The sequence below is a fragment of the Cornus florida genome, unplaced genomic scaffold, assembly GCF_030987335.1.
Source record: "Cornus florida cultivar Cherokee Brave unplaced genomic scaffold, ASM3098733v1 CherokeeBrave_3.0.0_Hap2_Chr03, whole genome shotgun sequence".
Lineage (NCBI taxonomy): Eukaryota > Viridiplantae > Streptophyta > Magnoliopsida > Cornales > Cornaceae > Cornus > Cornus florida.
In genome coordinates this window covers 86086596-86158684 of record NW_026775573.1, presented here as the reverse complement: position 1 = coordinate 86158684, position 72089 = coordinate 86086596, and the positions used below count along the sequence as shown (strand labels likewise).

General features: G+C 33.5%; 3 protein-coding genes across 8 annotated transcripts; 1 reads left to right on the top strand and 2 right to left on the bottom strand.

The window, feature by feature from the left end:
• Nucleotides 1–33037: 33037 nt before the first annotated feature.
• Nucleotides 33038–41578, top strand: LOC132300832 (kinesin-like protein KIN-7E). Of its 6 annotated transcripts, none has more exons than XM_059798082.1 (15): nt 33038–33521; nt 34067–34139; nt 34595–34939; nt 35507–35596; nt 35688–35788; nt 35881–35994; nt 36068–36149; nt 36227–36294; nt 36406–36471; nt 36614–36738; nt 37457–37790; nt 38623–38727; nt 38825–39811; nt 40332–40651; nt 41035–41578. In XM_059798082.1, the coding sequence occupies exons 3-15, from the start codon at nt 34717–34719 to the stop codon at nt 41354–41356; spliced, it is 2937 nt and encodes a 978-aa protein (XP_059654065.1). In that variant the 5' UTR covers nt 33038–33521; nt 34067–34139; nt 34595–34716; the 3' UTR covers nt 41357–41578. The 6 variants fall into 6 exon arrangements, with proteins under 6 accessions (XP_059654065.1, XP_059654066.1, XP_059654067.1 ...); XM_059798083.1 differs by having other exon boundaries at nt 34067–34144; XM_059798084.1 differs by having other exon boundaries at nt 34062–34139.
• A 5135-nt stretch (nt 41579–46713) lies between these two features.
• LOC132300831 (small ribosomal subunit protein bTHXm) lies at nt 46714–47188 on the bottom strand. Its single transcript, XM_059798080.1, has one exon. It carries the CDS (start codon nt 47142–47144, stop codon nt 46881–46883), a length of 264 nt encoding a protein of 87 aa, XP_059654063.1. The 5' UTR covers nt 47145–47188; the 3' UTR covers nt 46714–46880.
• Nucleotides 47189–49201: 2013 nt separating this feature from the next.
• On the bottom strand, nt 49202–57135 carry LOC132300830 (V-type proton ATPase 16 kDa proteolipid subunit). The gene is made up of 3 exons (XM_059798079.1): nt 56903–57135; nt 56485–56770; nt 49202–49687 (listed from the first exon to the last, which is right to left on the bottom strand). The coding sequence occupies exons 1-3, from the start codon at nt 56979–56981 to the stop codon at nt 49555–49557; spliced, it is 498 nt and encodes a 165-aa protein (XP_059654062.1). The 5' UTR covers nt 56982–57135; the 3' UTR covers nt 49202–49554.
• Nucleotides 57136–72089: the final 14954 nt, after the last annotated feature.

Here is a 72089-nt window from a genome sequence, read left to right as displayed (position 1 = left end):
GAGTCCTTTTTGGGCAACAAATTATATATATATATATATATATATATATATATATATATATAGCATTTTGTAATCCATATGGATCAAGCACAAAAGGAATAACCTTCCAGCATTTTGCATTGCATGGAGAAAAATAAATACAATGGAGAAAAAAAAGAATGAACTTTCCTTTTCATTTTTGTTAAGACTTTCCTTTTCATGGACTCAAATTTCTCAAGATGAATGAACTTTCAAAAAATAAATATAATGGAGAAAAAAAAAAGAAAAAATCACAATCCAAAATTCACAGAAACAAGTTGTCATACAAATACTATCTAAATTTTTCCAAGGAACAAGACCAAGGAAGATTAAACAAAAATGTTTTTAAAATTGAATTAACAAATGTAAATCAAATGAAAACCAAAACAATTGAAGCCTCTGGATAACATCAACAACCAAACTTAAGTCCTCATTAAAAAAATAAAAAAATAAAAAGGTACATGTAATCCAAAGGAAGAATACAACAAAATACTCATATTCAAATAAATATTTCTAAGTACAAGAAAACTCAATAATTGTTAATTTGATGAACGAAACATAACAATCATTTAATCATCACTACGCCTAATATTAAAACAATTTAATATGAATTCATCACTATGAGTTAAACTGAGTAGAGGATTCAAAACGTGCAAATAACTTAACTAAGCTAATTGATGCTCCTGGTTTGTTGCACATGAATTCTCATCTTCAACACCAAAGCTAATTGACGAAAAATACTCCTTGATAATTCTTCTTCTTGTGATCCCTACTTGTAATGCTCTTGTTGACATCTAATCTTGCTGCTCCCTTAATATTAGAGCTTGATCTTTTTAATTTTTACCTTTATTTATATAACAGACCTTTATGTTATTGTTTAAAATTTTAAGAGACATCAAATACTATTAAAGGTGGGAAATTTCAAGAGTTACAAAAGTTTTGCATTAAACATAAAAATAATAAACTTTTAATGAAATTTAAGGTTAAAATTTTCAAGAGGTTATACATGTTTTGTAGTCTACTTTTAATGACATTTTTTTAGGTTGAAAATCCCCAAGGTTATTAACCATTAAAAAAATGAAATGAAATTCAAGTAATTAATGTCCACTAATACTTTTAAATAAAATTGGATTTAATTTAACGTGAAAAAAAAAAAAAAGAGTTAAGAAATACTTGATTGGAGATTTCAAGTATCAAAATAAAAATAATACAGTTTTAATAAAATTTAAGGTTGAAAATTCCAAGGGTACCATTTCACTTTTAATCAAATTAAAAATAAGTTCTTTTGGTCTTCTTCAACTTTTTTCATAAAATATTTGGTCATATATAATGTATACATTTATAAGCTATACTATTAATAAATGAGGCATGATTCATTATGCTTTAATGTACTTTTTTTGTTTTAACCTTTCTGGAGGCATTATAAACCATTATATATAGTTGATATATACATTAATAAAATTTCTAAATTTAAAATAAGAAAAAATATTTGGAAATAGAGAAAATGTCTGAAGTTGGGTGGACATGTGTTTTAAAAATAAAAAATGGTACATTTTTTCCTTTCCCTTTTACGTTTTCTTTTTCCGTTTGTTGTGCATTTTTTTTTTTTAAACAAAGTTGGTACAATTTTTTTTTCCTTTTATAATTTTTTTTTTCCTTTTGGAATAATGTGAATTAGGCTCTAGAATTTTTTGGGAGAAAATTTTTGGGAAGGAACACGTTTGCTTTTAAATAGTGGGAATAATATTTTTTTTTTCCTTTTTTATAAAAAGTATAATTAATTTGATTTAAATACTTTTAATATCCTTTTAATATAAAAATTATGGTTTAAATATATACATATATAAAAGAGTTAAAGAATCTGAACAATCAAATAGTATAATTAATTGGATTAAAAACATGTTCTTTTGATCTTCCTCAACTTTTTTCATAAAATATTAGGTCATATATAATATATACATTTATAATTTATACTGAGGCATGAATTATTATGCTTTAATGAACTTTTTTATGTGACTAAAAAAAATGTTAAATTCTCTACACTTTTAAAAGGATACCTAAAAACTTATATACTATCATTTGTAATTATTATGGGATTTCCTCATGAGTTTACACATCATAAATCAAATGTCAAATTTAGCTCAATAGTCTATAATTTTTAAATCTTTTACTAAAATTCTAGATATGAAATGACCTTATTTAAGATTTTAAATCTTACAAGTTGAGGAGGACCATCCTGATCCCATGGATGTCAACACCAATTTCATAATCCTTACATCAACAGGTTTCATGGCTTTCACGCAATCCTTAATTCATGCAAAACCATAAAAATGGACTAAGAAAAAATAAAATAAATAAATAGTCAAGTGCAAACAAGAGATTAGTAAAAGATTTACATGGAAAAAAGATTAAAATGCTAATATTTTATTATAAATTTGTCATGATTAAAAAGCATGTGCTAACCGTTAATGCTCATTATCCACTTTCCCTCCAAAATTCCAATCAAAACCTTGAGGGTTGGTCAACAAGGTCCATTTTCATTTGTTGAAACAATGTCTCCTAAAAGTTCAAGGCAGAAATGTTAGAATATATTGTTACCATGTATAAAAAAGAATATGCAAGTCTCACAACAATAAAGAATTGGTAATGAACAATTGGATAAAAACATCATAACTATAAAACATCAAAGAGGGAAGTAGATAAAACATCAAAGAGAGAAGCTTTGTTTTCCTTTTCGGTCAATCACAAGATATCAAATTCAGAAATAGTTTTGTGCAATTCAAGCTAGCCGACTATTTACAACTTCTTTGGTTCAGTGTAGGAAATGAAGTCAGAAATGAAAATGGTATATTACCACTTTTCGGTTAAAACAGTGAAAAATAATCTCAAAAGGCACAAGTGTTAAATCATAATTAAAAGCAATTGAATTGCAATTATTATGATTAAAAACTATATTTAATCAAATAATAAATTGTATTAGAAAATATTTTGTACACTTTGAATCAAATCAAAAACCTTATTTTTATAATTTTAAAAAATATTAATAAAAGTTTAGAAATTCAAAAAATTCTTTACACTTTTAGAATAAAAAAAAATATTATTTTAGGTATAGATATATAACCAAAAAGATACAATTAACAAAATTATTTTATTTAACAAACATGAAAAATGTTTTTCAAAAAATTCTTTACATTTTTAGAATAAAAAATATATTAATTTAGGTATAAATAATGTAACAAAAAAAAAAAAAAAAAAAAAAAAAATCTCAAAAGGCACAAGTGTTAAATCATAATTAAAAGCAATTGAATTGTAATTATTATGATTAAAAACTATATTTAATCAAATAAAAAATTGTATTAGAAAATATTTTGTACACTTTGAATCAAATCAAAAACCTTATTTTCATAATTTTAAAAAATATGAAAAAATTTTAGAAATTCAAAAAATTCTTTACACTTTTAGAATAAAAAAAAATATTATTTTAGGTATAGATATATAACCAAAGAGATACAACTAACAAAATTATGTTATTTAACAAATATGAAAAATGTTTTTCAAAAAATTCTTTACATTTTTAGAATAAAAAATATATTATTTTAGGTATAAATATATGTAACAAAAAAAAAAAAAAAAAAAAAAAAAAAAAAAAAAAAAGAAGAAGAAGAGAGAGAAATTCTGTGTATATATTAATATATTAAAGCAATAAATTAAAGTATATATATAGTAATGGAGAGACATGAGTTATGAATACGAACCATCAATTAATTATTGTATGTGTATATATTAATATATGAAAGTAATAAATTAAAATATATATATCAAATAAAAAAATTCAAAATGTTAAGAAATTCTCTACACTTTTAGGATAGTATAGACTAGGAAAATGCACGTGCGATGCACGTGATGAATGCTTTATAATTATAAGAATATATTTATAAACACAATTGTGAAATATATATCACTAAACAAAAATATATATATTGTATATTATTGAAATCAAGTCCTTCAGTATATATCACTAAACAAGAAAACATTTATATATTATTGAAGATTATTCATGTAACATTTGTTTTGTTTTCCTTATTCTATAAATGTAAACATTGTAATAGGAATATGTATTGCATTTGGGCTAGTAATAAGAAAAAAAGAAAACGATCAACATTTTATTCTCTTGGCTTCCTTCTGATCTTCAAATGTATTGTCTTCAAAAGAGACTTCTTTCCTTGCTTCTACTATGATAGTTATTTGAGATCACATCATCTTTGATGTTATTTATCTTTATGAGAACAAAAAAGCCTTGCCTTTGCAACTTGTTATCTTCTCCTCAAATTCGTCTGTCACGTCTTCCTACAAAAGTAAAATTTGAGTTTATGTTAGTTTGTTAAATTAATAATGGAAAAAACTTTTTAGTTTTTGTTAACCAATAATAATTATTTAAAAATTTTACCTCGACTTTCAAACTTTGGAGTTCATCCATATAGCAATTAGTCAATGATTGACAATCATAAAAAATTGTTACAGTTGCTTCTCCGGTTGGATCCTTGACTCCAAAATGGATCATAAATCTACATTTGTGGTCAAATATCTTATTATCAAGTACAATGGAGATTTAACAAGAAGATAATTTCTCTTTTTTAGAGTTGAATAAAGTGATTAAGAATGTATTTTAAAAGTAGTTCATTCTTGGATAGCCATTCCAAATTTATTAACTAAACCAAATAAATCCAAGAGAAAGAAACAAATTCGACCACTTCTTGGATAACCATTCCAAATTGATTAACTAAACCAAATAATGAAACAATATTCACAAATGTAAATATATAAATACAAAAGTGAAAAAACAATAATGAAGAAAAATAGGAAGAAAAATATATTCAAATTTTCGGTTTCCACCATTGCCATTCTAGACAAGAATAAATAATGAAGTGTACATAATTGAAAACAATAGTTGTGTATGTACATCATGAATTGATAATTACCTGATTATGTGTAAAATATGATTTTTAACCATAAAATAAAATCAAAATCAATGGTTATGATTTAGTTTTTCCCAAATAATGAAACAATATTCACAAATGTAAATATAAATACAAAAGTGAAAAAAAAATAATGAAGGAAAATAGGAAGAAAAATATATTAATTTTTTTTGTTTTCACCATTGCCTTTCCAGAAAAGAATAAATAATGAAGTGTACATATCGAAAACAGCAGAAATAGTTGTGTATGTACATCATGAATTGTTAATTACCTATTATGTGTAAAATATGATTTTTATTTTTTATTATTAGCGGTACGGTTCGTGTATTAAATTTATTGTTATGAATATATATTTTTTTCCAATAATATCATCTCACATATATATTTGTTATGAATATTTTTTTCCATTAATATCATCTCATATATATATTTATATATTCTTATCTATACTATTAATAGTATGTAAATGTGTGCGGCGTTTGTTTTATTTTATTTTTTCTTTGGAAAGAATGGTAATGGTTAAAAAAAATGTAGACTTCTTGAATTTTTGTTTATGAATTTGTAGAGTTATTGAATTTTTTGTTATGACTATTTTTTTTTCTATTAATATCATCTCATATATACATTTTTATATTATTATATATACTATTAATAGCACACATACTTGATTTTTTGGTTATGAATTTGTAGAGTTATTGAATTTTTTTTGTTATGAATTTTTTTTTTTCCATTAATATCATCTCATATATATTTGTTATGAATATTTTTTTTCCCATTAATATAATCTCACATATTAAGATGAAAAATTCACGTTTACCAGAATAAATTTATATTTATATTCATTTCAATAAATACTGAAATTTGAAATTTGATATCAAAATGAAAATTTCCTTAATAATAATATTATATAATTTTATAGATATATATTCTATTAGTACCCTCAATTGAATAAAATTAAACTCAAATTTTAAATTTTATTATACAAATTTTAAAATTTTTTATTATATAAATATAAAAATATATTAGCAAAGGTAAAAGAACTTAATTAGAAACCCTATATTAAAATAGAATTGAAGGAAAAAAATAAAAACAAAAGTGAAAAAAAAATTTAATTAAATATGCTAAATTGGACAAAACCTTATTAAACCTTACTAACTTTATGAAACATAATTAAGAATAGCAAAATTAATAGACTACTTGTCGTTAATCACATTGATTAATTAGATCCCTTGAAAAAGGAAAAAGGTGTTAACTTATGCGCTCGATTTCATGCTTTTATAAAATTAATAAATACCATATAGAAGGCAAAATACAAAATAATGACAAATAAAATCAATAGAATAATACTCAAGTAGAATATAAGAGAGAATTTTTTTTAAAAAAAAGCTTAATTAATAACTCTAAATTGGACAAAACCATAGTAATTTTATGAAACATAATTAACAACGTACAACAAAATCAATAGACAAATAACAACAATTAAATAAAATACAATGCTTTAAAAAACATAAAGAATAAAACAGATGGATAAATTTTCAGGAGGGTGGACTTTGGGGGAATAACAGAACTCTGAGTTTGAGCCCTAAGCTCTATTTTGATGTTTACGCTGTCAAAAGAAAAATATAATTGTGAAGAAGTATGTAATCTTAAGATGGTAAAATTCCGATAGAATTATAATTGAGAAAAAAGAAAGTAAGGTAAATTTATTTATTATATTATAAAGGTAAATTTAGAATTGAGGAAAAGGGACGTAAATAACTCAAAATAAATAATGTTTTGATTATTGTAGGATTCAACAGTGTCCAAATTTTATATATTTTAGAAAAAAATAATATATAAATATATGAGTCCAAATAGCTATTTATTTTTAACTATTAGAAGAATTTATAGAAACTCATTTAAGATGATAAAATACAAAATAGTTTTCATTAAATACTTTACATTATATCATAAACTTATATATATATTACTTAGAATTCTAATAGCCACATATGATTAAATGAGTCATCTCTCTATATATAAAAGTTTTAAAAAATTCAATAGTCACGTGAGTTAAATAAGTCCTCTCTTTATATATAGAATTTTAAAAAAATCCAATAGTCACATGTGATTAATGAGTTAAATGAGTCATCTCTTTACATATAAAAGTTAAAAAAAATCTAATAGTCATATATGATTAATGAGTGCATATATTTTTCATTATTTCTATACATTTTTAACAATTTTGAATTCAAATATTTTTCTAAAGGTTAAACACACATACCCTAATCAATATTCCAAAAAAAAAAAAAAAAAACAAAAAAACAAAAAACAAAAAACATTTTTGTCTTCCCATTTCTTATAAAAAAAACAACCCATATCCTTTCCCCAAAAATTCCATGCCCAATCCACAATATTCCAAATAAAAAATAAAAAATCCCATTTTTTGTGCAGGAGTTCTCAATAAATAGAAAAAATCAGATATTTTTAATAGTTTCCAAATACAATTATTATTTTGTTGGCAACTTTACTCGAAGGATGTCCAAATAACTATTTATTTACAATTAATAGAAAGTCAAAATATGATAAAAACAATAATAAATAACTAAAGATTTCAAAATTTATACAAACTATTTTTTAAAAAATAATAAATAACTAAAGAGTCCCAAAAAAAAAAAAAAAAAAAAAAACATAGAGGCCAAAATTCATAAAAACTTATTTATAATTATTACTATTATGTTTTGATTGTTATAGGTTTCTAAAGAGTCCAAAATTGATAAAAACTCTTTGAAAAAAATATAAATAATTAAAGAGTCTAGAATTTATAGAAAATCTTTTCAATAAATAGTAAATAACTAAAGAGTCCAAAATTTATAGAAACTCTTTTCAAATAATAAAATTAGAAAGGTAAATACAGAATTTTTGAAAAAGGAACGTAGAGTCCAAATAGTTTTATAAAAACTCTTTTTAGAAATTAGTAAATAGTACTAAAGACTCCAAAATTTATAAAAACTACAAATAATAAATTAGAAATATAAATTTAGTTTTTCAAAAAGAAATGTAGAGGCTAAAAATCATAGAAACTTATTTATAATTATCATTTTTAGAGGTTTCTAAAGAGTCCAAAATATATACAAACTCTTTTTTAAAAAGGTGAAAAATATATAAAAACAATAAAAAAAGTCTATACTTCGGACCATAAAAACTCTTAATTAACGTCTTCCATGAATAGGAAATGTTTAGGAATAGGTAATAATTACATTCTTTTATAAAAAAAAGGTGAAAAAGAGGGAAGGATAAAAACAATAATAAATAACTAAAGATTTCAAAATTTATACAAACTATTTTTTTAAAAAATAATAAATAACTAAAGAGTCCCCCAAAAAAATAAAAATAATAATAATAATAATAAATTAGAAACCTAAATTTAATTTTTTTTTTAAAAAAAGAAACACAGAGTCCAAAATTCATAAAAACTTATTTATAATTATTACTATTATGTTTTTATTATCTTATTTATAATTATCATTTTTAGAGGTTTCTAAAGAGTCCAAAATATATACAAACTCTTTTTTAAAAAGGTGAAAAATGTATAAAAACAATAAAAAAAAAAGTTTATACTCGTTTATTGATGAGCCCTGAAAAGTGCGTATTTAAATCCCTTAAGCTTAAGCATTCTAGTACATTTATCTATCTTACTTTACCGTTTTAGATTGATTTTGTATTATTTTCATTTTCAGGCACTTATCCCGAAAATAAGCTAACTTAGCCAAATAAAAGCTTAATTGAAGCTATTCTGGGATTAAACAAAGAAATGAGCAAAGTGGAGAAAGAAAGAAGCAAATAAAGCAAAAGGTGTGAAGCAGCAAAGTTCGATCGATCCAACTTCAAGGTTCGATCGATCGATCGAACACTGATTGATCTCAGCACTTCAAGATAGATACAAACATTGTCCCAAAGCAGAAAGCAGCAAAGTTCGATCAATCCAACACCACCCTTCGATCGATCGAACACTTTTGTCCTCATTCAAATGATTGATCTTATCTAGTTGTACCACCCTACCAACTACTTTTGTCCTTTTCCCAAAAATATCTTCAAAATATCTCAGATTTGTCTTTTCCCAAAAAGCTCAAGCTGTTGGATCGATCCAGCCCAAGTTCGATGGATCTCAGCCAAGTTCGATCGATCCAAGTCCAAGGTTCGATCGATCGAACTTCCTCCAGTGCGAAAAAGTTAAATTTCCAGCTCATTGAAAGTTGTCCTTCATCCAATCATTAGGGAATATTGTGTGCACGACCCCAGCTCATTTTAGGTGTCATTTGACCTACCTATATAAGGATAAGGATTGCTTTTTACAAGGGGAGGCTAATATCATTTTTCATATCATCTCTTAGAGAGCAAGCTTAGAGGAGGAGGAGGCTAGAGACACCATTGCAGTTCTTCATCAACAAGGAGCAAATCTCTTCCATGGAGTTAGCCCTTGAGGGTTGGAGCAACATCACTATGAGTGGCTAGACATCCTCTTGGGGTTAGAGTTAGCCCCAAGCATGCTTTCTATATCTTAATCTTGTGTATTATTGAGGGATTAGTGTTGTAATTAAAGTTTTGACACTTTGATATATATAGATCTTGATTGTTCAATGATTTATGTGGTTTAATGCTTCCAATTGATCATTTTATTCTATCCATATGTCTATGTATGCTAGAATAGATGTTCATGCGTTTGCCTCTATTTCTTGTGTTATTGATTCATGTCTATGTGTATTAATGCTATAGATCTAGAGATTGTCAAAACATTGTGCTTAAAAGAATGCTCTTGTGATTTTCTAGATGGTCCATGCTCATTTCTTGATGGATTGTGCCTCTCCCTTAGCATAATTAGTTTAATTTCATGTCATTAGCTTAATTGTAGTGTAGTGGTAGCATAGTTGTTAGATGAGAGGACAATCCATGCTAGTTGTTTGATATTCCATACTTTTGAATGCAAGTAGCATATGTCTCTAACCTTGTGGTGTATTTGGCTTGTGAGCTTAAAGAAAATATTAATGACTTGCTAGATATGTTGTGCTTTTCACATGCTATTTAGACAATATATACTTAATTGTTAGATATATTGTGTTTTTTACATGTTGATTAGACGATGTATGCTTAATTGGTCAACCTTGTTAATTGAATCAACCAAACACACACACACATCAATATTGCAACACACATTACCCTCATTAGTCATTAGCTAAATGTGTAGAAAAATATGGCTTGGAGGTGATCTCTAAACCTCAAAATTTTTCTCTCTCTTACTTACTCTTATTTGCATTCAATTATTTAGTTTAATTTGCTCTCTAGTTTAATTAACCAACCAACTATTTGTTTGATCACTCGACCTGCTAACCCTAATTGCAATTCCACAACCAAGTACGACTCCAATCCCTTGGGACGATCCCTACTCACCCTAGCTATATTTATAGTGAAAGGTAGTAGTGGCTTTTATAAATGTAAAACTCTTGGCCCTCGCCTTAATGCACACTCTTCAAGCTTGATGGTAGTGCGGCAGACCGGTCAGTTTTTAGCGCCGTTGCCGGGGATTAGGCAACGTCGTGTTTGTGGAATTCATTAGGAATTAGTACTCTTTTGATCGTGTCTTTGCTTTGTTTTTATTTTTCCTTAGATTACTTATTGTGTTTATTCATCTTTGACAAGAAGCATTGAGCTATGAGGCAAGCAAAGGAGCCATCAAGTAAAGGAGCTAAGCAAGCAAGGAAAAGTGCTAAAAATTTAAAAAAATTTGCTATAGCTTTAACTTTGGAGTTGAAATGCTAAAGGACCTTTGTGAGACTTTCTTACTTAATCCCTTAGTTAAATCGTCGGCTCGCGTAGAGGCTAGTTTTTAATTTCTTAGATAAATCGTGAGCCCGCGTGGAGGCAATTTACTTTTCTTTGCATTGTTATCAAAGCATGGAAGTGTGGGAACATTGTATGTAGAGGAAGTTTGTTGATTGTTGATTTGTTGCGAATGAGGAGTGCTTGCTTGTTTTGTTATGATTTATGTGTCGCTTGTTGTGATACCCCTTGGATCTGAGACACGGGTTGATCAGGCCCAGGCCCAAACTCGAGGGAATATCAAACAATTAATAATTTAGCGAACACAAAATACAAAACGAATTTAGGAAATAAACATTTAAGCTGAATGAAAACTAAAGTATATAATCCTTTTAAAATTTTAAAATCCCAAATAATAAATATTAATCCATCTCCAAAACCTCCAAGAGATACATCTCGGGAATCCATCCAGTGGACCCCTTAATAATAAAACCAAACTAAAAAATAAATCTAGAAAGAATCCATAAATAAATCGTGGAGAGAGATCCTACATCATCGGAAGAATGAGTAATCGTCTCTTCTCAGCACAAACAAGCTCAAGTCTAGAACTGACGTACACCTGAAAAATAGGAGTGGGTCAGGCCCACGAACAAGTTCTATCCTACTACAATCCAAGTAGAGACTCGATACGCATGTACATACTAAATAGTTCACAATAGCTAATAATCCATACATAAATATATTTACACTACTGGACTCTCGCTAGACTATGAAGAGGGTCTCAACCTGAATAGAAGGTATCACGCAAAGCACATCTAAGTGGGCATGAGTACCTAAGCCTAAACAGGATATACCTCAACCCTTACAGCCAGCTACGCATCCAACTGCATATATGCACCCTAACCGTCGACTATGAGACTCAAGCTCATGTCGCGGTATCATAACAATATATCTAAACTCCGTTCCTAACCATGCACAAGAAATCCAGTAAGTCGTTCGGCGTATTCAACCGCACCGACTCATATATATATATATAAGGAGGATTTATTTAATAACCCGTACCCTTATTCTAAAATGGGTAGGACATAGCAACTTTAGCTAATCCAAACCTAGTATGACACCGTCCCATACCGGTGTATACAATCCCTTCCATCCAACAGTTGATAAAACATCGACAATATAGATATCAATATCAACAATTCCATACTAAGCATATTAAGGTATCTTATCAAACATATTTAAATATAACCAACAGTTGATAAGGAACTGACAATATAAATATCAGTATCAACAATTCCAAACTAAGCAAATTAAAGTATATTAACAAACATGCTTAAGTAAACCAACACAGCAACCCTTATTTGATAACACAGGACTGTGTCTGTAAATACAAGTCTATTCCCAGTATCCATAATTAACAGAGCCTAAATAAAGATTGTATCACTTAATTCCAGAGCATGCATAATCAATCTAGGCAATTGATCATATTTTTAATTTCCTGTCCAACAAATTGATGTACTAAATATTACAATTTAATCATCAATTAATCTTTAGCAAAATATAGATTTAAACCAATAATTTTAAGTCTTTAATATGTTTTATACTTCATTTAAGAACCCCCCATCAAATTTCATAATTGCCTTTTAGCCCCTAGAGAAACAAAAATCCCAAAATTTCACGTACTGGACAAATACAAAAGGTTGAGGGGGCTCCAATTTAAGGTAGAGGAGGCTTCACTTGGGTAGAGGGGGCTCCAATTTTAAGTAGAAGAGGCTCCACTTAGGTAGAGGGGGCTCCAATTTTAAGTAGAGGAGGCTCCACTTGGGTAGAGGGGGCTCCAATTTTAAGTAGAGGAGGCTCCACTCTTCTCAGCCTCCCAGTACGTATTTCTATTCCACGAATTTGCGATTAGTAGTGGACAAGCTCTTACAGAAAATTCCCATATAATTAAGAAATTTAAATATCCAAATCCATACAAGTCTGCGAGACACATAAAACAAATCCATACAGTTTTAAAGATTAATACTCCGTGTCCAATTTTATATTATCTATCCTTTGAGACTTTAATCTACTCTGGACAACCTCTAAAAGATTCATTACAGTATTTATTCTCTTCAGAAAACTTAGAAATTCAATAACCAAAAAGCTTCCTCACTGAAAACTGAAAAACAAAACAAACAAAACGTAAAAACCATAAAGGAACAACATGGAGCAGGCTCCAAAACCTTGGAGATGCCTCCAATGGCCTTGGAGCCGCCTCCACTTCAAGGAGAGCCAGCTCCCTCCAAGGGAGAGCCGGCTCTCTCCCTCATTTGCCTCGTGTTTCCTTCTTCAGTCATCGTCTACACTTCCGGCACTTCACAGCTTAGGTTCCCAGAGGTTTTAACTTAGTCCCAGTAGATTCCAACCCTTGTTTAAATCTTTATTATATTTACTAACATGGAATTAAATAGAAAATAGTGCAGGGAAAAATTCATGTTTAAACAATTTATCAAGCATAAAAGTTACGATTGAAATTTTAAATCATGGAAACAGATTACGTTTTTTTTTTTAAAACATATAATCCATCCTGGAACTATTTAAGTATGCAAAGAACACGAAGCCTAAGGGAGAGAGTTAAGACAGAACTTGGCTTTGAGACTATTGTTCAAAATCTCTACGTCGTCTTCTAAGGTTCCGGCGATTCATACTGCAAAATTCCTCCTCTATTCCCTCTCTGCCTCCACAGACGTGAATAGGTTTTATTTTCTTTTCCTAAAACCCTTAACAAACGTATCATTCATATTTATAGAGTTATACTAAACCCTAAATTAATTCAAGCCCTAAACTGAATCCTAATCGGCCCATAGAAAACTTAATTAAAGTTTATTTATGTCGGCTACATCCGTGACGTCTAAAACCTAATTTAACAAAAACACAATTAACTTAAATCAAATAAATCAAGTAATATAACCATGCAATTAAAACAATTAAGAAATCGATAATTAAATAAAAATCAAGTAACTCAAGTAAAATTGATAATTAAATAAAAACCAAATAACTCAATAATACACCATTAATTACACCAAAACAAAGTTATCATTAAATAAATAAAACACAATTTAAACAATTAAATAAATTCATTAATTACACCAAAACAAAGTCACCATTAAATAAATAAAAACACATTTTACACAATTAAATAAATTCCAGGACTATCCTTGTTAAATTAGGGGTATTACACTTGTAGTCGAGAATAGACCTTGTCATATCATACATTCTAGGCATTCACATGGAAAATCTAGAGGGTAATCTTGGTTACTTAGGCCCACGTTTCATGCAAAATCTACCTTTTAATCAACATGACCCCGGAGTTCAAGCTCTAATTCCTCTAATGGTCCTTCGTGATCATTATAATCTTCATGCATACCATGTACCCACTTGCATTGTGTTGCCTAATTTTGAGGCTAATCAATATGAAATCAAGCCCGAGACCATTCAAATGTGTCCACTCTTTTATGGCTTGGATGAAGAGGAACCATATAGGCATTTTAATGAATTTCTTGAACTATGTTCCACCGTGAGGTACATGGATGTCCCGGAGGAAGTTTTTAAATTACTCCTCTTCCCTTTCACACTTAAAAATAAAGCAAATCATTGGTTCAATACTTTAGGGGTAAATTCAATAACATCTTGGGCACAAATGCAAAATGAGTTTTTTAAAAAAATTTACCCCGTAAGTTTAACCAACGTAATGTGCGCTTCAATTAGAGAATTTCTCAAAGGGAAGGAGAGTTGTTGCATGAGGCCTGGGAGAGATTGAATGAATTGCTAAGAAAGTGTCCACGTCATGGTATTCCAAAATGGCAAGTTGTCCAATACTTCTATGAAAGCCTATCCGACATGCAAACGGACATAGTTGATACCTCATGTGGAGGTTCATATTTTGGAAAACATGAAGATGACATTTGGCACCTTTTTGAAAAAATGAGTGAAAACTCTTTGCACAAATATTACACTTCTCAGCTTGATCATGGTTTTAATAAAAAGGAGAAAAGTGTAACAGTGTGTCAAATTGAAAGTTCAAAGGAAATCGTAGCCGAGGTTAAAACTCTTTCTCAAAAACTTGATCAATTCTTGTTGAATCAAAAATCGGCTATCAATTCATCTCTTTTTCATCATACAACTCATCTTTGTGAGCCTTGCATGACATGTTCAAGTGTTTTGCATACTACTTTCAATTGTCCCCATGGACATGTTGTTAATGAACACTTTGAACAAGTTAATGCTACATTTGCTCACCCTTATTCAAATGCATATGTTCCATTGTGGAATGAAAGCTCAAGCCCTTATCAAGCTAAAAATTTTCAAAGAAAATACATTCCACCTCATAAAAGAAATGAAGGTTCTTAAGAGTTTGTTTCTCCCTCTTTCCATCATCAAAGAATGCATGACCTCTCACATCCTCAAATGTATGATTCCCAAGTTGGCTTCCATTATCCTCAAGCACTTTCTAGTAATTCTACATTTAAAGATAAGGTTTTGATGGCCTTGGGTAGCTTAGAAAATGATACCAACTTGTTGCGTTCCCACTCTCAATCTATATCAAAACTTGAATCCCAAATTGGGACCATAACTAATGCATTGAATGCAAGAGAAATTGGGAAATTACCTAGTCAACCCGAGAAGAATCCAAAGGCCCAATTTTGTGTGGAAGCAAACCCTACATCAGGGTGTTCTTCCCAAGCTCAAGCGCAAGCCATCACCACCTTGAGAAGTGGTAAGCAAGTGGACAATAGGGTTGAACTACCAAAGGAAGATAGTGAACCAGTGCAACCTAAAGTTGTCACCCATCCAATTCCAAATTCCACTCCTACTCCTTTGAATGAAAATGTTCCTAACCAAAATTCTCAATCTTCTCCATCATCCTCTCAAATTACAAAGTCTTGTGAGCCAAAAGCTCCATTCCCTTATGCTTTAAAAGAAACTTCGCCTTATGGGAGGCAAAAAGGGAAAACACATGACATGATGGAAGTTTTTAAGCAAGTCAACATCAATCTTCCTCTTTTGGATGCCATTAAACAAATTCCGCCTTATGCAAAATTCTTGAAAGATCTTTGCACATAAAAGAGGAAGAGCAAGGGACCAAGCCCTAAAAAAGTGTTCCTCATGGAGCAAGTAAGTTCCATTCTTCAACAAAACACTCCGCTTAAGTTCAAAGATCCCGATGCTCCGACTATTTCTTGTGTAATTGGAACTCATGAAATTCGTAGAGCTCTTCTTGACTTAGGTGCAAGTGTCAATTTGATTCCTTACTCCGTATATATCCAATTAGGGTTGAATGAATTGAAGCTAACCTCGGTGGTGCTTCAAATGGCCGATAGATCCGTCAAAACACCTAGGGGCGTGGTTGAGGACATCCTTGTCAAGTTGGATAAATTATACTTTCCGGTTGATTTCGTAGTTCTTGATACCGAACCGATTGCTAATCCCTCCAACCATATCCCAATCATCTTGGGAAGACCATTCCTTGCCACCGCAAATGCAACAATTAATTATAGATCCGGGATTATGGACCTTTCTTTTGGTAATAGGATAATCAAACTTAGTGTTTTCCATGCAAGTCGACATCCTATAGATGAAGATGAGTGTTGCCTTATTGATGTGTTAGATGAGGTTGTAGAGGAACCAATTCCAACAATGCTAATGAAACAACCAAATGGGGATAGTCTTTCATCTCTTTTATCTGATGATCCTCTTGCTTCTTGTCATCTTGAAATGTATGGAAGTTATGGATTTGATGATGAAAAATCAATGGATGAAGTAAGCAATCTCATGGAATCTATTGCAAGCTTAGATTTTCCATCTTGGAAAACTCCAATAAAACCTCTTCCTCCACTCTCTAGCACTCCACTGGTCTCATCTTTAGTCTCTCCACCAATTCTTGAGCTTAAAACTCTACCTTCCAATCTCAAGTATGCATTCTTAGGACCAAAAGAGACTCTTCCGGTCATCATTTCTTCAAGTCTTAAAAAAGACCAAGAAGATGCTCTCTTAAGTGTGCTTAAAGAAAATAAGGAAGTCATAGGATGGAGTATGGCGGATCTTAAGGGAATTGACTCTTCTATTTGTATGCATCGCATACTTATGGAAGATGATGCAAAACCCTTTAGGGATGCCTAAAGGAGACTTAATCCAAACATAAAGGAGGTAGTTAAGAAGGAAGTTGTCAAACTCTTAAATGCCGGAATCATTTACCCAATCTCCGATAGCAAATGGGTGAGTCCAACTCAAGTAGTTCCCAAAAAATCGGGGATTACGGTGGTTGAGAATGCAAAGAGGTGAGGAAATCTCTAAGCATACCGCCAATTCATGGCGTGTATGCATTGATTGCCGTAAATTGAATGCCGCCACTAGAAAGGATCACTTCTCCTTGCCATTCATTGATCAAATTCTTGAGAGATTGGCCGGGCAACAATATTATTGCTTCCTTGATGGATATTCTAGGGTACAATCAAGTAGCCCTCGATCCACTAGACCAAGAGAAAACCACCTTTATATGTCTATTCAGCATATTTGCTTATAGACGGATGCCTTTTGGTTTGTGCAATGCACCCGCCACATTCCAAAAGTGTATGATGTCAATTTTCTCGGATATGGTGGAAGAGTATCTAGAGGTTTTCATGGATGATTTTTCTGTTTTTGGGTCTTCATTTAATGCATGCCTCAAAAATTTAGATCTAGTGCTTAAGAGATGTCGTGAAACCAACCTTATACTTAGCTGGGAAAAGAGCCATTTCATGGTTCAAGAAGGTATTGTTTTTGGTCACGTTATCTCAAGGAGAGGAATAGAAGTAGATAAAGCGAAGGTCGAGCTTATTTCTGAATTGCCTCCACCTTCAACGGTGAGAGAGGTTCGCTCCTTTCTAGGTCATGCTGGCTTTTAACGCCGTTTTATCAAAGACTTTAGCAAAATTGCTCGACCCTTGTGCAATCTTTTTCCAAAGAAACTCCTTTTGTCTTTAACCAAGCATGCCTAGACGCTTTTCATAAATTGCATGAATTATTATCATATATTCCTATCATGCAACCTCCCAATTGGTCATTGCCATTTGAAATCATGTGTGATGCTTCTGATTATGCCATGGGGGCAATTTTGGGACAAAGAGTGGGTAAGCTTCCTTGTGCCATCTACTACGCAAGTAAAACTTTCTCGGGAGCTCAATTGAATTACTCCACTACCAAGAAAGAATTACTTGCCGTAGTGTATGTTCTTGATAAATTTCGTTCCTATCTCTTAGGGTCCAAGGTTGTTGTTTATTCTGATCATGCCGCCTTGAGGCATCTATTGACAAAAAGGGAAACAAAACCTAGGTTAATTAGATGGATTTTGCTTCTTCAGGAATTCGATTTTGAAATCAAGGACAAGAAAGGCACTGAAAATATGGTTGCCGATCATCTTTCTAGGTTATCGATAGAGCCTTTCCCTAGTCTACTAATCTGTGACTCTTTTCCGGATGAACAACTCTTTCAAATTTCTAATGGAAAAATGCATTGGTTTGCCGACATTGTGAATTATTTGGCAGTAGGCAAGCTACCAACTTCTTGGTTGAAGAACGAAAAGAATCATTTCTTTACCAACATCCGGAATTACTATTGGGAAAACCCTGTCTTATACCGATATTGTCCGGATCAAATTGTGAGAAGATGCATTCCGGAGAGTGAAATTCCAAATGTCCTAGTGTTTTGTCACACTCTTGCATGTGGTGGGCATTTTAGTGCAAAGAAGACCGCCTTGAAGGTTCTTCAAAGTGGGCTCTTTTGGCCCACTATTCATAGAAATGCCTACAATTTTTGCAAATTATGTGAGAGATGTCAAAAGATGGGGACAATGTCTAGAAGAGATATGATGCCCTTGACCAATATACTTGTTGTTGAGATCTTTGATATATGGGGCATTGATTTTATAGGTCCATTTCCTATGTCCTGTGGTTTTCAATACATTCTTCTTGCGGTTGATTATGTTTCTAAGTGGGTAGAAGCATGTGCTACCAGAACAAATGACCACTCCGTGGTCATTCAATTCATTAAATCCAATATCTTTGCAAGTTTTGGTATGCCAATGGCTATAATAAGTGATGGAGGAAAACATTTTTACAATCAATTCTTGAGGCATTTATTTCTTAAGTACTCCGTCACTCATAAGGTAGCCACTCCCTACCATCCTCAAACAAGCGGGCAAATTGAAGTGTCTAACCGGGAAATTAAGCATATTCTTGAGAAAACGGTTAACACCACCCGGAAGGATTGGTCAAGGAAGCTAATGATGCTTTGTGGGCTTATCGGACGGCATACAAGACTCCCATTGGCATGTCTCCTTATAGGCTTGTTTATGGAAAGCCTTGCCATCTTCCGGTTGAGTTAGAGCATAAAGCCTTATGGGCAGTTAAAAAACTCAATTTTGACCTTGATAAAGCCGGAGAGAATAGGCTACTTCAATTGAGTGAGTTAGAAGAGTTGAGATACAATGCTTATGATAATGCCAAAATCTACAAAGAACAAACTAAAGCCTTTTATGATAAGCATATTGTGAAAAAGTCTTTGGAACCCAGTCAAAAAGCTTGGCTTTTCAACTCTAGACTGAAACTCTTTCCTGGGAAATTGAGAACCAAATGGGAGGGTCCTAATGAAATTATCTCGGTTACACCTCATGGGGCGGTTGAAATCAAAAACTTGAAGAAGGGGAACATTTTCAAACTTAATAGACAAAGGTTGAAACCTTACATAGAGGGTCAAGTCTTTTAAAGACATTTGCAAGCTGCACATCTAGTTGACCCGGTGTATGAACACATAGAAGATTGCATTGACAAGGGATCAAAAGCTTCGTTTGAGCTTAATCCAACAAGTTCTTCAAAGAACCATTTGTTGGGTGGAGTTCAAAGCATCTATCACCCCAACAAGGAGGGGATGCATTACAAGATCTTTGATCCGGGCTAAAAGAGCCCAATGTCTTGCTAGAGATGTTAAAGACTAGCAAAAACATTTCGTAGGGTGTCAAAACCCTATTCCTCCCTCATTTCTATCCTAAATTTCATTTCTTGCGAAGTCTAGATACTTGTTTTTGGTTCATATGCATTGATAGGGACTGTGATTAGGATTACATGAAATTTTGTGTTGTGATTGAGCATTTTGCATAAGTTCGATCGATCTCAGTTGAGAATTCGATCGATTGAACTTCCACCTGCATCCAACACTTAGAAAAATTTTCTACCTGCATCCACCTGCATCCAAATCACCTCTCTGTCTCATCGATCGAAAACATTCCAAGATCGATCTAAACTTCTTCGATCGATCCAACTTTAAAGTTCGATCAATCTCATGATTCAACACTTAGAAAAATTTTGAGCCTGCATCAACCTGCATATTTCAGTTCTCTGTCTCATCGATCGAAAACATTCCAAGATTGATCTGAACTTCTTCGATCGATCCAACTTCAAAGTTCGATCGATCTCATGATTCAACACTTAGAAAAATTTTGAGCCTGCATCAACCTGCATATTTCAGCTCTCTGTCTCATCGATCGAAAACATTCTAAGATCGATCTGAACTTCTTCGATCGATCCAGCTTCAAAGTTCGATCAATCTCCAAGTTCCAACATTTAGCCAATTTTCTGAGCCAAAAACCTGCATATTTTTCTTCTCTGTCTGATCGATCGAACTCTTATTCCGATTGATCTCAATTCTCCATTTCATTGTTTGACTTTGTTTTAACTTTTTCAATTTTTAAAATCCAAAAATATATATATAATTTTTTTATTCTCATTTTATTTTTTTTTATTTTATTTCTCAAAAATATTTCAAAAATACAAAAATATTTTGTTTTATTTTATTGATTGTTCAAAAAAAAAAAAAAAAAAACAACTTTGTAAGGAGATCATTCAAAGTTCGATCGATCTGTGATTCTAGTTCGATTGATCAAACTTAAGAGCGATAGTTTTTAAAATAGATGATAAGATCTCATTCTCCCTCATTTCCAAACCCTAGTTCCTACGCTGTTGTAACCTCACCCATCTCCTCCATCTCCGGCGAGATCTCCGGAATGAACCAGGTGTTGATCTCTCCCTCTTCTTGGATCTTCTTCCTCTTCACATTTCATCTCTCCTCTCTTTGATTCAAAGTAAGATCTGAGACCCTATTATTGATTTCACACCTCGATTTGTTAAAAGTATGCTTTAAGTGTTTGATCCGTTCAAATATTCATGATGATTGTTGGCCATGGATGAAGTTTTAAGCTTTTCATGTATATATGTCTATATTCGTCTTTATGCCGTGTCCATTGTAATGAGTTACTTTGATTTTTGGGAGTGTGAGCCATTTTAGCTGATTAGGATTAATGTTTGTTGTGTTGATGGGCGCACAAACATGTTCATGTGGGTCTCGTGCTCCCACAGTCACAGATCTATGACTTCTCATTTTTCACAGAACACAGTTCGATCGATCAAACTTGTGTCTCAGATCGATCGAAGTTGTGAGATAGATCTCACTTACTTTCGATCCATCCAACCTTTGTGATCGATCTCACATACCCACTTCATTCATCTTATATTCACTTCATGCTATCATATTTATGCTCAATGCTTGTGTTATTCCACATTGGATGCATTTCATACTTACATTGCTTGCTTCACATCCTATCACTTGCATAGATTCATGTCATATATGTTTTGTCTATCTTATTTAACATACATGTTTCTATTATGCTTTCAATTATTTATTCTAGCGCTAACTCCCATTGCAAGATTTCCTTTTTGCAGACCATGACTAAGAATAAGTTCTTCTACTTCAGCCACACCTGAGGCTCATGATCAGATATGTCGCTTAGATGAGCAACTTCAGAGTTTAGAGGATATGCTGGTTGCCCTTAGAGCTGACATTGCTACCCTTCGTCTAAATATGATGGCTGCTATTAGAGCTGACATTGCTCGCCTCCGTACGGAGATCTTGACTACCATTGATGACTTAGCCAGGGAGATCCGCGGAGTTCTCTCTGCCTGAGACTCCCAGTCTCTTTATCTTTTTATGTTCTCTATCTATGTTGTGTGTCTATTACACTTGTGAGACTATTATTTTTGCAGTCAGGTCTGTCGGCTTTGACACTGGATGTATTGCACTTTATTGTTATTTTTATCTATGATCGATGTCGTATGTTTTTATTGATACATCTGTCCTTTTAATTCCATCAGGTGCATCACAGTGATTTCAGTGAGAGAGTGCTACCCGATTTTCAGAACCACCTTTATACATCTCTAATCTCTTTATCTATTTATCCCATTTATACTTGCATGTCCACTGTGCACTAATTATCCTATTTTGTTATCTGATGAGTTTATCCAAGTGCCAATTTTTAGGACCACAGTTCATCCCAAGTTTGGGGAGGCCATGCCACCCACTTCGGATACTTCAATCCCGATCATTCTATGCCTTAGTTGCACTGGTATACTCTTTCCCTTGCTCTCTTGCATATTAAGGACATTGTGCCATTTAAGTTTGGGGGGAATGGTGCTTTGCAGTGTTAGTTTTAAATTCAAAATTTTGAGTATGACTTGTGTAATTAAGGGATTTTTCTATAATTGGTCCATAACTAGCTATGATTTTGATCTTTTGAGGACTATATTGCTTAAAATTTAAAAATTGTTTAAAAATTGCTTGACTTAAGAGTCCAATACTCCTTGTATGCCTTGTGGAAGTCATTTAGGAGTAAATTTTTCGAAAGATTGATATCTTGCTTGCACTTGTGGTCCACATCATCTTGATTTTGTGATTGTTTTGAAATTCATTCTAGGATTCTACACTAGCACCAGCGCAAACTAGCATTCATTTATGGGGTACATGCTTTGTTGATTATTGAATTGGTTATATCCCAATTAAGCTAGTAGTGCATTGAAAGCTTTCATTTTTGATAAAGGTAGATAACAACCCATTTTCACTAAGTAGCCGGGATTCTAGCCTCATCAAGCACTGAACTTCTCGCGCCGAAAGGTGTAGGGCCCAAACTCTAGGTTAATAATTGAACTTGATAAAATAAAAAATAAAAAATAAAAAATAAAAAAGAAGAAGAAGAAGAAGAAGAAGTGGCAAAAGTAATAAAAAAAATGAGGACTTCTCCCAAAAGGTGAGAAGTGGGAAATGATTAAATGGTTGTTCTCTTGATTTGTAGCCTAGTTGATTTGACCTTGTAAGTCTGTAGGGGTGTTTGAACACCTAATGCCCTAAAGCTGTCTAGTTTGGGAGTCATTGACCTAACGCTTGACCTCATGAATCACTAGAAAGCTTAATAGATCAATACATTGCACCATGCTTCCATATTTGATCCTATAAAAAAAATAATAAAAATGATGAGTGAAAAGAATAAGCGCACCTAGATGAATAAAGCTTTAATAAAAGGTCCACTTTTTGTCTTGATGATCGGTACTAGATTTGTGTGCTAGTTTGAGGGTAAGGATGTGATCATTTCTCTAGTTGGCTAAGATAGCAACACATTTGATGCCGGTCCACTCAAAAAGGATTCTAGAGTTGTTTTGATTTGTATGAACATTTTCTTGATATGTGGAGGACCATACTTGCTTGCTTGATGTTGAGATTTTAGGAGATTACTTGGAAAGGGTTGAAAAATTGCATACTTGAGGTAGTTTTCTCCCAATGCTTGTTTGCAATATTGGTGCCTCTTTTGAAAAAATGAGCTTAATGTTTGTGGGTACCATTTCTGGAAACCCTCACGAGACTTCACTCGTCCACTAGGGGTAACCTAGGGGTTTAAAAGGCTTGTTGCATGTGCTAAGTGCAATCGTGTTCCCTACGAAAGTAGCGTTATCCATTTATTATTTTCTAGATTCATACTTGTATAGTTGTTCATTTCATTCCTTTACTTTTTAGTTCATTATTAGGGACTAGCAATATTTAAGTTTGGGGGTGTGATGAGTGCTGAAAAGTGCGTATTTAAACCCTGAAGCTTAGGCATTCTAATACCTTTATCTATCTTACTTTACTGTTTTAGATTGATTTCGTATTATTTCCATTTTCAGGTACTTATCCCGAAAATAAGCTAACTCAGCCAAATAAGAGCTTAATTGAAGCTATTCTGGGAATAAACAAAGAAAGAAGCAAAGTAGAGAAAGAAAGAAGCAAATGAAGCCAAAGGTGGGAAGCAGCAAAGTTCGATCGATCCAACTTCAAGGTTCGATCGATCGAACACTGATCGATCTTAGCACTTCAAAATAGATCCAAACCTTGCCCCAAAGCAGAAAGCAGCAAAGTTCGATCGATCCAACACCACCCTTCAATCGATCTAACATTTTTGTCCTTATTCAAATGATTGATCTTATCTAGTTGTACCACCCTACCAACCACTTTTGTCCTTTTCCCAAAAATATCTTCAAAATATCTCAGATTTGTCTTTTCCCAAAAAGCTCAACCAGTTGGATCGATCCAGCCCAAGTTTGATGGATCTCAGCCAAGTTCGATCGATCCAAGTCCAAGGTTCGATCGATCGAACTTCCTCCAGTGCGAAAAAGTTAAATTTCCAACTCATTGAAAGTTGTCCTTTATCCAATCATTAGGGAATATTGTGTGCACGACCCTAGCTCATTTTGGATGTCATTTGACCTACCTATATAAGGATAAGGATTGCTTTTTACAAGGGAAGGCTAATATCATTTTTCATATCATCTCTTGGAGAGCAAGCTTAGAGGAGAAGGAGGCTAGAAACACCATTGGAGTTTTTCATCAACAAGGAGCAAATCTCTTCCATGGAGTTAGCCCTTGAGGGTTGGAGCAACATCACTATGAGTGGCTAGACATCCTCTTGGGGCTAGAGTTAGCCTCAAGCATGCTTTTTATATCTTAATCTTGTATATTATTGAGGGATTAGTGTTGTAATTAAAGTTTTGACACTTTAATATATATAGATCTTGATTATTCAACAATTTATGTGGTTTAATGCTTCCAATTGATCATTTCATTCTATCCATATGTCTATGTATGCTAGAATAAATGTTCATGTATTTGCCTCTATTTCTTGTGTTATTGATGCATGTCTATGTGTATTAATGCTATAGATCTAAAGATTATCAAAACATTGCACTTAAAAGAATGCTCTTGTGATTTTCTAGATGGTCTATACTCATTTCTTGATGGATTATGCCTCTCCCTTAGCTTAATTAGTTTAATTTCATGTCATTAGCTTAATTGTAGTGTAATGGTAGCATAGTTGTTAGATGAGAGGACAATCCATGCTAGTTGTTTGATGTTCCATACTTTTGAATGCAAGTAGCATATGTCTCTAACCTTGTAGTGTATTTGGCTTGTGAGCTTAATGAAAGGATTAATGACTTGCTAGATATGTTGTGCTTTTCACATGCTATTTAGACAATATATACTTAATTGCTAGATATATTGTGTTTTTCACATGTTGATTAGATAATGTATGCTTAATTTAATCAACCAAACACACACACACTTCAATATTGCAACACACATTACCCTCATTAGTCACTAGCTAAAGGTGTAGAAAAGCATGGCTTAGAGGTGATCTATAAACCCCAAGATTTCTCTCTTTCTTACTTACTCTTATTTGCATTCAATTATTTAGTTTAATTTGCTCTCTAGTTTAATTAACCAACCAACTATTTGTTTGATCACTCAACCTACTAACCCTAATTGCGATTCCACAACCAAGTACGACTCCAATCCCTTGGGACGATCCCTACTCACCCTAGCTATATTTATAGTGAAATGTAGTAGTGGCTTTTATAAATGTAAAACTCTTGGCCCTCGCCTTAATGCACACTCTTCAAGCTTGACAGTAGTGCGGCAGACCGGTCATTTATATTTATAGATAATTTAATTTGGACTATAAAAACTCTTAATTAACGTCTTCCATGAAAAGGAAACGTTTAGGAGTAGGTAATAATTACATTCTTTTATAAAAAAGGTGAAAAAGATGGAAGATTGAGAAGAAAAAAAAAAAACATAAGAGAAAAAAATAGAAACAGAATATTACAGCCACGAGTGAATTTTTTTTGCAGATATTCTCACCAAATAAGCAAAGAATGGAAACAAGCATACACCAGGAGTAAATTCTTTTTTGTAGATATTCTCACCAAACAAGTAAAGAATGGAAACGAACAAAATGTCAAAAGCAATATTATAATTATTATGGCAACAGGTATTCACGTTTACCAAGGAAAAAAGTTACCCTGATAGGAAAATGTCACAAGCAATCGTTGGAGCATGGCTGGGGAAGACCTGGTTTATAAAAGGGAAAAAAGAAAAGAAAAGAAAAAAAAAAAAAAAAAAACAAATCTTGTGTTAATTTTTGAACTTTTTACCTTGTTTATTATCGGCAAACAAACATATACAAAGGAAACAAATATACACAATAACTCAATAACTTTATAACACAATTAAATGAAAATCTATATTACAAATCAATGAAAATCAAAAGGAAAATTTACCTTGATAGCAAAATGTCAAAAGCAATATTGTAATTGTTGCAACATAGCCAAATCTAAGAGGTTGAGGTTTTTAACAAATAAAATTTGGAAATTAAAGAATATTAACAACAAAATACCTTCTTCTTTTCTTTGGTGAATAAAAATTATTGTATCAACATAGAAGCCAAAGAAACTAACCTTTTCGAGCTCTTTGGAAGGAAATAAACCATGAATAATAACACGAAGGTTTGCAATGCAGATTGCATGAGTTAGAAATGAACATACAATCATAAAATTAATTAAATTTTCAAATATAACTGAAATTTGAATAGTGAAACAACAATTAGTACAATGATTAAAATGGTCCGTTGGTGTATCATCTTTAAAGAATGAATAAAAACTGAAATTGGGAAGGTTGCCCCTTCAAATTCTATATGAAATACTATTTTTCCAATTTCATATAATTTTTTATTTTAAAAAAATTGGAATCACAAGAGACTAAATAAACTACATCAGTATAAAACAAGAAAACAAAATACCAAAAAAAAAAAAGTCGAATTTGGTTTGGTCCACCCATTAAGGGATATCATCTTTCAAGAATGAATAAAAACTGAAATTAATTAAATTTTCAAATATAACTGAAATTTGAATAGTGAAATAACAATTAGTACAATGATTAAAATGGTCCATTGGTGTATCATCTTTAAAGAATGAATAAAAACTGAAATTGGGAAGGTTGCCCCTTCAAATTCTATATTAAATACTATTTTCCCAATTTCATATATTTTTTAATTTTTAAAAAATTGAAATCACAAGAGACTAAATAAACTACATCAGTATAAAATAAGAAAACAAAATACCAAAAAAAAGTCAAATTTGGTTTGGTCCTTCAACTTCTATATTAAATATTCTCTTCATATTTAAAGTGAATTAAAATTTTAAATTAATTACTCTCTTTTAATATCTCTTTTAATATCATTTTTTTTTAATTATTTTGTATTTTTAAGAAATCTAAAAGTGATAAACTACATTAGTATAAAACAAGAAAAAAAAAATACCAAAAAAAAGTCAAATTTGGTTTGGTCCTTCAACTTCTATATTAAATATTCTCTTCATATTTAAAGTGAATTTAAATTTTAAATTAATTACTCTCTTTTAATATCTCTTTTAATATCATTTTTTTTATTTTTAATTATTTTGTATTTTTAAGAAATCTAAAAGTGTTAAGAAATTCCTTACACTTTAAGAATAGTACTAGCAAAAGAGCACGTGCATATGCACGTGGTGTAAATCCAAGTTATTAATAAGTTTGTAATAAATTATTAAAAAAATATATTTGATCAATGGTTAAGAAAACTTTGATAAACTGATTTATTTGATTTGATACTTTTCAATGTGAAAGGAATTTGAAAATATATCTTCATATGTTATCCATATCACAAATGAGCTTCTATTTTTTAATTTGTTTTTTTGTTACTCGGATTAAATATTTTTTTAGTTTTATCACACTTCTATCTATAATCATTTTATGTACAAATCTCTCAGTATTTTAGTAAAACAATTCTCATATATTTTCAAGGATCATCATGCCAACCAAAAGATATTTTATTTCGCTTCTTGGGCTTTAAACTCAAAATTATATATATTAAGATATATTCTAAAATATAAATTCTAATCAATTATATATATATAACATTTTGTAATCCACATGGATCAAGCACAAAAGGAATAACCTTCTAGCATTTTGCATTGCAATAAAGAAGATACTTTTTTCTTTCTATAACTTTTTGTTAAGACTTTCCTTTTCATGGACTCAAATTTCTTGAGATGAACGAACTTTCAAAAAATAAATACAATGGAGAAAGAAAAGAAAAAATCACAATCCAAAATTCACATAAATAAGTTGACATTCAAATACTATTTAAATTTTTCCAAGGAACAGGACCAAGGAAGATTAAACAAAAATGTTTTAAAAATTGAATTAACAAATGCAAATCAAATGAAAAACCAAAACAATTGAAGGCTCTAGATAACATCAACAACCAAACTCAAGTCCTCATTAAAAATAAAAAATAAAAAAAAATGCATGTAATTCAAATGAAGAATACAACAAAATACTCATAATCAAATAAATACTTCAACATAAGTATAAGAAAACTCAAAAAATGTTAATTTGATGAACAAAACCTAACAATCATTTGATCATCACTACGCCTAATATTAAAACAATTTAATATGAATTCATCACTATGAGTTAAACTGAGTAAAGTATTCAAAATATGCAAATAACTTAACCAAGCTAATTGATGCTCCTGGTTTGTTGCACATGAATTCTCATCTTCACCACCAAAGCTAATTGACGAACAATACTCATTGATACTTCTTCTTCTTGTGATCCCTACTTGTAATACTCTTGTTGACATCTAATCTTGCTGCTCCCTTAATATTAGAGTTTGATCTTGTAATTTTTACCTTTATTTATATAATAGACCTTTATTTATATAACAGACCTTCATGTTATTGTTTAAAATTTTAAGAGACATCAAATACTATTAAAGGTTGGAAATTTCAAGAGTTACAAAAGTTTTACATTAAACATAAAAATAATAAACTTGTAATGAAATTTAAGGTTAAAAATTCCAAGAGGTTATACATGTTTTGCAGTCCACTTTTAATGACATTTTTTTAGGTTCAAAATTCCAAAGGTTATTAACCATTAAAAAAATGAAATGAAATTCAAGTAATTAATGTCCACTAATACTTTTTAATAAAATTGGATTTAATTTAAAGTGAAAAAAAAAAAAAAGAGTTAAGAAATACTTGGTTGGAGATTTCAAGTATCAAAATAAAAATAATACAGTTTAAATAAAATTTAAGGTTGAAAATTCCAAGGGTACCATTTCACTTTTAATCGAATTAAAAACATGTTTTTTTGGTCTTCTTCAACTTTTTTCATAAAATATTTGGTCATATATAATGTATATATTTATAAGCTATACTACTATTGAATGAGGTTATATTTATTATGCTTTAATGTACTTTTTTTTTTTGTTTTAACCTTTCTGGAGGCATTATAAACCATTATATATAGTTGATATATACGTTAATTAAATTTCTAAATTTAAAATAAGAAAAAAATATTTGGAAAAAGAGAAAAGTTTGAAGTTGGGTGGACATGTGTTTTAAAAATAAAAAATGGTACATTTTTTCCTTTCCCTTTTACGTTTTCTTTTTCCGTTTGTTGTGCATTTTTTTTTTTAAAACAAAGTTGGTACTATTTTTTTTTTTCCTTTTATAATTTTTTTTTTTTTCCTTTTGGAATAATGTGAATTAGGCTCTAAAATTTTTTGGGATGAAATTTTTGGGAAAGAACACGTTTGCTTTTAAATAGTGGGAATATTATATATTTTTTTCCTTTTTTATAAAAAGTATAATTAATTTGATTTAAAAATACTTTTAAATTCCTTTTAATATAAAAATTATGGTTTAAATATATACATATATAAAAGAGTTGAAGAATCTGAACAATCAAATAGTATAATTAATCAGATTAAAAACATGTTCTTTTGATCTTCCTCAACTTTTTTCATAAAATATTAAGTCATATATAATATATACATTTATAATTTATACTGAGGCATGAATTATTATGCTTTAATGGACTTTTTTATGTGACAAAAAAAAATGTTAAATTCTCTACACTTTTAAAAGGATACCTAAAAACTTATATACTATCATTTGTAATTATTATGGGATTTCCTCATGAGTTTACACCTCATAAATCAAATGTCAAATTTAGTTCAATAGTCTATAATTTTTAAATCTTTTACTAAAATTCTAGATATGAAATGACCTTATTTAAGATTTTAAATCTTTCAAGTTGAGGAGGACCATCCTGATCCCATGGATGTCAACACCAATTTCATAATCCTTCCATCAACAAGTTTCATGGCTTTCACGCAATCCTTAATTCTTGCAAAACCATAAAAAAGGGATTAAGAACAAATAAAATAAATAAATAGTCAAGTGCAAACAAGAGATTAGTAAAAGACTTACATGGAAAAAAGCTTAAAATCCTAATATTTAATTATAAATTTGCCATGATTAAAAAGCATGTACTAACCGTTAATGCTCATTATCCACTTCCCCTCCAAAATTCCAATCAAAACCTTGAGGGTTGGTCAACAAGGTCCATTTTCATTTGTTGAAGTAATGTCTCCTAAAAGTTCAAGGCATAAATGTTAGAATATATTGTTACCATGTATAAGAAAGAATATGCAAGTCTCACAACAATAAGAAATTGGTAATGAACAATTGGATAAAAACATCATAGCTATAAAACATCAAAGAGGGAAGCAGATAAAACATCAAAGAGAGAAGTTTTGCTTTCCTTTTCGGCCAATCACAAGATATAGATAATTTTCCATTACTGCAATTACTGCAACTCCAGAGAACCTCTCAAATTCAGAAACAGTTTTGTGCAATTCAAGCTAGCAGACTATTTACAACTTCTTTGGTTCAGTGTAGGAAATGAAGTCAGAAATGAAAATGGTATATTACCACTTTTCGGTTAAAACAGTGAAAAATAATCTCAAAAGGCACAAGTGTTAAATCATAATTAAAAGCAATTGAATTGCAATTATTATGATTAAAAACTATATTTAATCAAATAAATAAAGGGAAAGAAGTAATACAAACTCTGGCGCCTTTAGTTAGAGTTCTTTGTTTGGTTGATGGAGATGGTTCAACTGCAGGATATTTGTATGAGGCGATGGAAAGGGCAAAAGAAACTATTAAACAACGTTGTTGTATTAATCAAGCTAATTACATGCAGATATGGGTGTTATTTGAAAAACGGAGAATTGAAAATGTAATCCACCCAATACATGCAGCTGCTGCATTTTTAAATCCTGCCTTCATGTGTAGCGAGGACTTCAGAGAAAATCGTAAAATGAAAGACGGTATAGATTTTATGTTAGGAAATTTTATTATTGAAGAAGAAAATGAAGATTTTATTCGAGAACTGCAATTTTACCGTATGAAGACCACAACTTTGTTCATAAATACAGCAAAGACAATGTTGAAAACATCTCATCCTCGTAAGTTTTTATTTTTATTTTTTAAAATATCTTGTTAAAATTATAATAAGCTTTATATATTTAGTTTTATTATTATTATTTTTTATTATGTGTAGGAGTTTGGTGGGATTATTGTGGGGGTTGTCTTCCTGTGCTACAAAAGTATGCCATTCGTATATTGAGTCAGCCTTGCAGTTCTTCTTCATGTGAGAGAAATTGGAGTGCTTAGGAAGTTGCGCAAACAAAGAAAAGGAATAGGTTGGCACCTACAATGTTGGACAATCTTGTATACGTAAGAATGAACACAATGATGATGGAAAAATTCAAGACACTCGAAGCACAAGATTTGGAGCCAATTAATCTTGACAAACTTAGTGACAATCTTGAATATGTTGATCATGAAGAATTGGAGGATTATTCCTTAGAGTCAACAGATGACGTTTCTAGTGATATAGTTACCAATAATGAAGATCTTTCTTGGTTAGATGGTGTTATCTAAATTTAGGACAATTTTTTATTTTTATTTTGGGTAACATAGTTGATTATTTGAATTAGAATTTTTTTCATTAATTTTGTGATGAAATTGATCATGTTATGGACATATGGTTATTGTTTCATTATATTTAGATAGTTTATTTATTTTTATTTTTTTATAATTATTGTGATAGTGTCAATTGTAATATTATTTTATTATTTGTTACATATTATTTATTTTCCTTACAAATATATGATATATAAGAAAATAATAAGATGTGTATAGCTGAATTTTTGATCCCGAATTTATAGTGTATAGAACGTATTATACACGTACGTATCCGTATTCATATTTTTACATTTCTGTATTTTTTTGCAGAATTTTTTAAACGTATTTTTTGAAAAATATCGAATTATACTTGTACGTTTCTGTACTCGTATTTTTCCCGTACCGTATTTTACTAACTATGGACTATATATGTATATATATATGCACGCACAAATATTTTTATTCATAAAATAATTATTTATATTTTTATTATTATGATGTATTTTACTTAGTATTGAATTCATGAGGGTAATTTTGGTATACAAATCATTTTCTTTTCACTTTCTTGCTAACCAAACTAATAAAATAACATTTTCCCACAAATTTTTACAAAAAAATCATGCTAACCAAATACATGATAGAAACATAATTTTCTTTTCTTTTACTTCACTTTCTTTTCCTTTCACTTTCTATCATCAATTTCCGGCTAACCAAATGAACCATAATAGAAACTAAATTTTCTACTTTACTTTCTTTTCCTTTCACTTTCCACCATCAAATTCTGGTTAACCAAAAAGACCCAATAATGTGAGGATGGGATGATAAAAATTCAATATTTTTTATTTTTATTTTTACCCAAAATAAAAATATATATATAAAGAAAGATGTTCAAATACAATATTTTTACCTATCTTCTCTGATAGCATACTTCGCATCAGTAAAGCACGGGTGTACCCACTCATGTTGTACCACAAGCAAGAGCATCCTGACCGTAAATCATACACCCCAAAATTAAAACGCAATAAACGGTCTATTTATCATCATCACAATCCCCAATATCACACCAACATGTATTATACTAATACACCGACAAATTCCACGTTACGTGATTGCTTCCAGATTTTAGAATAAAGTAAGGGTAAAAATGTAACTTCACCATTACTTTTAGAAATGTTGACGCCCCAGCAACCGCCTTCCCCATTCGCCGGACCGTTACCTCCGTCTAGAGGGTGGAGGGGGGGAGAGAGAGACCAGCGGTTGCCGTCAAAACCAAAACGGGCTGTAAAGAGGAGAGAGAAAGTAGAGAGAGAAACTATTGCTTCTGTTAGAATCAAAAGCTCGTCTCTCTTTCTCTCTCTAAACTGGTTTTCGTTCTGTAAAAAAATATATTTGAGATCGTGGGATTGAAGCCTTCATCGCTCTTTGCTTTTTACCCACACATTCTCTCTCACACATCTTTTTAATTTTTGCTTGTCGCGTAAAGTTTCGTCATTTTTGTGAGATCTTTAGTGAGAGCTTGAACTTCACAGTGAGATCGAGATTTTCTAGAGCGAGAAAATTCGAATAGTGAAGACGGTGTGTGAGAAAATCAGTTTAAATTTATTCAGTTTCGGAGATTCAATACCAACTTCGAAGGGTTTTGTCCATGGATTTGGAAAAGGTAAATGATTTGATTTCCGAGGCTCATTAGTATAAACTATTCGATTAATCCCTGCAATTTGTACAGTTAGAAATCCCTTTTTGTTAACAACGTTGAAATGCATAAAGTCGTAGCTAATGAAAATATTAAATTTTTACCTGAAAATATTTGTAGTTCCATCAATGCGTACAAATTTTCCTAGGATTTTAACTGTTACATTTGATTTTTTTATTTTTTTTTTTGGCAACTGGGTTTTCCAATTGGCAGCACAAATTTTGAAGAACAGCAGCTTCTGGAAATTTTTTTGTTCCATTACTGTGTAGAATTTTTTCCTAGGATTTTTAACTGTTACATTGAATTTTTTTATTTTTTATTTATTATTTATTTATTTTGGGCAACTGGGTTTTTCAATTCGCAGCACAAATTTTGAAAAACAAAAGCTTCTGGAAAATATTTATAGTTCCATTACTGTGTTCATTTTTTCCTAGGATTTTAACTGTTACATTGATTTTTTTTTTTTTTTGCCCACTGGGTTTTCAATTCGCTGCACAAATTTTGAAGAACAGAAGCTTCCGAGTACTTCATCTATAACCCTATCTGAATTCAGAGTTCACTTCTAATTTTTCTTGAAAATGACATGTAAGGTGAACTCTCTCTTTAACTTTTTTCAGTTTAAAACAAAGAACATATATGTGTTTGTATATATCTGCATTGCACAGGCTCATATACACGTGTTGGGGACCATCATTTCTAAAACATTTCAAGCTTTTACCTGCTTTAAAAATTCCATAAAACTTTGTTACTTCATTTTCAAGCATAGTAGGTTCCCATTACGGAAAGACATCTCTTCTGACCTTCTATTGAGTTTTACTGAAACTTGAGTTCAAAGATTAAGCAAAGAGGTTAATCACAACTAACCTTGATTAACCCTTTTTTTGTTTATGTCTTTAGTTCTATGATGTAAACTAACTGGTTAGTTAGCTTGTTGTTGTATATAATACATATTATTATGACTGGGTCGATTCATTGTCTTTTTGGCATTAGCACAACCACCCTGTTTTTAACATCTTAACTGTCTTCCCTTTTCTGGACAGCATAACAATACAATGAACAATTGGGCTGATTTTCGGTACTTTTAGGAAAGTTTAAAGTATGGGTATTTAGATTTTGGTATAATGGATATGGGTCTGTGAAGACAAAAAAGGGTGGTTAACAAATGGGGGCAATTGGTGGGGAAGAGTTGATGAAGTGGGAGAAGATGCAAGGAGCTGCTTGCGCCCGTGAAGAGAAGATCCTTGTATTGGTTAGACTCAGGCCTTTGAGTGAGAAGGAGATTTCGAGGAATGAAGTTTCCGAATGGGAATGCATCAATGCGACTAGCATTTTGTTCCGGAACAGTCTTCAAGAACGGTCAATGTTTCCAACTCCCTATACATTTGGTAAGAAAATTGCTCCACTCTGTGTTTTTAACTTTGTCATCTTTAATGAATCAGATCTTATTCTGGATTCTAAATGTGAAATATGTGAGGCCTTTATGGGGTTTGGGTGTGATCTAGATCATTTTGCAGCGTTGTACCTAAAACAATCACTCTACCCTTCGGTGAAAATTTGTTGGATTTAAGTTTGGTGTTTCTGGACACCATTGTAGTCAAAATATTTTGTTTTCCCATTTTCTGTGTTTCATCCACAGCTTCTCACTTTCGTTCCCTGTAAGTGATAATGTACTACTGATCAACCTTAGGGACTGTATAAGGACATATTAAAGTTCTTTCTGTATGCATACTTATGTGATTAGGAATTGCAATGCAGAAGTAAGTTTAAAATTAGTCCATAATATCTTTAATTCTTTAGAAACCCAGATGTTACACTGTGATGGGGTTTAACTTTATTGATAATTTTTATAGATGAATGTTCTTTTTCCTGTTTCATAATTCGTTAGCATTTATTTAAAGATGTACAAAAGTGTCTCATATCCCTCTTTCTTATTGCTTCATGCTTTGGGATAGACAGAGTATTTGGGGGTGACTGTTCGACAAGGCTGGTGTACGATGAAGGAGCAAAGCAGATTGCTGTTTCAGTTGTCAGTGGTATTAACTGTAAGTATAATACTGATTTCCTTGCTTTCTGGTTGTCAGAACCTCACTTAAGTTGAATTTAAAGTGAATGGCTTACCCTGTGTCCTTTCAGCAATTATTTTTGCATATGGACAAACAAGCAGTGGAAAGACGTACACAATGAATGGAATAACAGAGTACACAGTGGCAGATATATATGACTATATACAAAGGGTAGATAAATGCTGATTTTCCGTCATTTATCTGTTTCAGTAACGGATTCCATCATGTTCTCCTTCACTGTAACATTTTGTTCTTTGCTCCAGCATCAAGAAAGAGCATTTGTTTTGAAGTTTTCTGCCATCGAAATCTACAATGAAGCAGTTAGAGATCTCCTCAGCGCAGATAATACTCCTCTTAGGCTCCTCGATGATCCAGGGGTGAATGTCATTTTCACTTTCATTTTAATGTGGCAAGTATATATATTTTTCTAAGGGCTTCTCATTTCTTTAGAAAGGGACCATCGTGGAGAAACTTACAGAGGAAACTTTGAGGGATTGGGGCCATCTGAAGGAGCTCCTATCCATTTGTGAAGGTAAAGGCATATCCTGTGATAATAATATTGTACTGAAATGAAACCATGTTTTTATTTGTTGCATCATATTCTTGCAGCTCAAAGAAAGATTGGGGAAACATCCCTGAATGAAACAAGCTCTAGATCTCATCAAATTCTTAGATTGGTGTGTTTCTCTCTCCTCTCCCTTTTCTGGCTAGAAAATGTTTCACTGTTATATATTTTATGCAGTACTTTTGTATCCTTTTACTTACCTCTTCTGAATTTGATTATTCAGACGATTGAAAGTTCTGCTCGTGAGTTTCTGGGCAAGGACAATTCAACCACCCTTGCAGCTAGTGTGGTATAGTTCAATTGACTTGCTTTGTGAATTGAATTTTTATTAAATATAGAATTGCCAAGTGAAGTTATTATTCTCAAAATATAAACAAAAAAGATGATATTACATGCTGGAACATGGTTAATTAATTTGGTTTTTGTTGCAGAATTTTGTTGATCTGGCGGGGAGTGAGCGTGCATCTCAGGCATTATCAGTTGGGGCAAGGCTGAAAGAGGGCTGCCACATCAATCGTAGTTTACTGACACTGAGTACTGTTATTCGCAAGCTAAGGTTCATTCTTACCTCCTTTGCTGACCATTTTCGCTTTTTAACTTCTATTAGTACCTTGAAAACTATTGCATCTATTATAGTTAAGGGTTGTAGGAATAGCCTTCTGGTATTTAGTTCTTTTGCTTGAATGTACTTAAATGTGTTTCCCACAATATATTGTAGACCTTCAGTTATGAGCCCAGAGATGTTACCCTTATCAAGAATTTTAATTGAACAATTTGGAGTTTCTTCACTTCTGGCTAGGGTACTAAACAAAATCCCAATAAAAGGAAAAATAAATGGTGTTGCCGTGTTGGAACTTGGAATTAGTTTGTATTGGTGTGCCAATTTGAGGATTCTATCAGTATTTTCTATGAATGCATATTATTGAGATCATAGGAATAGATGCATATTGCTTCTTAAATATACTCCCATCAATAATCTTGCTTGTCAGTCATTTATATACTCAATTCTGTCATGTATCATTTATGGCAAATCTCATACCTTGTTAAAAAAAAAGCTAGTAAAAATCATTAAGTGAATTAGTATATTCTCTCAGTGGCTTATTATTGGTGAATCCACCTCTCCCTCTCCCTCTCCCTCTCCCTCTCTCCCTCCTTTTGTTTTCTGTTCTCTTTCTTACAATTTTTTTTTTTTTTTTTGGGATGATTGTAGCTTTTATAATGTAGAGAATTATATAATTCGTAGTTCATCAATTTAGTGTTATGACTGGATGCAGCAATGGAAGACATGGACATGTCAATTACAGAGATTCTAAGCTCACGCGCATTCTGCAAACCAGTTTGGGAGGCAATGCCAGAACTGCAATCATTTGCACTTTGAGCCCTGCACGAAGCCATGCTGAGCAATCTAGAAATACTCTCTTATTTGCTAGTTGTGCAAAAGAAGTGACTACAAATGCACAGGTCAATGTAGTCATGTCGGATAAGGCCTTGGTGAAACATTTACAAAGAGAGTTAGCTCGATTGGAGAATGAGTTAAAAACTCCAGTCCCTACATCCACTTGTGATTATCCGACATTACTGAGAAAGAAAGATCTTCTGATTGAAAAGGTTAGGATTCACTTTCAAATCATTCCTCACTACATTTACATGTGTTATCGTATCTCAATGCACCAAAATCAGGGGTGAGAAACAATTTCTGAAAGAGCTATGAGATATAAAAACAGTGAAGGACTTCTAGAAATTTCAAATGGTGGGAAACAGGAACTGGAAGTGAAACACAGAGAGCTGTGGGAATTGTAGAGGGAAGGAGCAGGAGAAATGGCACTGAAATGTGTCAGGAAGTAATTTATTTCCCATAAATCTTCCTGCACATTTCCATCTGCATCTCTACTTGTCAGGAAAAGAAATTATGTTTGCATCTCTATTTTGAATAAAAAAAACTTATAGCGTCTAAAAAACTCCAGTTGCATTCTAGAAAAATAGCCCTGTTACCTGTGATTACTGAACAAATGTGTCTTGGAATGCGCATTTTATACCTCTCATACATCTAGGACATAAGCATTACACTGATGGTGTAAAACTAATAAAGATCAACTTTCTGAAGATTGAATGGGTTTTCAAATTGTGGAGTGGAGTAATGAAAAGAAAGAAAAGGATAAGTAAAAAGAAAAAGACAAATAGCACCACACAAATTAACCAATTATAATTGATAACTCCATAAGAACTTTGGCATTTCATTGGCCTATGTGCCCATTTGTTTGTCTAACATGAAAAGATTTGAAATCATGTATCAACCAACAAGTGGCCTCCCCATCTTAAATTGTAATTCTCAGACATACTTAATGTGTTTATACTGGGATTTGGCCCTAAATGATTCGCATATACAATAATTAGCATTGCCTTTTGAATTACATTGACTCCTTGGTTTTCTATCATGCAGTTGGAGAAAGAATTGAGAGAGAGAACTAAGCAACGGGATCTTGCTCAATCTCGGGTTGAGGATCTACTACGAGTGATTGAAAATGGTCAAGCTTCAAGACAATGGGTATATATATATATTGCTGTCTATTTCTCGCAGACTTTTGTAACACCTTAGTTTTGCTGCTCCAAGTGCCAACTCTTATTTATTTCTTTTCTTTCAGGATGGGCTTAGTCATCATTCCAATTCGCAAGAAGGTGACAAATTGGAAGATGGATATTCAGTATCAGAGTCATCAGGTGTTGCCTATCCTCATTGTCTGGAGATAGGAGTCAGCAAGTTCACCACTAGTCGGTCTTCTGATAGAGATCATAGGAATAATCCTAAGGAGTCCTCCCAACAGCTTCCAGGGAATCATGGAGACGATTATCTGTCTGATGGAACTTCTTCACCACTGTCAGATAGTGCTGAGTTTGTCGGATCCAATCAATGTCATGGCAGGGAGTCATTCTCCTTGGGAACTGGAGAAGATTCTGATGACATCTGCAAGGAAGTTAGATGTATTGAGATGGATGAGTCCAACAAAGACAAGACCTCTGAATCCATTGCTTTATCAGCTAGTGAGGATGTAGGAATTTTAGCATTGACAACATCCAGGAATGGCAACTTGGAAGATGAGGAAACAACGTCAACCCCGCCTCGGGAAGTAAATCACATCCAAAATGATTTAACCTATTTTGCGTTGGAGCAGAAAATCCAGGGTGTACAAAAGACCATCGATTCTCTTGTCAGCCCTTATCCTGACGAACCATCTCCTTGGGATCAGACAATGGACGTGTCAGGTTCTAGAAGCCAGAGGTTAACAAGGAGCTGGAGTTGTAGAGCTAAGCTTATGACAGGCTCATCTTCACCATGCTTTGAGACAGCAGGACCAAATCAGAATACCCTGCCTAATGGATTTGAGAAAAGCTTTCCTGGAAGACCAGAAGGTTTCCGAAGGACGCCTCCAATGTTAAATTTTGGTGCCCACAATGCGAGGTTGTCAAGAAATAATTCTCAATCTTCTGTTGGGAGTCTTTTAGTAGATAGGTTGAAAGCTGAGAACGACATGACTTCCACACATGAGGGTATTCCAGGCATCGATACATTTGTTGCAGGGCTGAAGGAAATGGCCAAGCTTCAGTTTGAAAAGCAACGAGGTGATGGTCAGGTAATAATGTGCCTATATTCTTTGCCGGTGTCCATGCATGAAATTTTTATCATTTTTTGTGGTTACCTTTTTATGTTTTGCAGAATTTAATTCCAGTCGACGAGTGTATATTAGTGTGTGTCAATAATGTTTATTTTCTTTTTGTGAATTTGCATAAAGTCACCTTATACCTCTACTTACCAAAAGTTGTTATAATCCTTTCTTGAATATTGCTCTAATGTTCATGTCATATCTTTATTTTTGTTATTAGTGTATATTTTCCCAACAAATGTATTCGCATGTGGACTTTCAAGTATTGTTAAGTTTACGTTTTGATTTTTCATCTTGCATGCATGGAAATCAAATAATGTATTATACTTGTTTATAGAAAAATGTTCTTCAGCTTTCATTAATCATGTAAAAACATGACAAATTTCATTATATGGCTAAACTATAGAAGAAAGTTCTGTAATTTTGTAGAAGCAAGCCTTTTTCCGTGAAACTTGCTTCCTTAAAAATGGTTTCTTGTGTATATGCAAAGTTTCAGGAAGTGGAACCAAGTGTTGAAGGGTCTGGGAAGAATGTCAAAGATGTCGGATTAGATCCAATACAGGATGCATTGGAAACTCCTCAAAATTGGTTATTTGAATTTGAAAGACAGCAGAAAGTGATTCTTGAACTTTGGGATACATGCAATATTTCATTGGTCCATAGGACGTACTTCTTCCTGCTCTTTAGAGGGGACCCAACAGATTCCATTTACATGGAGGTAGAGCTTAGGAGACTTTCCTTCCTCAAGGAAGCATTTTCTCAGGGAAATATTGTTGCGGAAGATGGTCGTACTCTTACATTAGCTTCAAGGTCCTCTCTCTCTCTCTCTCTCTCTCTCAAATGATATCTGTGTTAAATTTGCTTGGTGTGTAATACGTACTCAGTTTACATTATTCAAAATTAAATGGATAATTGGATTTATTTGGGGCAGGGATGAGGGTCTTATGTGAAAGGTTTTGTTTAGATGTTTCTCAAATCTTCTGAATTCTATGAATCCATTCAAATTTTAAGGAAGTCAATTTATTTTATGGGATTCTTGCCATGGAAGAATTCAAACTTTGTTCCCTTGCAAGTTGCTAAGAATAGATCTTCTATTGGTTGTACAAAAAGCAATTAAGCCATTTTTGTGTTATATCTACTCATTATTCACCAACAAATTTTTTTTTTCCTTTTTTCCCTTTGGGGCATGACAGCATGAAGGCTCTTTTCCGTGAAAGAGAGATGTTAAGCAGGCTTATATACAAGAGGTTCTCGGAAGTGGAGGTAAATAGACTCTACCAGAAGTGGGGTATCAATTTGGATTCCAAGCGGAGGAGACTGCAACTGATTCACTGCTTGTGGACTGACACGAAGGATATGAACCACATTATAGAAAGTACTGCTATTGTTGCAAAGCTGATCAGGTTCTCGGAGCAGGGGCACGCCATTAAGGAGATGTTTGGGCTTTGCTTCACTCCTCCACGAAAGAGCCGAAGATCCCTTGGCCGGAGACTTGGCATGGCATCTTTTTTGTAAGCGTACCCGTATATAGACAACTACAGAAGCAATTTGGTTATTGAAATTGACTACATATTAATCATTTATCGTTTGAAAGTGAAGCAGGTGTTGGTTGACTGACAAAGAATTGTATAACTTGTTCTTATTCTCACTCAGTTTAGAAATGAAAATGTGAACTGGAAATTTGTCACATTTCTGATTTTTGCATATCTTCAGTTATGCATATGATGTGTTGGTTCTAATTTCTGCTATGTTAGATCAAAATTTGTGTCCAGGAGAAAATGTTGAAATTTTTTCGGTACATAATCGGTACAACCACTTGATCAGTGCAATCAGCTTTGCTGTAAAAGAGATCAGTTTATTGATCTAAGTTGCCAGAAATTATTAGGATGGTCCTAAGTTAAAGTGCCTCAGCCTAGGGGTGTGAGCTTTAGGTTATATTTTTTGTACATGGCTGATTCATGAGCTGTAGCAATTAATCAGCTTAAAAAGGTATTGCTTGGTGCAATCCTAAAAAATTTGGACGGACAAGCGAGAAGAGCTGTATGTTACTGGGCGCGAATCCTCTGTAGCGAGAAGAGCTGTATGTTACTCGGCTCGAATCCTCTGTAGTGAGATTCCCCTGCGGTTTCGTGCAGTGAATTTTAAGTGGTCTATATTTGGCCAAGTCATTCTTCAATTAACAGACATGGAGACTGATACCGCATTTGGCAATTACACAACCATTTATAAGTAACATCATAGAAGTCTAAAAAGTAATATCACCATTTTACAACATCACCACTTAAAAAGTAAAGGTTGTTGACAGCTAAATTAACAAAATAGACCATCTTCATTCTCAAAATAAGGTATGCACATAATGTAGACTAAGTAATGTCATATATAAACGTAACTCAATTCAACATAACATTTATGTTATTATTTTAAAGTCACTTGGATTAATTTTAGACAACAAACAAAACACTTGATGTATCCAAAAATAATGAAAAGAGCAACATCTCCTTCTTCTTTTTTCCCTTCCAAATATTAAAAAAAAAACACTTAGATATAAATTATTTAACATATCTTTGAAAAAAAATTGGCAAAGTAATATTAATAGTCACAATCGCCACCTTCACTGTCAAAAAAAAGATATTCACATAGTGCTGAAAAACTAATAGTCACATATAAATCTAACTCAATTCAATATATTATTTATATATTTTTTAAGTTAAATTTTATCATAAAAAATAGAACATCCAAAAAAAATAGTCACATGTTAATTTAAAGAGGATTTTGAAGGGGGTTATGAGGTATTTGGCTGTCAACAACCATTACTTTTTAAGTGGCGATGTTACCCTTTTACAAATGGTGAAATTACTTTTTAGAATCTTATAATGTTACTTATAAATAGTGGTAAAATGTTACTTGGTGGTGTAATTACTAAACACGGTCTCAAGAGCTATTAAACGAAGAACCACGTGGTCAAACATAAACCACTTTAGAGCTTACTGCAGGGTACACCATGGAACCCACTTCATAGGATTCGCGCCCTTAGCTCTAAAATTAAAAAGAATATATGTATATATATATATATATATATACACACACCATGCAGAGACTGTAGAGGACATGTCAACGGAACCCATTTCCGCGAGCCCAATCTGCTATTTCTGCAATTCATTAGGCTTTATTCGGATTGCACAAATGTGGGCCCAATTTAGTGGCTTGTGGAATCGGTCGCCAAATCCAGCACCCAACCGTGATCGTGGGCCTACACATGCGGACCCCAAAACAAATTTTCTTTAAAAACAACTAAAAATAAAACAGGCATCAGTCAATCTCACATTTGGTGAAGCTCTTTTACTGTTGAAATAACAATTTCGTCCAACCGTGAAGAGATATTGAGATAATTAATAGATCATCAAAACAAAGAATTGCTAGCAAAAGTTGTTTCAATAAGATATTTGCGATACACAGTTTATTATTAATTTTATATTTTTAGAAAACAATGTATTTTAATTTTTCAATGATAAATAAGGAAGCATCCACGGCTTAAATCGGCCAAAGGCATGAGGCTGCCATTGTTGAGTCTGAATACAAGCACTAGGATCTAACAAAGTTGCAGCATACATGTTAGCCAGATGAAACTCATGCAAAAGAAAATCAATTCACCCTTCTTTCTGTTAATAGGTGTTTTTTTTTTTTTTTTTTTTTTTTAAAAAAGAAAAAAGAAAATCAATTCAGTTTTCTTTGTATTATAGTTATTTCATCAAACTGTGGGAAATGAAAAGGGAAATCAATCTACTCTTCTTTCTATTATAATTATTTCATCAAACAGATGGTGTGCACCAAAAACTATAATGATAAGAAAATCAATTGGCATTGACATGGTCTCTAAAGTGGATTGTTATCAAGAACCAAGCTAACATGTAAGAATGAATGAAAAAGGAAAAATAATAATACTGCCAGTACAAACCCAACTCCAACATATTTTGCATCTGACTTCATCAATTTATCGCTATAAAATTCAAAAAGGCATTTCAATGCCATGTTTGTAGCAAATATGAGAAAATTGTGGCCGGGATACAAGACATAATCACCAGAATCAGAAGAAATAGTTGGGTAAGAAAATCATTGCCGGTGTCGAGAGATGATCACCGGAATCACAAGTGAGAAACTAGCCGGCGTGAGCAAAATGTTGGCGTCTTAAGAGAGAATCCCCGAAATTAAACAGAAAATAGGCAGCAAGAAAATCGTTGCCAAAGTTGGTGACGGGATAAATTATCACACTAGGTTATCGCAAATGGCTTTTCACTTGGGACGGATGACCATCCAACATCCACAAATTTGAAAAGTCAATCCAAACAGACCCTTAATCCCACGAAGCACACTATTTTAACCGACTCCCATTTAGTCTGTCGGGTGTCTCACAAAGCGCGTGCCCACACCATAACAGCTGTTGTGGGTCACATGGCTGTGTCCACAACTGTCACCGAACAGTCAAGTGTTGACAATTTTATTATTTCCTTAATTTTATTTATTTATTTTTTTCTGACAAGAAACTCACCCACTCTTGAAAGTTAAAACTACAACCTGTGCATTCAATATCTGAAGTTATTTTATACTAATTGTTTCGAACACTCGAGACAACTCGCTCACACACTGGCTTTGCGTGTGTGTCTATATTTGTAGAGGGGGATGTTAACTGGGAATGATGGGTTGCTAAGACAAATTCTACACCAGAAAGGCCAGAACACAATCAAGACAGTCCACAAAAACGAATATCTATGATCTATGGAATTACATACAATATTGAAGAAATTCCAGACAATGACGAGGCATCTTGAAAAAAAAAGAACTAGATATAAATTCCAAGAGATGATACAGGAAGTACCTAATCAGGAGAGAGCTGTTTCCACATATTACTAGATGAAATTCATGTAGAGAACTTAAAACTTAAAAATAAATGATTAAAGAATGGAGAGAAATGACTTTAAGATAAATGTACAAGAGTATGGAACTATGGATGGTATTCAGGTTGCTCCAAAATATACTGGCATTCCGCTTAAGTTATGCTCGGTAGCATGAAATTGGTGCCTTGGAATTGGGAAAAAAATAGTTCAAACTTTAGATTAAATTTTCTTCAATTCCAATTCAAAGGTATTCCATACTACCGAGCATAGCATTAGAGTATTTCTATGAATCTTTGAGGGAGAAAATATTGAGGAAAAAAAACTAAGCATGAAACGAAAAGTATCAGGAAAATAGTTTGCTTTATATAAGACTATCAACCGCATAAACATTTTCTTCTGACAAAACGATTGAAAGGTGTAGAGAAGACAACCTCCATTTTTAATTCATCAACATAGAAAAGCATCTAATAAAGTAATAAGGTGTTCAAAGGAACAATTTAACTAGCATGACAAGAAATACAAGATACATACGTGAACTATCAGAGCCCTGACCTTTTTGCTAGATTATGGGTGACCTTAAAACACAATTAAAGGAAGGTGCATTTGCAATGGTAAATCATATATAGTTCTTATTGATGATATTGAGCCAAACTAGAGTAAATATTATGGCAATCTAGAAAAATGAACCAGTGAAGACAGGAATATTATGAAGCCGCAATGAAAAAATATATATATATATTGAAAATGGTGGTTTTTATTCAAGTTTAAGGGTCACTAGGACAAGATTAGTCAAATAGGCATGATTGGAACTGCAGACAGCAGATCCATAAAGGGAAAAATTATGGGAATGAGGATTTCAATTAGTATATCAACCACAGGAAGATATCACCAATATGGATATGGCTACAAATTCATTCCAACAAATCAAAAAAGAACTTATATCATAGCCTATAAACAATAACTATTGTTATCAACCACAAATGAATTTTTGAGTATACCAAATATATTATCCATTTTTACTAAATTAAACAATTTTAATAGGAATAATTTACAAGAGCAGGTTATAGGGGAAAAAAAACCAAAATTTTCACAGCGTTTGGTCAAAAAAATTCTGAGCAAAATCTCTTCAGTTCAGTTTGGTGTGTTTCATTTCCGGTGTGCTCCAATTCAGTTCAGGTGAACCATTTTCTGGAGAGAAGAAGCGTCCATCGGGTTAAAGCGAAGTACATGGTCCATAAATCACTATATCCTATTGTTGCATCAGACATACAGTAATACATATATATAGAAGCTTTAAGCCCTTAATATATACTATCTCCTACGAGACATTTGGCATAAGCAATAAACAATTAAAGCTGGTAAAGAAGGCAACATTAACCAGGATTACAATGCATAGTGCAATGGCAGAAATGCAAGTCAGAACATCATAAAACAATTTTTTGAAACACCATGAGCGCCCGATTTCCTTCATATGAAGATGTGTCTAGAATATGTGTTAGTTAAGATATATCACACTCTTGAGTTATCAATGCATGATTAAAAATGTCATCCTAATGAAAATCTAGCATTAAAGTCTCTTCGAGGTGCAAAACTATTCCTCAGTGTCAGATCAAATCCATGGGTTCATCTGTGAAGCTGCCAAAAAGGATTTGTGTGACCAATCCCAACTAATAATGATGTAAGGGTTCCTCAATTGGGCCAAGGTGTAACAAACTACATTATTTTACTACAAGTTATTATTATTATTTTTTTAAATATCTATATATATATATATATATATATATATATATATATATATATATGTACCTATGATCCGAGGAAAGCACCAAAATTGTCTCAAGTTCTTGGTTTCCTAGCCATCTTTTAGACAACTACATCGTTTGTTCTTCAACCCAATGGAAACCAAACTACAAGCTAGTAATCAATTGAATGGAAATGGTAGTTGAATTTTGGTTCTAATTGTCAGGTTGAACCCAATCATCACAGAAATACAAATAAAATGGTAACATTAGCACAAATAACCATAACAAATAGAGAATTCATTCAAGATTAACTATCACAAATTACAAAGAGAAACCCTAACGGTCCTGAACTAGCAATAATGAGTACAAAAGATATATATATATATATATATATAAAGAGATAAATCAGATGAGTTTGAAAGGGAGGGGCCAAGGGGTGGACCTGGGGACCTCGACCCTGTCCTTGATGCGCTCGATCTTCTTATCCCTCTGTGGCCTCTTGTTGCCGTAAGATCCTTTGAATCTCTTCCCTTTCTTCGACCTCTTGTCCCCTCGTCCGCACAGGATCGGCAACGCCGCCTCCGCCGACGGCGAGGTAGAAAAAGCCGCCGGTCGCTCCGTCAGCATCACCCTTCTCGCTACTGCCCCGCACCACCGCATCATCGCCATCTCTCTCCCTCTCCTAAATTTCCTTCAAGAAATATAAATCACAGATATAAAGTATAGTGTGATATTGTATTAGGGTTTTTTTACGTCGCAGGTCCCTTATTTGAAACTATTTGTAACAACCTCCCTATCTTTTCCATTTTTTTTTCATTTTTAACCTGTATAAATTAGAATCTAACCCTTTCCCTTTTATTCTTCTGTTTTTCATTTCTAGTCCCTTGGCCACAAAATAAATGCAAGGGGATCTTTTTCGTATCATACCCATAACAAAAATATATTTCACCCTCATTTCTCTTCGGTAGGGATTCTCTCCGGCCAAATCCCTCTACTAAACTCATGTGATTTAGATTGGCCACGGTCAATGTTCGTATTGATAATTCTGTTATAATTATTATAGAAATAATTCCAAAAAAAATGGGGTTTTAGAGGTAAAAGGTTAAAAAGATGGTGTCAAACTTCAGTTTTTCAAATAAATGGATTTTATGAAAGGTTGACGTGGACATGAAAATTTGTTGCGAAATAATCCAACTATTCATTCAATTGATCTGCCATTTCTCTCTCTTTTTATCACTTTAGGGATTGACAGCTCCCTGCCTCCCATTGATATAGCCGAAAAAGAGAAAAATCCGCGGGAAAGTCATGATAAGTTTAGGCTCCGATGAGAAGATGATATTTTATAAGACGATGAGAAATTTCGTTCGTGATGGGTACCAAAAAGTTAGACTTTCCCCCTCTATTAGAAATTCGAGTGAACCAGGAGGGACGTCGACAAAAAAGGATAGGCAAGAAAGGCAAAGACTTTATATCATAGACTGATGGTAGGCCAAAAGTCTTGGAGTAAAGAGAAGGAACAAAGTCCACGAGAAGATTCTATCTCTAGATTATTGGATCAAGAAATCCTGGAGTCATAGAAGAGAATAAACAATTCAACAAATCAAATTTTCATATCCTGTCTTCAAATTGAACTTTAGAAAGCCAACTCTATTCCTTACCGCACTCTGACTTACCTTCGGCTGTGTCAATGGTGAGGCAAAGGCATCCTAAAATGATAAAGAGAGATGAAGAGAGAGAGAGGGCAGATCAATTCAATAGGTAGTTGGGTCATTTCGCAACAAATTTTCATGTCCACGTCAACCTTTTCTAAAACTCCATTTATTTGGAGAACTGAAGTTTGACTCTATTTTTTTGGCCTTTTACCTTCAAAATTCCATTTTTTTGAAATTATCCCACTATTATAGGATGTAGAACTGCGTGGTTCGGCCAATCAAAATACGACACACAAGCAAATGTATCTGTTTTATTTAATTTTTGTTTGCAAGTCAAATTGTGTTTTATAATAATTTTTCAAATTTTATTTAATTTCATAATGTGGAGTCTCTTTATAAATGGAATTGAATTCTAACAAATTTAATGTCATGGTTGAAATTCAAGTGCATAGATCAAATGGTTACACACTTTAATATCATCGGTATAGATGATTAGTTTGCTTCAATTATGGAGTTCTTGTGATAAGATGGAATTAAATAGAGAAATTAAATGTGCTTCAGGTTTTTCAACCATTTGTGCACAATCTAACAAGGCGGAGAGTTAAGATGGAGAATCATGGAAATGGGAATATTGGTTATAAGATTGTCTAGTGTCCTAGATCTTGTTTGGATGTGTTTAATAACCAAAAAAGTATTTTTAAATGGTACAATTTTTAGTTCACTAAAGCTTTTAAATGAGCTCAAAATTAAAATTCAATGCTTTTTATATCATGCTCATGAGCAAAGATTCTAACACTTACGATTGTGTTTATGAGTAGAGGTAGTAACTTTTAGGTAATTCTATTTCCATTGACAATTTAATTCTTTTTTCTTTTTCTTTTTTATAAGAAAATTTTATCCCTGTTTTATAAAATTCTGAAGCTATAAGAAGTAATATTGCTACCAAACAAATTAAATGGCACTTTGATGTGAGTCAAAGAGTGCAAAAAATGGCTTTTCACCTATTGGCTTAAAACTTTAGAAAACAACTTAATAATTTAAATAATTTACAGAGGCAATATGGCACCAGAGACGAGATAAATCCAATCATAGTTTCCACACAGGTTTGAAATCTCCATAAACAATAAAATAGTACACAGCAATTTCAGAACAATAGTCTCAAAGCTGTGTACTAGTAACCGCAAAATACAGCAATAAATAAATCCAAACAGACAAAACTTCATAGGCTTTTATTCTGCAGAAAAGCGCATTTCTACTTCTATAATCAGCACTGAACAACCTAGGAATGAATATCCGCTCCGCTACTTTCAAGATAATGAATTTGAAAACCCTGAGCTGGTATAACCACCGAAGATATGCTTGTTTCCTTTCCCCAAAGTGACACCATAAAAACCAATACAAGGACAATAGATGAAAGGGACACTACCTCAGTCTGCTCTGGACTGACCAGCTCGAGAAGACAAGATGATGCCAACAATGAGGCCATAGAGGGCCAGAGCTTCAGCAAATATGAGAATAAGGATCATCCCAACAAAAAGTTTTGGCTGCTGTGCATTTGCTCTGCAAAATAGTCAACATTCAGGGGGGGCATTACAAGAATATAACTCCTAATAAAAAGTTCGGGACAAATAATCCAGTAATCAGATAAAATTCTCCCCCCTCCAGGAAGTATTGTGGAGAGAGAGGGCATACACTTCTAAGAAAAATTCACCATGTATGATTTTAATAATTCAAAAATTATACACAAATTATAAGGAGAAAACTCTCTCCACTACTAATTCCGAGCAATTCCAAAGTTTGACAACATACTCTTTTACCATAAAATCTACTTCCTTACAGTATTGCCAGATTCTCACCATGTCGGAACTGGTTTCCCAAATTCTTCATAACATTTATTCAAAGAATTCCCAGCTCCATGTCATTCCCAAAGCCAAAGCTCAAAACAGTTGCCAACTTCGGAACTAACATTATGTTATATGGCAGTGGTACTACATACCCAAGGCATTAACAAAGAGATATTTAGGAAGCAAGATGACTTAAACCATTCATTTGATGTGAATAATAACGGCCAAAATTAAGATCACCACCAGGTGGACACAATATTTAGTTCTATATTGGTGATGACAGAAGGTACATGGGCCAACAACTGCATAAGTGACATGCAGAAAGAAAGTACCCAAAAAGTAATATTTACCATGATTAGAGAGAGAGAGAGAGAGAGGTGCTTTCAAATGGTTTAGCTTGCAACATAGAACCATAAAAATTCTCAAGAAACTTATCGGATATGAAGAAAAGTAGATCAACCAAATAGCTGAATCTATTTGTGAACAACCTTATTTTTATCATCACTCCAGAAGACTTTCTGAAATCTTTTCGTCATGTGCATTAAAGCCTATCAAAAACAATTTATTTATGGAAACCTACCCGTATAACTCTTATTATTTTCCACTTATAACATTTTCTCAAGAATCCTAAGGAATCCCGGAAGGTCTTATTCAATTGGAACACTTGGGGCAGAGGGTGCCACAGCCACCAGTCTTTACATCTTCTGTCACAAAGACAAATAAAGTACACTCCAAATTCCAAAACACGCAAATCAGAAAAAGAAATAATAATAATGAAGATACCTCACCTAAGAAGAAAAGTTAGGTACACGCACACTCTTGAAAAAGTGGTTAGAGGGGCTTTGCATCTTTTTTGAATTTTATGGACTGAAATACACCTTTTCAAAAAGGAGGAATGCATTGTGTACATAATCTATATTATATGGAAGTTTTCTGCACTTAACCCTTATGAAATACTATTCTACTTTTTCAAATAAAATAATTTCTCCTTTATCTACAAAATTCTAAAAAGGAAACAAAGAAGCAGAATGTTTGCGACTAAATCCTATTATGTTATGATTACAGAAAGGACGATTCTACTATCAGATTTCTTTTTTAAAAAAAACAAAATTTGAACCAAGAACAAGGATTTCTTGGGTGCTACGGTAAAAAATCTTATGGATGGTTAAATGAAAAAGGTAACGGAATATGCCATTATATTCTTACCATTTTCAATTGTTAATGACCTAATTTACCATTATTGTGTGTTAAGAGTTTTTTCCCTCCTCTATAAATTCACAGCCCAGACTTTTTGAAAAGAGTAACGTTCATTTGTTCCTTAAATTTTGTAAACGGGAAATAAGGAATCTAGTGTTCTACCCATAAAAAGTTTTCTTCTAAATTTTCTAGTTACAGTAATAATAATCAAGCACTTGAAAGGATACCTTCCTAAATTTAAAATCTGGTGTTCTGCAATCAAAACTCATAAAACAAGACTTTGATACTTCGAAAATATAATACAATAGAGCTAATTAGAATTTCAATTACTGTTAATATTCAATACAATAAAGCTATTACTGTTAGCTATACATACATATGCATATATATTTAATGAACAAAGTGGTTGTCTTTAGGGTTTTGATTTGGGCCAATTTCCATGATTTCAATCAGAATGTAAAACAGAGAATCAAACACTGTGAGAGAGATGAAACTCGAGCCTAAGAGAGAAACGAACTCAACATGCATTTTTATCAAAGTACAATAAAAAACGTGTGTATTGAAGAGGATTCATGACTTTCATTATAATGGCATGTGATCCTTGTATTTGTAAAAGATATATATTTTTTCAAAGAAAGAAAAAATTAAACATGCTTTATAAAAGTACCCATTTATTAAGAGTTTAAGTATCTGTAAAAACTGGATAAGTGTGAATTATTTGTCAGTAAAAAAGGTACAAAAATCCAGTTGCATTGCTAATATTTTAACACCTTAATGTCAAAGTAATCACTGACAAAGTGATGCAATAATATTTACAGTTAAATTTTTATACTCCTGCACTCAGCTCCAAATTAATTTTTTAATAAAGGGAAAAACATAATTATCTATTCAGATGTAGTGTGTAAAAGTATTAATTTATTGTCACTATCGCCGCGTTTATGAATGTTACTGCTAAGGTTATAATACAATATATATTATAACCTTAAACACATATTAATTTAAACACATATTAATTATCAATTCATCTGTAAAGTATTAATTTATTATACATAGGGTTATAATACAATATATATATATATATATAGCTAAATGCATTGTCGAGGACATGTATTTAAGTAATTATTTATTTTGCATCTCTCGAAAGTCGATAAATAATACAAATCACTGATTGGGAAGCCACTTCAAGAGTTGATCCATTTCACGAACTGAATACCATAAGCCAAGAGTTAAGGAATTACTGACAGGGTGGCGAGGGGAAGAGTTGGCATAACTTCAGTTTTTATTTTTTCTGATTATACTCAACTAGGCCTATGAATAAGGAGAAAGAACAAAATTATGACAATGAATTCTAAATCAGACGTTATGGCAAGGGTTCGATGGTATAAGATGAAGTCCACCACTTTCTAACACATGTCCTTCCTAGGTAGCAACTAGCACGGCATCAACACAATGAAATGATTGGTATGCTAATCAGAAAAGTGAAAAGGCAAGACTATTGTACTTCAAGAAATAAGCAAATCACAGTCTTAACAGAGAACAGAAGGCCGTGGCCTCTGACATAGCTTTTTTTTTAAATAAAGTTTCAACCAAAAACATAGGAAATTTTTTTTAAAAAAATCAATTATTAGCTAGGCCATTTATCAGGCATAATGCACAAAGCACTCAACTCCCATGGTTCAGAGTGCAACAATCAACAGGCATCAACTAATTCCTAAATGAATGTGTCAACCAATATTGCAACCTTGCAACGAGCAGAGCTGCAAGATTGTGAATGCAGTACCTATAAAAGCTATCATAGAGGGGCTAATAATACGGAGAGAGTGCAATAAATCATATTCAAGAAAGAAAAACAACTTTCTTCAACAAGGACACAATCAATTTTGATCATATTCAAGGCAATGAATGCCAGTTATTATTAATAAATAAAAAAATGCCAACTATTTCAGAATCAAACCATATAGCATACGACAAAGAAATAGCAACAATTATACAAGTATAGTTGAGAGAGAGAGAGAAATAAAATATATAAAAAAAACAAACAAACAAACAAACAAACCAATTATACAGACAACTAAAATACCAATTTTGATCACTATTACATAACTACATCAGTATACAAGTCAAGTCAAGCTAAAATAGTAGAGAAGTGACAGTTCAGTTGATATAATCTCAACCATCTTCTCTCTCCGTAATTACCTAAAAATTATAGAGAAGTGAGTTAATATGACCTAAAATGTTAGGCGGAAAGGAGGAAGCGAACTACTGCCAAGCAAGTGAAAATCCTATCATATAATGATACAAGATATATGACATGTGCAAGAAGTAAGGACGTAAGCAATTTCGAGCATCCATTAAACTTTTAGTCTCTTGAGATGAGTAAATAGTTTATAGCTGTAACAATAGTAACTAGATGAGTAAATGGTTTATAGTTGTAAACCATTACTGTAAACCATTAGTTAATGCTCTGGACCTTTACTTTTATATTGTGTATATATACAAAAATATTTTGCAACTCATTTTCATTTTATTAAATAAAAATAGTAATACAAAAATAAGGGAAATTACAACCCAGTCCTACTTTTACACCTTAAAGTCAACTAAATCCTATAAAAATTTTATTAAGACAAAGAAGTCCTACTTTTGAGATCTATTTCCAAATAAGTTCAAATATAAACTTTTTTTAAAAAAATTCCAACATTGTCCTTATTACTAAACCAGCAACCATATGAAACTCATTCATTCTTTCCTTGTGTTCTCTGCTCCAATCCATTAATTATAATAAAGTATACGGAGTATTTACTTTATTTGTCTTTAATTCAACTAATGATAATAAAGTATAAGTTGTATTTGCGTTATTTTAGTTGAATCAAATCCAATAATTATACTTTATTATCATTAGTTGAATTAAAGACAAAGAACTTATAAAAAAAAAAATTATTAGAGACAATAACTATTCTTCTATAATTTTAGTTTTGAATTCAAGACACTAGTCAGATCCCATGTAATAAAATCCATGAAAAGAGACTAGCATCCAAAACCGATCTCCCACCCAACTACTTCGGAAAGTTGATTACTTGACAATTTTTATGCAATCTTCCAGCCAACAACGTTGATGTTGAGAAGAATATGAAGACGTGAAGAAGAGTACCCTAAGAAACAACTAACAAAGGAAGGCTCAAAAGGAAAAATTATCACAATAATGAATGAAAAGGGCAAAAGAGGTATTCTGGTTGTTATGGAACTTTGTTTGAAATAAATTTCAAAAGCAGGACTTCTTTATCGTAATACAAATTTAGTAGGATTTAGTTGTCTTTAAGGTGCAAAAGTAGGAATAGGCAGTAATTTTCCCTAAAAAATATGATAATATAAGTCGCATAAATTTTTTCCCTTTCAAAAGGTACAGCTGACATATTTATTTATTTTTATTTTTATTACAAAACTGATGGCTCATAAATCAAAAATTTTATTTTTATTTGTAGATTTTTTTTTTTTTTTTTTTCCTTATCATTATCCAAGTACCACACTTTTTAGCCAAGTCCCCGTATTCTATTTTTGATAGATTGACGAATTCGACCTCTAAATACGTACCCGATACCCGTACCCGAGTCCAAGTAACATAGACCTCGAGTATGTAACGAAAATCTCAAGGAGCTCAACTCCTACGGATAAATCTCGAGATCCTATAAGAAACTCGATGAGCTCTTTTCCTACAGATAAACCTCAATAACATGATGAAGATCTTTTTGAGATCTTCAATATCATATAGGGGTGGCAATATTTGACACGACACGCTAACACAACAGAAGATAAGCGGGTTTGGGTTTGGACTAATCGTGTTCGTGTTATAATCGTATCGACACGGATTGACCCGCTAACTAAACGTGTCGTGTTCGTGTTTGACCCTATAAATACGATTATGACACGATTAACTAAACGTGTCAGATAAATGTGTTGTATTCGTGTCAAAAATGACCCATTTAGCAAAACATGTAGAATAAATATATCGTATTCGTGTAAAAAATGACTTAATTGTGTCTTTTCGTGTCATGTCAAGTCTTGACCCATTTATTAAACAGGTTATGCGTGTCGTGTCGTGTTACACGTATAATAATTGTGTCATGTTCGTGTCAAGGGTCTTAGACACGATTAATAATCGTGTCTTGTTCGTGTCAACCCTAATCGTGTCCGTGTCATAATCGTGTCGACACGAACACGACACGCCAACACGAATTGCCACCCCTAATATCATATGAGAACCTCAAGGAGCTCTTCTCTCAGATAAACCTCGCGGACACAAGAAAGACCTCAAGGAGCTCCTTTCCTAGAAAAAATTAAGGACATGACAAAGATCTCGATGAGCTTCTCTCCAATTGATAAACCTCAAGGAGCTCCTCTACTATGGATAAGCCTCGAGGACATGACCTAGATCTCAAGGAGCTCCTCTCCGACAAATAAACAACAGGAGTCAGGACATAACGAAAATTTCAAGGAGCTCCTCTCCGATGAATAAACCTCAAGATCACACAAGAACGTAGAGGAGCTGCTATCCTATGGAAAAACCTTGAAGACAAACACAAAGTCCTCGAGGAGCTCATCTCCTACAGATAGAACTCGAGGATGCATTAAAGACAAACTCCATAAGGAAGACTTGAGACATTCTGCTGGTTCAAAAAGAATGCTAAAACAATCAAAGGAAAACATTCTCATTTGAGATCCCTAGATTGGCAGCCTCACCCTATGTAATGAAAATGTAGCAGATGTTGACTAGTGGGATCCTAGGGAAGCTTGGCTTGGAGGATGGAATCTAAGGTACAACGAGAATCCCATCTCCCAAAGAAAGACCCTTCCTCCTGAAAGCAAGCTCGAAAGGAATGAGAGATTTCAAACACCTCGGGATGGCAACCTAACCCTATTTAATGCTCACCTACCCTCCTCAGAAGTACATTATGGATTTTCTTTGGAGAGTTCTGATATTAACAGGTCTTGCTGCAAACCTCCAAACCAACTAAAATATTATCAAAAAAAATTAAAAAATCAAAATTTCACATGCTAAAACCCATTTAGCCATGAGTTGATAATCAATCCTAATGCACTTTATACAATCTCAGGAAGAGGAATGAATTATCCTAGCTATACTTTTCATATATGAAAACCCGGAACACAATACTTGCACCCCACCAACCATAGCAGACATTTTTAAGATACTATAACACAAATTAACATCATTAAATTTACATAAATAAATAATAAAATAAAATTAACAACATCACGCCATCGCATTATAAGTAAGATCAAAAACCACGAAAAGAAGAATACCTAACACCAGCATCGCCAACAATACCGATCGCCATTCCAGCAGAAAGCCCGGCAAGGCCACAAGAAAGACCAGACGAAAGATGTGCATAACCATCAAACAAGTAATAGGACTTGGCCTTAGGATTAATCCCAGTACTGATTATAACAGCAATAATTAATCCATAAATACCCAAAACACCAGCCATAACAACCGGAACAATTGACTTCATCACCAGCTCCGGCCTCATCACCCCCATCGACGCCACACCCACACCGCTCTTCGCCGTTCCATAGGCAGCTCCCATACCTGAACGATCATAACTAATTTTCAAAATCTATACAATTAATCCATACTATTATACATGAAATAAAAAATATATGTATACATATATAGATGCATATATGTAATAGAAGAGATCTAGGGTTAGGGTTGGGGTACAGGAGAAGACGAGGGCAGCAGCGGCGCCGAGGAAGCCGAAGAAGGGAGCAGTTTCATCGCCGCTGAAACCTGCAGACATTTTGTGATGAAAGTTGATCGGATCTGAATACTAAAAACCTTCCGGTCGGCACAGAAAGAGGTTTCGAAGTTGGATCTCCCCAAAATTATCTCCTGCTCCCCAATATTGCTGGAGTTATGCTCTTGCAGGGTAGAGATCTCATAGTTAGATCTTGTTTAGATTAGCACATTTTGAGATAAATAATTATAGGTTAATTTCAATGACACCTTGATGTTTATTATAATTACAATTATATACAAGTTAGATTATTTTTGAACAATAACACCCCACTAGGTTTGATAAAGTTAACAAAGACACCCCTTGCTTGAATTTTTTATCCAAACAGACCCTTAAAAGGTGAGAAAAGACTAAATTGCCCTTCAATAAAATACTAATTTTTAATTTAAAATATCCAAATCTTCAAATGACAGAATTACCCTTATGAATTCTAATTTTATATCTCTATCCTCTCTCACTGAAAACCAGAAATTTTGCCCCCAAAACCACCACCACCCACAACTGCCACCTCCACCAAAAAACGAAACAGAGAGATTGCAAATGGGTTTAGTGAGAATTATTGCATACTATTAATTAATTTCTCTGTGCCTATCCAATGTGTTTCTTCAATTTTGTGGGCAAAAAAATATATATATATTTCTTGAAAGAATGAACAGGGGCAATAGTGGTAGAGAGAGTGGAGGCGATGCCTGGCCTTCGTCAAAGCATCCACTGGCCATGGAGACTCGGCGGCGAGCTTGCGAGCAAGATGGAGAGCACGGGTGTGGATGAATTGCGGCAAAGCGGTGATGGACTAGCTGTGACGGCTTGATGAAGCCGATAGAGACGGGCTGGTTAACTGCGGCGGTGAGCGAGGAGGGACTCTCGGCTTTGATGATGTCCACAAGCGGGCAAGGAGAACTCGGTTGTGGATATCTGCGACCGGCGATGAGAGCGACGGCGAGCTCGGCCAGTGGCTGAGGATCGGTGAGACAGATCTGGATGTCCACCGGCAGGGACTCTCAGCTTTGATGATGTCCACTGGCGGGCAAGGAGAAGTCGGCTATGATTTGCGACCGGCGATGAGAGCGACGGCGAGCTCGGTCGGTGGCTGTGGACAGTGAGACAGATCTGGCGAGGGAGGTGGAGCTCGGCTGTGGTTGGCGACGGTGCTGCTATCCCAATTTTTTGTTGGACTTGGTTTTATATATATATATATATATATATATATATATATATATATATATATATATATATGATGGTGTTGATGTAATAATGTATATATATAAGGGCAAAATTGACTTTTCATAAGTTCTGATATTTTCCCACAAAAATGAATTAAACATTGAAGGGCAATTTCGTCTTTTTAACATTTTAAGGGCTTGTTTGGATCAAAATTCTTACAGGGGGTGTCATTGTTCAAAAAATGGCTAAGTTATATATGGCTGTTAATACATCAAACCTCAGGGGGTGTCGTTGTAATTAACCCATAATTATAATAAATAAATAAAATTGTGTTCAAGATGACTACTACTACTATTATTATTATTATTATTATTATTATTATGACGATGATGATGTTATTGGAAAGAAAAAAAAAAACCTATTACTTTTTTTTTATTTTTTTTATTTTTTATTTTTATTTTTTAAATTTAAGAATCCAAGCAACTACTCGTCTTTTGAACTTGTAGTTATCAAGGAAACCCCCGCCTATTCACCCCAACCTCACAGTGCGAGTAACAGATAAAAACCTACTTTGCGAACTCGAACTATTGTTTTTTTTTTAGGGCACATGTTTGACATTTCATATATGTATCCATAAATAAAAAGGACTTTGGACACTTTTCCGACACATTCCAACACTTGACACTTCTTGGACACTTAAGTTGAAACTTTCAAACATTTGTAACACAAGCCTACCCACTAATCTTGAAAATAATATAAACGCATTCTAACGTGTTCAACTTTTTTCCTTAGTAAAAATTGACATTATACACATATGGTCACAAAACAAAACATTAAATAATATTTGTTCAATTAAAAAATAATGACAAAGTTTCATGGAAAAAAAAAAAAAAAAAAAATGACAAAGTAGTGCACTAATTGTATATATGATATAAAAGTCATTACAACTTTTAATATAAAATTAGAAATGAATTAAAGTTTTATAATACTATTACTCAATACAGGTATATAAATAAAAGTTTAGAGACGACTAATTGCACTTGGGGATGCGAATGTGAGTTTTGATTGGTTAAAAAAACAGGTATAATTAATACACTACTCCTATTTTTATGGAGCATTAAATCTAATTTTTAAAGATGAAATTACCTTATTTCTTGAATTTTATTCTCTCTTCTCCCTGTGTTTGTATATATATATATTTTTTTTTCTTTTTTCTTACCTTTTTTTTTTCTTTTTTTAATTGTCTTTTTAAACTGATTCATTCTTTACTTCTATTTTGTTTTTTTTTTTATTCAAAACCAATCATTTATCCTATGTTATCATATATGATTATCTATCACTCATTAAACTATGTTATCTCTAAATGTGATTATCTCATCACTAAATCATTCACTTTGATCATTTACAAATAATAAAAACTCAATTATACAATTTTACTTAGACTAAAATTCAATAAGTGTGATTATTCCATCACTACTATAGTTCTCTCTTCCTCTGTCTTTACTAAACCATTCATTTCTATCTTTTACAAATAAACTAAAACTATATTATATACAATTGTACTTCAAAGAAAATTTAACTCTATAATTTACTTCAATTAAAATTTACGTCTTGAAAATTCACATCTAAAGTATAAATAAATAATATTTAATATGAAAAAAGAAAATTTAATTCTATAATTAACTTTAAAAATTTGTTCCTACGTTGTCATGATTTTACAATTCCAAATTAATGACTAATTCATATAATTATTTAAAGTTGTGAATTATGAAAAACTAATTGTCCTGCTAAAATAATATATTTCATTCCAATGATAAGAAAAACTCAGGAACTAAAATTAAAACCAAATTTCAATGAGAAACTGAATATTAATACATACTTAAACAAAAAGAACACTCCACTAGGACGACGCGGAACAATTTCTTTGCTTTTCGCAAATATCGTACTGTTTCCCTCGGGGTGAAATTCTTCTTCGTCTTCATCTACTTCTTTAGGTGGCTCACAATCAGAATCATTGGTAGATGTCATTTTGGAACTCTGGCCAACTTGACAAGTATTATTTGCATTGATAGTATGACTACATTTCTGAGTAGGAGAAGGATCAATGATGGTTTTCTTTTTTTGAACAGGTACAATTTTCTTTTTCCCTTTTTCTTTCTTACGAGCTATACTCTTCATCCTAACCATTTCAAACCCTAAAAAAATGTGGTGCATTGCATTGCATTTTATGCACATTTGTATTGAAATGCATAATTAATGTTAATGAGATTGATTTGTAGTTCAAGTGCTATAAGATCCTCAGTGTATGATCCCGATTCCTTTTTGTCCCCGCTATGTGTTGTGCAGCTCAAGGGAGTCCAAAGTGGACGTCTTAGGCAACTTCCACTGAGCCTATGTGCTCACCCCTTCCTTTAACATTTTTCAGGTTATGACGAGGATGTGGTTGATGACAAACCCTCATATGCGTAGTTAAGGTTGACGGGAGCCTATTTTATTATCCTTTTATTGATGTATAGTGGATGCAAACTCTTGTACAACATTGTAAATTCGACCATAAGGGTCTAAGTTTGTAACTTGAATTCAATTGGATTATTTTCAATATAATAAGAATCATGTAAATGTAACGACCCGAACCTAAGGGTCCAAATTGCTAACCAAGTCCTTACCTGTAATACCCCTAATTTTAAAAGGATAGTCTCGGTATTTATTTATTTATTTTAATTGTATTGTTAATTATTTAATTGATTATTTGACTAATTACTTATGTGTTTAATTGAATTAGCTATTTATTGATTATTTGATTATGTGTCTATGTATTATTTGTATTTGTCTATTTGTTAATTGTTTAATTAGATTATGTGCTTAAATGGTGTTTTGATTAATTGTAAATTAAATGTTTTCTTTTCTTTTATTATTTTATTTTATTTTTCTTTTATGGTTATGGTTAGTAGTAATGGGCCAACCAATTGGGTCACATGGACTACTTGGATAAGAGGTTGGATGTGTGTGGATTATTATCCATGGATAATTATGTATGTATATATATATATATATATATTATATATATATATATATAAAGGAAAGTAATTTATTAATTACTTTTATGGTAATTTAGGTAATAATATTTAATCTGATGTATATGTTTGATATTTAAATAATAAAAATATACATAGATTTGATACGTGTTATGTTTTAAGTTATTTTATAATATTATGGTAACTTAAGTATTATTGGATAATCCATTAATAAATAATAGAATGTGTATAATTTATTTATTTATTTAATAAACATATACATAAATTATATACGTAACATATTTTACTTACCTTTTTAATATCCTTTTATGGTAACTTAGTTAGTAATATTTAATCTGATGTATATGTTTTATATTTAAATAATAAAAATATACATAGTTTTGATACGTGTTATATTTTAAGTTACTTTATAATATTATGGTAACTTAAGTATTATTAGATAATCTATTAATAAATAATAGGATGTGTATAATTTATTTATTTAATAAAGATATACATAAATTATTTACGTAACATATTTTACTTACCTTTTTAATATTTTAATATTTATTTTTTTTAAGTTGACTTGGATTGGGAAAAGGGTTAGGGTTATTTTATTTAGCCTATAAATATATAGTTATAGGTTGTAAAAGGGGGTTAGAAATATTTACGTGATATATTCTAGAGAGAGAGAGTTAGAGAGGGAAGGAGGAAAAGGAAGGGAGGAGGAGAAAAACCCTGTAGAGAGAAGATCAAGGAAGAAGAAGTTTAACTTTCGATCCGAAAGTTTAAGGCAAGTTCTTCTTCTATCTCTTTCCCTTTGATTCGTGTTTCTGTACATGCCTAGGAAATTTCAGGATTTATTAAACACATAAAATTAAATAATTATGCATGTTTAATTGGATTAAAACATAGGTTTTTATGAAATTGGTTCATATCTGTTCTTGTGTTATGAATTGATAAATGTATGATTTTGATTTGATTTTTGGTGTGAATTTTTACATGTTTGAATTGTGTATTTTTCATATCTGTGGAATAATGGAACGTAGAAACATGCCTAGGATTCCTGAACATTAAATAGGGACTAGGTTTGGGTTTAAATAAATTTAAATACACTCAATCATAACGATGTTTGCTATTTGAATGTTTTAAACAAACGAATGGATTTAATCTTTTAAAATGCTTTAACAATTGAGATTAAATGTGTAGGATGAATTGGATATGGAGAATGCTTATTTGACGATATAATAAAATATCGTCATGTATAAGATTCAGTTTGTGTAGGACATATGATATAGGAAGCTTAAATAAATAATAAGTCATTCATATTATGTGATAACTTGATATCATATTATCATAGTTATTTCTAGAATGTTTGATGTATTTCTTTAATTGTTACATCAATTGTTGGATTGTGTGGTTTAATGCATCGGTATGGGACGGTGGCATTTTAGGGACGGATTAACTTATCAGTTAAGTCCTACCTATTTTATATAAGGGAATGGATTAACTAAAATGTTAAGTCCTACTTATATTCAGGTCAGTTCAGCTGAACAAGTTGAATGACTTATGAAGGATTAGTTTATTATATAAAGGAATGGATTAACTAAAATGTTAAGTCCTACTTATATTCAAGTCAGGTCAGCTGAACAAGTTGAATGACTTATAGAGGATTATTTTATTATATAAGGGAATGAATTAACTAAAATATTAAGTCCTACTTATATTCAAGTCAGGTCAGCTGAACAAGTTGAATGACTTATGGAGGATTAATTTATACTGAATATGATAGTTACTAGATTTTATATATATAAGTATGGTGCCATGATATGTGCTTGAGTCTCAGGATCAGTGGTTAGGGTGCGTATATCGCCAGGGATGTGTAGCTAGATATAGTGTAGTTGTGTACCCTGGTAGGTCTAGGTACTCATGCCCACTATATGTACGTTTTGCATGTTGCCTACTATTCAGGTTGTGACAACCCTATAGTCTAGTGAGGTTCCTTTAGTGTGTGTTGATAAGCGCTGAATACTGTATATTCAAGCGCCCTAAAGTACATTAACAAAGTCCATTAATTGATTATTTTATGTAGATTAACTCCATTTGCATGTTTTTATGCATTTTCAGGTTAAAGTGCAAAAAGGAAGCAAAAATGATGCCTTGTGGAATTTTGAACAAAAAGGATGCCATTTCTGAATTTCTGGCAGCAGTGATCCTGACTTTTGTCACCATTTTCGACCTAGAAAACTCAAGAACTAGACTTCCCTCATAACATGAAAGATTTAGAGCTCTGAATCAGCTTTCCAAATCTTCAAACGGTTTGTCATTCGGAGCTCGGAGCAGAGAGTTATGGCCTTGTTACCAGAGGTGCGCAGAACTGCCTGGCAGCAATGCAATTCTGCCTTGATCTTCATTTTCGACCAACTAGACTTGAGAATTAGGTCTTCATCAAAATATGAAGTTTTTAAAGCACTGAATCAGCTCTCCAAATCTTCAAACAGATCATCATTCAGAGTTTGGGGCACAAAGTTATAGTAGTTTTACCAAAATAGGTCAGCGCTGAGCAAGAGGAGCATGTTGCACATTGCACTAAGTTAGAGTGCTCGAGATCACTTTTCGAGTGCTCGAAAATCAGGCAGATTGCACTCGGAAATGGCTCAATTTCAACCACTTGCACATTGGTTTCCTCAATGCCATCTTCCTTCTTTATGAAGTGGTTGGAGGTGTTCCTTGGAGGAGAGAGAGAGGGTGTTGTTGGAGAATAAAAAGCTACCAAAGGCCACACATTTGCTATCTTTGATTTTAGTAAGATTAGAGGAGAGAGAAGAGAGCAAGGAGGAGGGTGTTCTTGAGTGCTACAGTAGGAGCACGAAAATGGAGTCTTGGATGGAGCTTCTTCCTTCTTCTAGCTTAGCAATGGGTAACTAACTCTTTCTCTAGGGAGGTGATGAAGTCCCTCCCTTGTAAGCATGTCCTAGGATAGTCTATTTTGGGGATTTGCCATGTATATTTTATGGTCTTTTCATAACCAAGAGCACCTCATTTGTTGTAATGAATGTTGATACATGTATGGATGATTTTTTTAAGTTGATTATCTTGTCTTAGATGATGTCTTAGAGCAATCATATTGCTTGAGTTTTTCATGGTGAGAGTGGAAGCAAGGTTATGAAATGGTTTCATGGCATGTTGATAGGTGACTTTGATAGACCATTGCTTAGGAAATCCTTTGATGGTGTATGCTTAATCTCTAACTCCATGTGCTTTATCATTTTGTCAAGAACTTGATAGTCTCTCATTTAAGTAAATGTGTATAAGCTACACCTTAGTTAGGTAGTCTAAGCATGTTTATCTTTTGATAGATTATACTTGTTTGAGACCTAATGTACCTCTTGATTACTTATATGGCAACCATGTGTTGCTATGTAAGTCTTGACCATCATATGTTGTTTTTCCCCCAATTTAGGTCTAATCTAGCATATGTATAGGGATGGAGGCGGATTCACTTCCCTAGTCTCCTCTTCTTAATCTTTTCATCCTAAATTCCTTGCAAATTAGTGTTTTATGCACTTTGAATTCCTAATTTAAGTGACAACAAACAAAACCTCTATGAACACCCCTTCATCAGCCTAAGAATGACTCTAAACACTTAGGTTGCCTTAGACTAGCACAGTCCCAGTGGTTCGACTTACCTGACCAATAGCCCTATTTTACAATGATTCGTGCTATTGCGAAGAGGGTTGATTTATAATTGATTTCGACCGTCGATCAATTTTTGGCGCCGTTGCCGGGGATTTGCAAATGGTTTAGCAACCAAAGTTTAGGGTTAAATTTAGTTTGATTGTGCATATTGTGTCTTGTGAATATTCCTTGTGTGTTTTGATTATCTTCGTGTTGCAAGATTCTAGGGACTCGAAGCTTGCCGTGGGATTGCTAGCAAATTGTAAGTCTAGAGGACCCCAGGTAAGTCTCGTGACTTCTAGTTTCAAATTGTGAATATCGTGCATGTGTTAAGCCTAGAAGTAGATAAATTGCAAGCCCTTGTCGAGGCTATTTTAATTGTGTATTTTCAATTCCAAGCATCGGTCCTTGTCGTGGCCATTTATTTTCTGTCTTGATAATTGAGGAGAAAGGGAACATCGTATGTGGAGTTGATGATAAAGATTTGTTGTGATGATGTTGTTGTGAATTGTTGATGTTTGGCCGGAGGTCACTCTCTCTACCCACACTTGACTCGCCTATTGATATAAATTCACTTGAAAGAACTCTTAGACGGAACCTTAGGGAACCCACTCTTACAAGGGACCTTGAAACTGAATTCAATATAATGGGGGATAACGTAGGAAATCCGGGGAATGAAAGGGCTGAAATTCCTAATGTAGAACCAATGACTCTTAGAGATCATTTCATTCCTACCACCTATGCTTCTCCTTCTTGTATAGTGATGCCAAACATCGATGCAGCTCAATATGAGATCAAGTCTAGTACCATTCAAATGCTTCCATCATTTCATGGCTTTGATAATGAAGATCCATATAAGCATCTTGATGAGTTCCTTGAAATCTGTTCGACCATCCGGTTGATAGGTTTTCCGGACAATGCACTTCATCTCCATCTTTTCCCATTCTCCCTGAAGGATAGGGCAAAATATTGGTTGAACTCCCTCGCTCCCAACTCTATTACTTCTTGGGCTCAATTGCAACAAGAATTTCTTAAGAAGTATTATCCGGTGAGTAAAACCAACCAAATGAGGCGTTCCATTCTAAGCTTTTCTCAAGTTGATGGAGAACAACTCTACGAGACTTGGGAAAGGCTACAAGATCTTCTTCGAAAATGTCCTCATCATTTGATCCCAAAATGGCAATTAGTGTAAGCTTTCTATGCTGGCTTGACCGAAACCCATAGATTCATGGTTGATTCTTCTTGTGGTGGGATGTTCATGTCCAAGAATGCGGATAAGGCTTGGACCTTACTTGAGAATTTGAGTGAAAATTCACTTCAACACAATTCTCGTAGGGCTCCGACCGCAACCACTCCAAACAACACCAACCCTTGTCAACCAAAGTCAATAAGGGAGGAATCATCTCAAGTGGATGCCATCACTCATAAATTCTACCAATTGATGGCACCACATCTTCCTCCTTCATTGTCTCAAAATTCGGCAAGTTCAGTTTGTGCTTCATGTACTAGTCCATTCCATCTCTCGGAAGATTGCCCCACACCGGAGCAATTTCCCAATCCCAACCAAGAGCAAGCTAATGCCATGTTCTCGCGGCCCGGGAACAATCCATATTCCAACACCTACAATCCGGGTTGGCGAGATCATCCGAATTTCTCGTGGCGGCAACAAGCCCCACAAAATTCCCAATTCCAAAACCAAGGGCGGCAAAATCAGCCCTCTTCTCAATTTCAAGGTAGACCTTTCCAAGCCTCTTCAAGCTACCGTCCTCCTTACAATCCAAATGTCTCCAATCAACCTCCTGTGTGTCCAACTGACGAGATAGTAGCTGCAAACAAGCAAATGATGGAATCATTAAATAAGCAAATAATGGATGCCAACAAGCAACTCTTGACATCCTTGCAGCCTACTCTCCAAATGGTTCACTCTCATACTCAATCCATAGCTAATCTCGAAAATCAAGTGGGCCAAATAGCTAACTCGGTGAATCAATTGCTTCAAAAGGACAAGGGCAAGCTTCCCTCTCAACCTTTTGAAAATCCTAGAGGAATGCATGTGATTGACGAAACCCCTCCTCCGAGTGGGCCGACTCATGAACAAGTTCAAGCTATCACCACCCTTCGGAGTGGTAGAGTGGTTAACAACAAGGTCGATGGAGACAAAAGTGAGGAAGTTTCTCCTTTGAAAAATCCAAATTCAAGCTCTTCTAATCCAAATTCTTGTCTAAATACCATTCACGGAAATCCCACACATGTCACCCCAAATGTGGAAACTACTTATAAGCCAAAAGCTCCGTTTCCTCAACGTCTTCAAGAGTCGACACATTTTGGGAACAAGAATTGTAAAATTCAAGACATGTGGGAAGTTTTCAAGCAAGTGAAGATTAACTTGCCCCTCTTGGATGCTATCAAGCAAATCCCTCCCTATGCGAAATTTCTCAAAGATTTGTGCACTCAAAAGCGCACTTCTAAAAATCATTTGCCAAAAAAAGTGAGGTTGACTGAAAATGTTAGTGCTATCATTCAGCACAGCACTCCTCCGAAGTATAAGGATCCGGGTGCCCCCACAATCTCTTGCGTCATTGGTGACAGCAAAATCGAGAGGGCCCTCCTTGACTTAGGAGCTAGTGTGAATTTAATTCCATATTCAGTCTACCTACAACTTGGTTTGGGAGATCTTAAGCCGACTTCCGTGGTTTTGCAACTTGCCGATAGATCGGTCAAGCATCCACGGGGTATTCTCAAGGACATTATCATCAAAGTGGACAAATTCTACTTCCCGGTAGATTTTGTGGTTCTTGATACGGAACTGGTCCATGACCCAAAAAAAGCACATTCCCGTGATCCTTGGTAGGCCATTTTTAGCCACGGCTAATGCATCAATTAATTGCCGAACCGGGGTGATGGACATTGCTTTTGGAAACATGCAAGTCAAACTCCACATCTTTCATGCAACTCAACATCCCTCCAATGAGGATGATTGTTTTCTTGTGGATGTCATTGATGAAGTGGTCGAAGAATCTCTCCCCTTCATTCTAAGCAAAGATCCTCTTGAAACTTGCATGTCCCATTTTGACTTCTCAAACTTTGATGTTGATCAAGCCATTCAAGAAGTCAATTCCTTGCTTGATATTAATGCTATCATGGATGTACCTCCTTGGAAAATTCCAAAAGAACCACTTCCCCAACTTTCCACCACTCCTCCGGTCCCATCATTGTTATCTCTGCCACAACTTGAGCTTAAGCCGCTCCCGGCCTATCTCAAGTATGTGTTCCTTGGTCCAAAGCAAACCCTTCCGGTTATTATTGCCTCGAACCTTCAAAAAGACCAAGAGACCAACCTTTTAGCGGTGCTCCAAGAGCATAAAGAAGCTATTGGTTGGACAGTGGCAGATTTGAAAGGAATTGACCTCTCCATTTGTATGCATCGCATTCATATGGAGGATGACGCAAAGCCTACTAGAGAGGTCCAGCGCCGGTTAAATCCAAACATGAAGGAAGTGGTAATGAAAGAGGTGATCAAATTGCTAGATGCGGGAATCATCTATCCTATCTCTGATAGCAAGTGGGTGAGCCCCACACAAGTTGTCCCCAAGAAATCCGGGCTCACCGTTGTTGAAAATTCAGCGGGTGAGCTCGTGCCACAACGAACCACCACCGGGTGGCGTGTGTGCATTGACTAACGTAAACTCAATTCATTAACTAGGAAGGATCATTTCCCACTCCCATTTATTGATCAAATCCTAGAAAGGTTAGCCGGCCAAAGCTTCTATTGTTTTCTTGATGGTTATTCCGGCTATAACCAAGTGGCAATCGCCCCCCAAGATCAAGAGAAAACAACATTCACATGTCCCTTTGGTACTTTTGCCTATCGACGCATGCCTTTTGGTCTATGCAATGCACCGGCAACGTTCCAAAGGTGCATGATGTCCATATTCTCCGATATGGTTGAAAAGTTCTTGGAAGTTTTCATGGACGATTTTTCCGTAATTGGCTCCTCCTTTGACTCGTGTCTCAAAAATTTATCTCTTGTGCTCCAAAGATGCAAAGAGACGAATCTCATTCTAAGTTGGGAGAAAAGCCACTTCATGGTCCAAGAAGGCATTGTCTTAGGACATGTCATTTCTAAGCGGGGAATCGAGGTAGACAAGGCAAAAGTTGAGTTAATCTCTAATCTTCCTCCTCCGAATTCCGTCCGTCAAATCCATTCTTTTCTTGGCCATGCCGGATTCTATCGTCGTTTCATCAAAGATTTTAGCAAAATCTCACGGCCCTTGTGTAATCTCTTAGCCAAGGATGTTCCGTTCAATTTTGATGACGCTTGCATGGAAGCTTTCATCAAACTTCGCATTCTCCTCTCCTCCGCCCCAATCATGAAACCCCCTAATTGGTCTCTTCCCTTTGAGATCATGTGTGATGCATCCGACTATGCATTAGGGGCGGTTTTGGGCCAACGTGTGGATAAACTTCCGCATGTCATTTATTATGCTAGCAAAACTCTCTGCGATGCCCAATTGAACTACACCACCACTGAAAAAGAATTGCTAGCTGTGGTGTACGCCTTGGATAAATTTCGCTCTTATCTTCTTGGCTCCAAGGTCATCGTCTTTTCAAATCATGCCGCTCTTAGGCATTTGTTAGCGAAAAAAGAGACAAAACCCCGTTTAATTCGATGGATCCTCTTACTTCAAGAGTTTGACATTGACATCCGGGACAAAAAAGGGACCGACAATGTTGTCGCCGATCATCTCTCTCGCTTACTTATTGAGAAATCTTCAGAATTCGCAGCCATCCGTGATTCCTTTCCGGATGAGCAACTTCTTTAAGTTTCACATTCTACTCTTCCATGGTTTGCGGATATTGTCAATTATCTTGCGGTTGGCAAAATTCCAGCTCATTGGTCCAAACAAGAAAGGGACCGGTTTTTCTCCCAAGTCAAGCATTTCTTTTGGGAAGATCCGGAACTATTCAAGTATTGCCCGGACCAAATCATACGGCGATGCATTCCTGAAACCGAGGCCACAAGCATTCTAAATTTTTGCCATACTCTTGCTTGTGGAGGCCATTTTAGTGCCAAAAAGACCGCTACCAAAGTTCTTCAAAGCGGGTTCTTTTGGCCTACCTTGTTTCGGGATGCATACAATTTTTGCAAATCGTGTGAACGATGTCAAAAACTTGGATCCATGTCCCGAAGAGACATGATGCCCCTCACCAACATTTTAATTGTTGAAATTTTTGATGTGTGGGGGATTGACTTCATGGGACCATTTCCATCTTCTTATGGCTATGAGTACATCTTTGTAGCGGTGGATTATGTGTCTAAATGGGTTGAAGCAGAGGCTACCAAAACCGATGATCATAAAGTCGTGATCCATTTCATTCAGTCTCACATCTTTAGTCGTTTTTGTATGCCCCGAGCAATCATTAGTGATGGCGGATCTCATTTCCGAAATCGTTATCTAAAATCCGTCCTTGCTAGGTATTCCGTCATTCATAAGGTTGCTACACCTTACCACCCTCAAACGAGTGGTCAAGTAGAGATTTCTAACCGGGAAATTAAGCACATTTTGGAAAAAACGGTTAGACCGGACCGCAAAGATTGGTCAGTAAGGCTAAACGATGCGCTTTGGGCTTACCGGACAGCTTATAAGACACCCATTGGCATGTCACCATATCGACTTGTCTTTGGCAAAGCATGTCATCTCCCGGTAGAATTAGAGCACCGTGCTTATTGGGCCATAAAAAGGTTCAATTTTGATCTCAAACAAGCCGGCTCTAATCGTGCATTGCAATTAAATGAACTTGAGGAATTGCGTAATGACGCGTATGAAAGCGCAAAAATTTACAAGGCAAAGACTAAAGCTTTTCATGACAAACACATCGTCAAGAAGTCTTTTGCCCCGGGACAAAAGGTCTGGCTTTTCAATTCCCGCTTGAAACTCTTTCCCGGTAAACTCCGGTCAAGATGGGATGGTCCATACATTGTCACTACCGTCTTTCCTCATGGAGCAATAGAACTTCATGATCCTGCAAGTAGATCACTCTTCAAGGTAAACGGCCAACGGCTTAAGCCTTGCATTGACGGCACAATTCTAACCCGAAAAGTTGAGGAAGTCCTCTTGACGGATCCAATTTATGAGGATTAGTGCCTGCTCTAGCTTTGTCTAGCTATCGACATTAAATTTAGCAAAGCAAGGGAATAAATTCTTTCGATGTTCCAAGCTTCCTTCTCTTTGAAATTGCTCGTGCCTTGCAAATTTTCTGGGAAACAGTTTAGAAAAGCCAAAAATTTGATTTTTCTTAGACCTTCTCAACTCTAATTTTCATTCCCGGAAGTCTCCATCGCTTTCTAGCAATTTCATTAGATTTTTCAAATGCGACTCATGTGCATATTTTCTCATTTTTACTAAAAAGTTTGAAAATTTTCTCAAAATTCTTCATGCATTTGAGATGATTAAAAAGTTGAAAAATTGCAAGGTTTCAAAACAAAACTTTCAAAATTTCCCATGCATTGGAATGGAATGAATTTGCAAGTTTAAAATTTTCTCCAGAAATTTCATTCATGCATTGTGTGATGTTCTGAAAGTTGGCAATTTTTCCATGCATTAGAAATTGCAAAGTTTGAAAAGTAAAAAAAAAAAAAAATATATATATATATATATATATATATATATATATAGATATATATATATTTCATTTTGTCCCAAGGCCTTCATCATTTCCATGTTGAATCCATGCAAAAATTTCAATCCATTTCATCCATGCAAAATTCTTAAAATTCAATCCATGCATAGGAAAAATGCATGCATTCCATACATTTCTATATTGCATGCCTTCTTTCATATCCGAGCCATTGTGGGTTGCATGCATTCCTTCATCTTGCTTGCATGGCCTCACATTGCAACATTCATTTTCCATGTTGCCTTATGTTGAATAATGATGCCTACTGTCAACTAAGCTCTTCTCATAATGTTGCTCACACTGCATAATTCGAGTGCTCCCAGCTGCTCGAAGCTTCATCCAACTCTTCTCACCTCACAGCCGAGCTCTCTGTCAACACTTTGAGCACTCCAATTTCCAGTTTGAGTGCTCGAAAATCCCTCCCATCATTCGGTTGCTTCTGCCTCTAGTTCGAGCAATCACAACTACCCTTTGGAGTGCTCGCGGTCCATGCATTAAACCACCGAACCTACTGCTCTCAATTCGAGCACTCGCAATACCATTTCGAGTGCTCGACATTGCTTACACCAAACACCCG

Bases quoted from the DNA above. Each gene is read 5' to 3' on its own strand.
- LOC132300832 (XM_059798081.1), top strand. From the start codon at position 34,717: ATGGGGGCAATTGGTGGGGAAGAGTTGATGAAGTGGGAGAAGATGCAA. The intron at 35,789-35,880 runs GTAGATAAATGC...TCTTTGCTCCAG, and splicing joins TATATGACTATATACAAAGG to CATCAAGAAAGAGCATTTGT. The intron at 38,728-38,824 runs GTATATATATAT...CTTTTCTTTCAG, and splicing joins GTCAAGCTTCAAGACAATGG to GATGGGCTTAGTCATCATTC.
- LOC132300831 (XM_059798080.1), bottom strand. From the start codon at position 47,144: ATGGCGATGATGCGGTGGTGCGGGGCAGTAGCGAGAAGGGTGATGCTG.
- LOC132300830 (XM_059798079.1), bottom strand. From the start codon at position 56,981: ATGTCTGCAGGTTTCAGCGGCGATGAAACTGCTCCCTTCTTCGGCTTC. The intron at 56,771-56,902 runs GTACCCCAACCC...ATGATCGTTCAG, and splicing joins TGCTGCCCTCGTCTTCTCCT to GTATGGGAGCTGCCTATGGA. The intron at 49,688-56,484 runs GTATTCTTCTTT...ACTATTTTGCAG, and splicing joins GTTGGCGATGCTGGTGTTAG to AGCAAATGCACAGCAGCCAA.